At 35.1% G+C, this 60,948-nt stretch overlaps 4 protein-coding genes and 1 long non-coding RNA gene across 7 annotated transcripts; 4 read left to right on the plus strand and 1 right to left on the minus strand.

Moving 5' to 3' along the window:
- The first annotated feature begins 1,496 nt into the window (after positions 1–1,496).
- On the plus strand, positions 1,497–6,255 carry LOC135150171 (uncharacterized). Its single transcript, XR_010288466.1, has 3 exons — positions 1,497–1,873; positions 4,839–5,000; positions 5,672–6,255. It is a non-coding gene; the product is annotated as an uncharacterized LOC135150171 (long non-coding RNA).
- A 6,311-nt stretch (positions 6,256–12,566) lies between these two features.
- Positions 12,567–21,482, plus strand: LOC135150628 (putative F-box protein At4g22170). Of its 2 annotated transcripts, none has more exons than XM_064087283.1 (4): positions 12,567–12,786; positions 13,057–13,229; positions 15,225–18,570; positions 19,914–21,482. In XM_064087283.1, exons 3-4 carry the CDS (start codon positions 18,458–18,460, stop codon positions 20,851–20,853), a joined length of 1,053 nt encoding a protein of 350 aa, XP_063943353.1. In that variant the 5' UTR covers positions 12,567–12,786; positions 13,057–13,229; positions 15,225–18,457; the 3' UTR covers positions 20,854–21,482. The 2 variants fall into 2 exon arrangements, with proteins under 2 accessions (XP_063943353.1, XP_063943354.1); XM_064087284.1 differs by lacking the exon at positions 12,567–12,786 and adding an exon at positions 12,815–12,962.
- Positions 21,483–22,785: 1,303 nt separating this feature from the next.
- LOC135150172 (uncharacterized) lies at positions 22,786–26,858 on the minus strand. 2 transcript variants are annotated; one of them, XM_064086313.1, is made up of 10 exons: positions 26,752–26,858; positions 26,628–26,677; positions 26,465–26,546; positions 25,306–25,453; positions 24,671–24,962; positions 24,329–24,561; positions 24,039–24,242; positions 23,842–23,927; positions 23,555–23,671; positions 22,786–23,478 (listed from the first exon to the last, which is right to left on the minus strand). In XM_064086313.1, coding segments are annotated over exons 4-9 (852 nt in total). In that variant the 5' UTR covers positions 25,342–25,453; positions 26,465–26,546; positions 26,628–26,677; positions 26,752–26,858; the 3' UTR covers positions 22,786–23,478; positions 23,555–23,670. The 2 variants fall into 2 exon arrangements, with proteins under 2 accessions (XP_063942383.1, XP_063942384.1); XM_064086314.1 differs by lacking the exon at positions 25,306–25,453.
- A 19,345-nt stretch (positions 26,859–46,203) lies between these two features.
- On the plus strand, positions 46,204–46,980 carry LOC135150522 (glutathione S-transferase T3-like). The gene is made up of 2 exons (XM_064086863.1): positions 46,204–46,498; positions 46,541–46,980. Exons 1-2 carry the CDS (start codon positions 46,204–46,206, stop codon positions 46,978–46,980), a joined length of 735 nt encoding a protein of 244 aa, XP_063942933.1.
- An 82-nt stretch (positions 46,981–47,062) lies between these two features.
- On the plus strand, positions 47,063–50,920 carry LOC108207465 (uncharacterized). The gene is made up of 3 exons (XM_017377909.1): positions 47,063–47,673; positions 48,479–48,640; positions 50,038–50,920. The coding sequence occupies exons 1-3, from the start codon at positions 47,063–47,065 to the stop codon at positions 50,918–50,920; spliced, it is 1,656 nt and encodes a 551-aa protein (XP_017233398.1).
- Positions 50,921–60,948: the final 10,028 nt, after the last annotated feature.

Here is a 60,948-nt window from a genome sequence, read left to right on the forward strand (position 1 = left end):
GTAGTAGTAAATGTCTGAAAGAAGCACAAGGAAAACCAAGATATTTCCAGTCTGACCATTAATATTCTGTGCTTATTAGGAAGAACAAGAGCTTGAAAGAATCAGCCCATTTTTTCAACGAAGGCAGAATGGAAGTGGTTGAAAGGCCTTCCTTGGGTGGAATGGAAAAGGCATTTTGCAATAATGTTCTGAGGCGGATTGTTGATATTTTTGCAGGGCGGTTGAGAATTGACTATTTCAGGTAACTATGTTCTGAATTTGCTCTATGTAAATATTATAAAATTTGTCTTGAAGTTTTGGAGTTCCTGGTTTGGAGCATCAAATCCTTACATAGTAAAAATCAAAAGTGTGGCTAAATTTCAAGTCCCAAGAAGTGCATGTATACAGCCAATTAAAGATTAAGCACCCCTTGGAAGGGGGGAGAATAAAGTCTTGGCTAAATCTCAAGTGAATAAAGTTAACTGGTTGTGCTAACATAGATGGAGTTATTGCTATAATTTAGCATCAAAAAGTGATTTTTTGTGCTAAAATAGCACCATGTCTCCAATGGTATTCAATCATGAAGATCCCATAAAAAACCTTCGAGACAAATCAACTCAGAAGTTCTATAGCTCACACTTATATACTCAGCTTCTGCACTACTTTTAGATCCTTTGTTTGCTTCTTAATTTTCTCAGAGATTAAGGAAGAACCCTGGAAAATAGCATACCCAGACAAGGATTTTGCAAAAGATGAACAAGTTATTTTAAGACATGAAGAGCGGCGTCATAATATGGCTGAGCTGGTTCTTGGTGAAACTAAGAAAGCTGTTGAACAACATATGAAATATCAAGCCTACTGGAGTTCAAATAGAGCAATTTCCTGATAAATCTTCTATACACTTCTGGGTCAGGCAACTTTGAAACATCCTTTATACTTCCTCCGATCTAACTGAATACCGGCTTCAGTTCCAAGAACCTTATGCTAAGGAAATACTTCAAATCAGCAGAACTTTAATGGTAAATTTTTGACGCAATAAGGATTTGATAGATTATAAACATCTAATATTGATAAATCGGGTCTTGGCAAAAAAAAATATATATTGATAAATCGGGCTCTCAGCCTCAAAAAAATAATAGAATAATATTCTTGAATAATATTCATGATCATTAATTTTAAAAGTGATATATAAAAATCACGGTATTTTGGTATTTTATCTCTAACTCCTCGCTCAATTTTAAGGTAGAAAATGCCTATTTTAAATATGTTGACCCTATTTATCATAATTTTATACAATAATACCTCAAATATCACGGCCACAAAATATGGATCCAAAATTATTTTACAACATTACACGTCTAACACTTATAATTTTTTTTAAACATTACACAATACATAGTTTAACCTTTTTTCACCCCAATCTCGCAAGAAAAACAACTAAAACCCTAAAAAAGCCTTAACATAAATAAATTACATAATACGCTTGGTATTCAGATATTGAAATGCGGCGCCTTTTCCCTACATCCCTACAGAGCCCATTCCATTGTTCAGTATTACCTCTCTTCTTAAGTTTGTTAACACAAGAGACCATTTGTGTGGAATCTTTTAATCAATGGATTGGGATGTTTTAATTTTGATCTTTTAATCTTTTAATTTTGATGAAGGTGTAAGCTGAGGTGTATGATATGATTGCCACAAAACAAGGTTTTAATCAAAGTCTGGTTTGGTGTTTGATAACAGGCTTATGTACGGTGGTTGTATCTTTCGGACCAATCAATGGACGGAATACATTCACTTGTAATATTGGAGAGTTTGGTCTCTAGTAGCAAATGTTATGCAAGGAGGCGATAATCTAGAACAGAGAATGGGGGCATGGTCTAGAAGAAGGAAACAGGTGTGTGCGTTTCTTGTAATTAGTTTATAGTAGTGGTTTTACATGATACTAAATCTGCACAAATCATATTTTGTTGCCATGTTGGGAGTGTTCTTGTGTATTGGTTACTTTCTGGTTTTCAACTTCTTTAATAAAGATAACAAATAGGTCATCAATATAGAAAGACAAGGTTTTAAGGAACAATAATATGAAAATTTTAAACTTTATGTGCAAAATTAAATACAGCATGCTTCGGCCATGGATGGGGACATATTTGCTTCGTACTTGATCACCTAGCGCTAGCAGACCCAATGTTAAACATTTGGGAAGCCCTGCGGCACATTAAGGTGCTTTCAATTTGTAAATGAGACCAGTTCCACACGAATGTTTAAACATAATGAATGTGGCTTTGGAAAGATAAGCTATTGTACTTGGATGATGCGTAGGTTTTATTTAAATCATTCAAGAGAAGGCCCGGGCTTCTTACAAGTTCGCTTTATCAATTCCTTCCTATTTGTCGTGGGATTTGACTAAATTAAACGAACATCTAGTTCTGATTACCAACAAAACAAAAATTAATATCACTCTAGTCAACAAAATCTACAATCCACTAAAGGGAAGATTTACTTGTTGATCAGACAGTACGGGCAAAAAATGAACAAAAACAACGGCAATGGAACACGCGAACTCATCTGAAATTATCCTAGTCCTCGGCAAATCGCCCACCTGTAATGCTCTCAGATGTTCTTAAATAAAAAAGAGACCTGGGTTAACATGGGATAAGATATACGGTGAGGTGGACGGTCAGGATAAGGTGATGGGTTAGTGAGATTTGCACCATATGACGACACATGTTAGTATGGATATACCTCTGCTACGGATCATTTGATGTGGGCCGAATCGAGATCACTACCCTCATGACCTATTACTTGACTAATGGCCGGATAACGCTGAGGGACTAATATATATTTTCAAAAATACTATGATCTATATATTAACTTAATCGCGGATTCACTTTTATATTTATCAAAAGAGTTCATGTATATGAGCAAGTTGTGACAGACACAAAATTGGTAACTTTGCAATTAATATTGTCATTTCCTCGGGGTCATTGGGGTCAAATCTATTCTTTGTCCAATTTTTACAAGATTAATAATGCCTAGATATTATTAGTGTGTAACACCAAATACAACTGTCACTACTTGCTCACATACATGAACTATTCAATTAAAACATAGGTAAATCTGCGATTAAGTTAATATATGGATCATAGTATTTCTGAAAATACATATCAATTCCTCACGGTTATTCGGTCAATGGTCATGTAATAAGCCTTTGGGGTAGTGATCCCGATCTGGCCCACCTCAAATGTTATGTGGTGGGTTAAATTTATAGTAACATGTGTCATCATCTGGTACAATCTCACCAACCCATTACCATATCCTGATCGTCTATCTCATCACATATCAATCCTTTGTCAACCCAGGTCTATTTTTAATTTTAGAAATTTTGAGAGCACTGCTTGTGGGCGATTTGCGACGAACTAGGGTAAATTTCAGGTGAGCTAGCGAGTACCATTGCCGTTTTTGTTCAGTTTTTGCCTGTATTATTTGATCAACAAGTAAATCTTCCCTTTTGAGGATTGTAGATTTTGTTTACTAGAGTGATGTTAATTTTTGTTTTGCTGGACATTACAACTAGATGTTAGCTTAATTTAGTCCAATCCTTCGACTGGTAGGAAGGAATTGATAAAGCAAAACTATAAGAAGCCATGACTTTCTCTTGAATAATTTAATAAAAAAAAATCCGATACTCCAATTTTATTCATGTAATAAGTATATTGATTAAGTTTCTAAACCTGACAGATAGTTGGTAATATTGATTTTCTGATCAGTTTTACTTGATTGTTTCCTTTAATTTACCTTTAAATGTGTTAAAATCTAATACAAATCAATATTATCTTGTTTTTATGATATCTTGACTTGATGAGATCAATTAAGGAAATAGCAGTGTATGATCTGACACTTGTAAATATTAAGGCAATCATTGTATGGTTCTCACATATTTACTGAATGTTCTGGAAGAACGTAATTTGGTGCAGGAACAAATTAGTGTGACATGCTGTGTAGGATTAAAATAAATTTATGTAACTCCTCTTCTTCTTCTCTGTGTCTTCCTCTGTTACTTTGCGGGTATGTAAACCCGAATTTACTTGATGGTAGTGTGAAATAGAACATAATCCTTAATACACGAGTTGTGCTTTACATTTCATTGTATCGCTTGTTTACTAAGAATTATAATGTCTGTGAATGCAGTTGTTTTTATGAATGAAACATGCCAAGCTTTCGAGTATGCAATTTAAATAATTATTTTGGGCTTACTAATAGCTGCCCAAGTCAAGCTAATGTTCTTCCAATTAGCATAACCGATTATATGCTTCGTGACCAGTTATATATTAAAGAAGTCTGTTAGTCCAAAGACTTCACAGTGTTGATTGTTGCTTTAGTTATATTAGTCACTGTGATACTCTGTAGACAGTAACAAACATAACACTTGAGGAACTAGACAGCATTTGGAGCATGTCCACCTTTTTGTTGTGAATATATATATATATATATATATATATATATATATATATATATATATATAGCAATCCGAAAGAGGTCTAAGTACTTTGAAGTACCACTTTTTCGACATTTTGGATTTCTGTGACCCTTCAATCAGAATTATTGGATATTGTAAAATTTATGTTTATGATGGTAATGAAAAAGAAAATAAAAACTGAAATAATTTGGTTTCATGCTGTCAAAAGATGTGGACAGTAAAATCTTTTCTGTGGATATCCCTTTTTTCTTTTTGTACATGTCCATGTAAGTTGAATTCCTTCTACAAACTTGTAAAGAGTACTAGTAAATGTCTGAAAGAAGCACAAGGAAAACCAAGATATTTCCAGTCTGACCATTAATATGTATTCTGTGGTTATTAGGAAGAACAAGAGCTTGAGAGAATCAGCCCGTTTTTTGAACGAAGGCAGAATGGAAGTGGTTGAATGGCCTTCCTTGGGTGGAATGGAAAAGGCATTTGGTAATAATGTTCTGAGGCGGATTGTTGATTTTTTTGCGGGGCAGTTGATAATTGACTATTCCGGGTAACTATGTTGTGAATTTGGTCTATGTAAATATTATAAATTTTGTCTTGAAGTTTTGGAGTTCCTGGTTTGGGGCATCAAATCCTTACGTAGTAAAAATCAAAAGTGTGGCAATAAAATCCTTACGTAGTAAAAAGTCTCAAGTCCCAAGAAGTGCATGTATACAGCAAATTAAAGAATAAGCACCGCTTGGAACGGAGAAGAATTAAGTCCCGGCTAAATCTCAAGTGAATAAAGTCAATTGGTTGTGCTAAAATAGATGGAGTTATTGCAATAATTTCCAAATACATCCCACTTTTGAATATAAATATGACTAACTTTCAAAGACCCTGAACTTTCAAGTAATAATTTATACATTTTTTAATCATTTTATACTTTAGCAATTAGAGCTTCAGTGAATTAGCTACCAGTAAGCTTTATTATCTTCTTATGTCTAGCTGCAGAACTTTTTACTATACTGGCAAAAGGAACAATCCTACTCTAGTTTCTCCTCTGTGTTAAATCAAGTTCTTTTAAATCTTGCAAAGGATGAATCTGTCCTTAAGAAACATCTGTAAAAGTATTGCATTCCGTTTTCAGCAAACTACTTGTCTTTCTAGATAAAATTCATTTGAATGGGCATGCTCAATCTAGCTTTGTAGTGAGTTCTTTGTTTCTCTATTTGTTAACAGGAATGCTCCACGAACAGTAAAACAAGGAAGAAAATGGAAAAGGACTTGCAGGAGATCGGGTGACACAGTTTGGGGAGCATGGGGCATTCTTCCTACTGAACTTCTGGTGTCAATTTTGGTTAAGTTAAGTATTGTGGACTACCTGTCATTTAGCCGTGTTTGTAAATCTTGGAGGTCTGCATCTATTGCTTTCCGCAAATACTGTATGGAGCGCCAGAAACCCCTAGTTGTTGTTCGTCCAAAGCGTTCGAAAAAGTCTTGTGTATTGTACAATATGTTCGATATGAAACGTTACAAAACAATGCTGCCAGATTTGCCTTGCAAGAAATTATTGGGTTTGTCATGTGGGTACCTGATTACAACCGATGGAAACTTAGGCTTTTGGCTCGTAAATATAATGACAAACATGAGCTGCGTTTTCCCGTCCTTCCTGGACATATGGGTGGCATAAACTGCTTTGAATTTTCTGCTCTCCTATTTCGGGCCACTCGGTTTTCAGAAACTTTCATGATTGTTCTCTCTCTGACAGAAAATTATATATTATTGTCCAAAAGTGGTGGCAGCAGTTGGCAGAGATATGTCCAGGAAACAGTCATGTATAGCTTATTGTCTGATTCCACCAACTTCAGATACATATCAGGTGAAACCTGGAAAGGGATGCTGATTTTGGAGAGCTTTGGAACAGAACCTGCCTTCGGATTAAATTCTCCAAAACGTAAATCTGAAGTCAAAACAAAGATTTTGCCATCAAAAATCTTCACATCTGCAATCCTGGCTTCTGTGTCGGATAAAGCATATCTCTGCCAACTGTGACCAAGAGGATACAATTCCCCTTTTTCTGAACCCACCCTTGCGGGCAAATTTGAATCAGTGAACGGTTCACTAATTCCCAATTTGGATCACTAGATCACTACTGGAGGAGAATTTGGGATCACTGCTGGAGGAGAATCAGTGATCTAGTGATCCAAATTGCGAATTAGTGAACCGTTCACTGATTCAAATTTGCCCGCAAGGGTGGGTTCAGAAAGAGGGGAATTGTATCCTCTTGGTCATAGTTGGCAGAGATATGCTTTATCCGACACAGAAGCCAGGATTGCAGATGTGAAGATTTTTGATGGAAAAATCTTTGTTTTGACTTCAGATTTACGTTTTGGAGAATTTAATCCGAAAGCAGGTTCTGTTCCAAAGCTCTCCAAAATCAGCATCCCTTTCCAGGTTTCACCTGATATGTATCTGAAGTTGGTGGCATCAGATAATAAGCTATACATGACTGTATTCAATTGTTGGCCTTATCCTGCATTGGACCGACATCTGTCATTATTCGAAATTGACCATGAGACAATGGATAGAGCAAAACAGATTCATGACTTGGGTGCAAAATCATTATTTTTTAGTTGGTTCAGTTCTGCTGTCGTCGATACAACTGGTTGGGGAGCAGGTAACTGTGTCTGTGTTCTTCACTTAGGAGTTTTCAACACATGTTCTTTCTTTAACCTGAATGGAAATCAGCTAGGAACAACTCCGGTTGTTTGGGATGGTCATTCGTCACCTTGTTTTTGGTATTTTCCTAGTGAAATTTGGTCCATCAGTTGTGTCAGTGATGAGTTTGGCGCATGATCACTTATAAATCTCATATCAGTTTTTCTCATTAAGTCTGTAGCGTTTATCTTCATCTTACATTATGGAACTTTGTACTAGTTCCATTATGAAAACTTTAATACATTGATGCTGTGATGTTTGCCTAAGAGGCACCAGAACTCAAATGTCATTTTCTGCATTTCTTATTGGCACCATGTTTGTTCGTGTATGAGACATTCTTAAGAGAAAAATTCCCAATTTGAAGCTGCAGTTTCTGCAGTTTAATATAGTTATATATTTTTGTTGAGCAAAGTTTATTTTATAGATGATTACTTTGTTTCCGAATTATTGTAGTGACAAATAGATAAGTTAATAAAATACATGGAGAGCAACTGAGCACCGAGACGGAGAATAATATCGTCTTTTACAGACTCATTATTGTGACGTTAAAATATAATTTATAATAATATATATTTATATTAAAAAATTTATATCTTATAAATATAAAAAATGATCCAAACACATAAATTAAAAGTTAAATTCAATTTATAACTTTTTACTTATAATCAATAAAAACGTCTTTTACAGCCTCATTATTCACATACTTTTATCATCACTTCCACACTTCTGCAGTTTACACAATCCTGCAAGATGATCTGAATTCTGAATACATGCAAGTCCAACCACCATTTATTTTTTGCTGATATTTCTTCTACTTTTTTCTCTTTCTCTGCAATCTTATTTTAAATGGGCATGGAGCATTGCTTCTCCACTACTATAACCAAATGTAAAGTTACAGCTTGGTTATTCCCTTAAAGATTGCTTCCATCTTGTGCTCTGTTTTCTGATTCAATTTACAAAGATCACATTCATGACTCAGTAGCAGCCAAACTAGCAAATCTTTTGAGTCATCTTGAGCAAGTTCTGAGAAATTCTGTCTGGAAGAAGTCCTATTTGTTTTTTCCTGCCGAGTTGAACTCATGGCAGAAGTTTGCGGTTAAATTAAATTGCGTCCTGTTTTAGGAGAGGAGAAATCCCATCACTTAGCACTTTTAGTGCATTAGTGTGATTCAAGTTTGTTAGAGAGAGAATGAACTGAATGAATCTGTTAAAATTGACTTGTTGCTCCATGAGCTGTATTTACAAGTATGTAGCTGACACTAACAGAATATTCATATACTAACTATGTAGCTGGAAGCTTCTAGAACATTTATTTACAATACATGTACATAGATCAATACCCCCTTCAAGCTAGGCATCAAAGAGGATCAAATTGAAAACCAAGCTTGATACTAAGAAACTTGTGATGAGCAGCATCCAATGGCTTTGTCAGTATATCAGCTAGCTCAATGAAAGTACTCATATGTGAAATTCGAATGAACTCAGAATCAACATACCCTCGAATAAAATGACAGCAAATCTTCAAATGTTTAGTTCTTTCTTGGAAGATTTGCTTCTTTGCAATGTGGTGAGCTGAAGTGTTGTCACAATAAAGATCAATTGGCAAAGGAATTTGATCATGAAGATCCCTTAAGAAACCTTCAAGATATATCAACTCAGAAGTTGTATAGCTCATATTTATATACTCAGCTTCTGCACTACTTTTAGATTCTTTTTTTGCTTCTTAATTTTCCAAGAGAGTAAGGAGGAACCCTGGAAAATAGCATACCCAGACAAGGATTTTGCAGAACATGAACAAGTTCCCTAGTTTGCATCTGAATGTGCAGTTAATTGCAGAGGATTATTAGCTTTGTAAAACAGACCAACATTCAATGAAATTTTCAAGTTATTTTAAGACATGAAGAGCGGCATCATAATGTGGCTGAGCTGGTTCTTAGTGAAACTAAGAAAGCTGTTGAACAACATATGAAATATCAAGCCTACTGGAGTTCAAATAGAGCAATTTCCTGATAAATCTACCATACACTTCTGGGTCAGGCAACTTTAAAACATCCTTTGTACTTAGATGCAAGCCTTTTAATAATGGAAAAGCAGCAGCCAAGTGAGTATTAGCTGATAAATTCAATATATACTTCCTCTGATCTAACTGAATTCCGGCTTCAGTTCCAAGAATCTCAATGCTAAGGAAATACTTCAAATCATCCCGACTTTTAGTGGTAATTTTTTGATGCAATAAGGATTTGATAGATTACTTAGTTAGTCTCAAGTACGAGAAAGCTAAATATATCACATTTTAATTTTTTTTTACTTGAAAAATTTTCAAGTAGATGGACCACTATGATACCCATTCTTAAAATGGGTATTCCTATATATTCATTCTCAAAATGGGTGTCACATATAAATTAATTTTAAAACGATCAATACACATTCTCAGAATAGGTCACAGTAATATACTCACTCTTTGGATAATAATCTTTCTAAAATTTAATTTTTCATTATTCAAAATATTTTAGGGAAAATCAATTTAAAAGTCTCTGAGCTATTGGTGTTTTATTGTCTGGTTCCCTGAAATAAAGATTCCAATATTCGGGTCCCTTACGTTTTTAGTTTTCCTGTTTGAGTCCTTCCATTAACTGAACTTCTGACGGACGTTAGAATCTCGATGACGTGGCAGAATTGTTAACATGTGTATATAAATTTTATTTTAAAGGTCCTGAACTATTAATAATTTTCTTATTTGAGTCTTTTCATTGATTTAAAATTTATTATGTAAACATTAAATCGGCTTAGAATGTATTCAATCTTTGATACAACTTTAGTTTTTTAATTTGTAATTATTTTAGGCGTCTAATAGATAATAATAAACATTAATATAACAAAGTAAAATAAACATTAAATATATTTATTAATATAGCACAATAAATATATTAGTGTTTCCTTATATTTGAAGTAAAAAATTACCAAGTCATCGAGATTCTAACTTCAGTTAACCGAAGGACTCAAATAATAAAATTGAAAACGTAAGTGACCCGGATATTGGAATTTTTATTTCAGGTATCTAGACAATAAAACACCAATAATTTAGGGACCTTTAAATTAATTTTCTCAATATTTTATCATCTATACTATATTATAAAAAGCCAACATGGGTATAATTTGTAGTCGTACAAAATTTTGGTACGGTAGTCTCCTCTCCTCTAAAACTAAAAGTCTACAACATGTGGATATCTATTAAACAGTTTCATATACTCAAAACACTCCTTATGTATATTAATATCTTTTTTAATATAATTTATAATTAGTTGAAAAAAGGTGAAACTACTATTAATAACATGTATTAATGTTAAAAAATACTTATAGATAAATGTATAACTAATAATAAATATATAATTTTGAATATCTTTTGTCTAAAATACGTACATATAAATAAGGGCTTTTTTTATTCATAACCACGTTTTCAATCTTATTTCCAAAAATACTACCTTATCCAATCTTATTTTCAAAAATACTACCTTCTCTAAAATATTTTCAAAAATACTATGGTTGCATATGCAACTATATATGCAACTACAAATCCTGATTTCAAGTTTCAGATTTCAAATGTCATTTTCGACCTCATCGTTGGATTCGATATATATATATATATATATATATATATATATATATATATATATATATATATATATATATATATATATATATATATATATATCGATCCCAAATATGAGGTCGAAAATGACATTTGAAAACTGGAACTTGAAATCAGGAATTCAGTTGCATATATGGTTGCATATGAGGTTGTATTCAGTTGATTCTATTGTAATCTAATGGCCCCGCAGGGGCACCCACATATCAGTTGCAACTTACAGTTTTCCGTTGCATATGAGGTTGCATATGAGGTTGCATGCAACCTCATATGCAACCTCATATGCAACTAAATGCAACTGAAAGCTGTAAGTTGCAACTGATGTGTTGGTGCCCCTGGCGGGGCCATTAGAGTGCAATAGAATCAACTGAATGCAACCTCATATGCAACTAAATGCAACCTCATATGCAACTAAATGCAACTGAAAACTGTAAGTTGCAACTGATGTGTTGGTGCCCCTGGCGGGGCCATTAGAGTGCAATAGAATCAACTGAATGCAACCTCATATGCAACTGAATTCCTGATTTCAAGTTCCAGTTTTCAAATGTCATTTTCGACCTCATATTTGGACTCGATATATATATATATATATATATATATATATATATATATATATATATATATATATATATATATATATATATATATATATATATATATATATATATATATATCGAGTCCAAATATGAGGTCGAAAATGACATTTGAAATCTGCAACTTGAAATCAGGATTTGTAGTTGCATATATGGTTGCATATGCAACCACCGTATTTTTGGAAAATATTTTCAAAAAGGTAGTATTTTTGAAAATATTTTAGAGATTTGAAAATAAGATTGGATAAGGTAGTATTTTTGAAAATAAGATTGAAAAAACAATATACAAGATAATTCCCCTATAAATAATTGGAGACGCTATTTTTTAATTATAACGTATTCTACTCGAAATTTAACTCTAACGTGTTCTATTTCATTACAAACACGAACCATTACGTAACATATGAAGATATATAAAATATGAAAATTTTAATTTAAAATTAATTGAATAATAAACTGTCACATATTAATATCAGAAAAATATTTACAGATAGATAATAAATTGTGAAAGCTAAATTTCCGTTAGAAGATATAATCAGTTGGTTAATATAATTTAATCAAAATTCAATTCATTAATACTAAAATACTAACAATATGATGTTAAGATTTATATTATAATTAATAAATTGCAAATTATATACCCGCCCGTGCTTTGCACGGGTTAAACGCTAGTATATATAACCACACAACCACCCACACATATATATTACCGTTTATTAAACACACAACACCACCATCTATATTATCAATTATCCCTAAAAGAAAAATATAAACATCAAATATTTATAAATTGGTCACTCATTCTCAAAAAGATAATAGAACAAGATTCTTGATCATTAATTTTAAAAATAATATATAAAAATCACGGTATTTTGATTTGGTATTTTTTTTTCTTTAGCCCCTCGCTTAGTACTTTTAAGGTAGAAAATGACTACTTTACAATGTGTTGATCCTCTTTATCATAAATTCAAATAATAATATTTCAAATATTATGTCCATAAAATATGGATCTAAATATCATTTTATAAATTATTTTTTAAACATGACGCACTTTTTCTTAGTCCAAGCTCACAAGAAAAACACCTAAAACCCTAAAAAAAAAAACCAATTAACGTGTAGTCGTTTAAAGCACAAATAGATCATTATGTATTATGTGTCTTAGCTTGGTATTCAGATATTGGGGATATTTTAACAATTTATGATATGCGGCTCTTCTCTCCTACTTTTAAGCATCGGCAACCAGGCTGCATCCCTACAGAGCCCCTTCCCTTTGTTCAGTATTACTCTCTTCTTAACTTTGTTAACACAAGAGACCTTTGTATGGAATCTTTTAATCAATGGATTGGGATGTTTTTGCGCTGCAAATTTCAGATGGTTAAAGGGCTTGTGTTTTTGGTGTAAACCCATCAATCTTTCATGTTTCTGCTCATCATTTTTAGTCAAGTTTATTATTTATATACTTTGTGTGTGTGTTTTATTTACAATAATATCTTATCTAATTGGAACTTACAAATATTGCAGACAAATTTAATATCTTGCACCCAAATTTCCTGAGAATCTAATTTTGATGAAGGTGTATGATATGATATGATATGATATGATATTGTATGATATGATTTCCACAAAAAAAGGTTTTAATCGAGGTCTGGTTTGGTTTTTGATAACAGGCTTATGTACGGTGGTTGTTCATGGTAAATCATTCAGTCGTATTTTTCGGACCAATCAATGGACGGAATACATTCACTTGTAATATTCGAGAGTTTGGTCTCTAGTAGCAAATGTTATGCAAGGAGGCGATAATCTAGAACAGAGAATGGGGGCATGGTCTAGAAGGAAACAGGTGTGAGCATTTCTTTTGTAATTAGGTTATAGTAGTGGTTTTATTTGTTAAATCCAGTGTGCTGTTTCACGATACTCATATTTTGTTGCCATGTTGGGAGTTTTCTTGTGTATTGGTTACTTTCTGGTGTTCAAACTTCTTTGATAAAGATAACAAATAGGTCATCAATACGGAAGATCAATATAGAAAAGACAAGGTCTTATGGAACAATAATGCGAAAATTTAAAACTTTGGGTGCAAAATTAAAAACAGCATGCTTTGGCCATGGATGGGTACATATTTGCTTTGGACCATCAGTATTGATCACCTAGCGCTAGCAGACCCAATGTTGAACATTTGGCCAGCCCTGCGGCACATTAAGGTGCTTTCAACTTGTAAATGAGACTGGTTCCACAGGAATGTTTAAACATAATGAATGTGGCTTTGGAAAGATAAGCTATTGTACTTGGATGATGCTTAAGTGCTATTTAAATCATTCAAGAGAAGACCCAGACTTTTTACAAATTCGCTTTATCAATTCCTTCCTGTTTGTCCTCGGATTTGACTAAATTAAACTAACATCTTCTTGTGATTATCGGCAAAACAAAAATTAATATCACTCTAGTAAACAAATTTACAATCCTCTAAAGGGAAGATATACTTGTTGATCAGATAGTATGGGCAAAAAATGAACGGAAACGGCAATGGAACTCACCAACTCACTTAAAATTACCCTAGTTCGCAGCAAATCGCCCTCAATTAGTACTCTCAAAATTTCTTTAAAAAAAAAGAGACCTGGGCTGACATAGGATAAGATATACGGTGAGGTGGACGGTCAGGAAAAGGTGATGGGTTTGTGATATTGCACCATATGATGACACATGTTAGTATAGACGTACCCCAGTAATACCACACTATGGATCTTTTGAGGTGGGTAGGATCGAGATCACTATCCCAAGGCCTATTATACGGTGAGGTGGACGGTCAGGATAAGGTGATGGGTTTGTGATATTGCACCATATGATGACACATGTTAGTATAGACGTACCCCAGTAATAACCCACTATGGATCTTTTGAGGTGGGTAGGATCGAGATCACTATCCCAAGGCCTATTACTTGACAAATGACCGGATAACGCTGATGGACTAATATATATTTTTAAAAACACCTGTAAATTTGTGAGCAATCTGTAAATTTGTAAATTTGTGACCTATAACCCACTATGTATGTGAGCAATCTGTAAATTTGTGATTAAGTTAATATATGGATCATAGTATTTTTGGAAAAAATATTAGTCCATCACCGTTGTCCGGTCATTGGTCATGTAATTAAGCCTTGGGGGTAGTGATCTCTTCCGGACCAACTCAATTGATCTGTACTGGGGTATATTTATACTAACATGTGTCGCCATATAGTTCAATCTCACCAACCCATCATCATATCCTGACCGTCCATCTCTCCATATATCAATCCTATGTCAACCCTGGTCTCTTTTTTATTTAAGAAATTTTGAGAGCACTACCGAAGGGCGGTTTGCGGCGGACTAGGCTTTTTTCATGTGAGGTTCCATATCCGTTTCTGATCAGTTTTTGTCCGTACTATTTGATCAACAAGTAAATCTTCCCTTTAGAGGATTGTAAATTGTGTTTACTAAAGTGATGTTAATTTTTGTTTTGCGGGACATCACAACTAGATTTTAGCTTAATTTTGTCTAATCCCAGGACCCGTTGGAAGCAATTGATAAAGCGAAACTGTAGAATCCTGGGCCTTCTCTTGAACGATTTAATAAATAATAATCCAATACTTCAATTTTATTTATGTAATGTAATAAGTATATTGATTAAGTTTCTAAACCTGCCAGATAGTGTGGTAATGTTAATTTTCTGATCAGTTTTACTTGATTGTTTCCTTAAATTTACTGTTAAAATCTAATTTAGATGGTATAAGCTGAGGTGTATGATATGATTGCCACAAAAAAGGTTTTGATCAAGGTCTGGTTTGGTGTTTGATAACAGGCTTGTGTACCATGGTGGTTCATGGTAAATGATTCAGTTGTATCTTTCAGACCAATCAATGGACGGAATACATTCACTTGTAATATTCGAGAGTTTGGTCTCCAGTAGCAAATGTTATGCAAGGAGGCGATAATCTTGAATAGAGAATGGGGGCATGGTCTAGAAGGAAACAGGTGTGAGCGTTTCATGTAATTAGTTTATTGTAGTGGTTTTATTTGTTACATCCAGTGTGCTGTTTCATGATGCTATCTACACAAATCAAATTTTTTGTCATGTTGGGAGTGTTCTTGTGTAATGGTTAATTTCTGGTTTTCAACTAATATGATAAAGATAACAAATAGGTCATCAATACGCGCGGAAGATCAATTTAGAAAGACAAGTTTTTAAGGAACAATAATGCGAAAATATAAGACTTTGGGAGCAAACTTAAATACAGCATGGATGGAAGTATTTGCTTTGTACCATGCAGTAGTTTTGATCACATAGCGCTAGCAGACCCAATGTTGAACATTTGGCGATCCCTGCGGCACATTGAGGCACTTTCAATATGTAAATGTTACTGGTTCTAAACGAAGGTTCAAACATAATGAATGTGGCTTTGGAAAGATAAGCAGGCATAGGTGCTATGTAAATCATTTAAGAGAAAGCCCAGACTTCTTATAATTTCGCTTTATCATTTCCTTCCTACTGGTCCTGGGATTAGACTAAATTACGCTAAATCTAGTTGTGATTTCCAGCAAAACAAAAATTAATATAACTCTAGTAAACAAAATCTACAATCCTATTAAGGGAAGATTTGCCTGTCGATTAGATAGTACGGGCAAAAAATTAACAGAAATGACAATGGAACTCGCCAACTCACCTGAAATTACCCTAGTCCGAGGCAAATCGCCCTTCTGTAGTGCTCACAAAATTTTTAAAATAAAAAAGAGAATTGGGTTGACATTGGAAAAGATATATGCTGAGGTGGACAGTCCCGATAAGGTAATGGGTTGGTGAGATTTGCACCATATGACGACACATGTTAGTATAGATGTACCCCCGCTACAGATCATTTGAGGTGGGTCGGATCGAGATCACTACCCTCATGGCCTATTACTTGAGTAATTATCGGATAACGCTGAGGGACTAATATATTTTGAAAAATACTATGATCCATTTATTAACTTAATCGCAGATTCACTTTTATATTTATCGAAAGAGTTCATGTATATGAGCAAGTTGTGACAGCCACAAAATTGGTAACTTTGCAATTTGATATTGTCATTTCCATGGGGTATTTGGGGTCAAATCTAATAATTCTTTGCCCATTTTTTATAAGATTAATAATGCCTAGATATAATTAGTGTGGAACACCAAATACAAATGTCACTACTTTCTCACATACATGAACTATTCAATTAAAATATAAGTAAATCCATGATTAAGTTCTTATATGGATCATAGTATTTCTGAAAATACATATCAGTTCCTCATTATCCGGTCATTGGTCATGTAATAAGCCTTTGGGTGATCTCGATCCGGCCCACCTCAAATGATCAGTGGTGGGGTAAATTTATACCAACATGTGTTGTCATATGGTACAACTCACCAACCCATTATCATATCCTGACCATCCATCTCATCACATATTAATCCTATGTGGTCTATTTTTAATTTAAGAAATTTTGAGGGCACTCCTTGACGGCGATTTGCAGCGAACTAGGGTAAATGTCAGGTGAGTTGGCGAGTACCATTTCCGTTTTTGTTCAGTTTTTGCCCGTATAATTTGATCAACAAGTAAATCTTTCCTTTAGAGGATTGTAGATTTTGTTTACTAGAGTGATGTTAATTTTTGTTTTGCTAGACATCACAACTAGATGTTAGCTTAATTTAGTCCAATCCTTGGACCTGTAGAAAGGAATTGATAAAGCAAAACTGTGAGATGCCTTGGCTTTCTCTTGAATAATTTAATAAATAAAAATCCAATGCTCCAATTTTATTCATGTAATAAGTATATTGATTAAGTTTCTAAAACTGCCAGATAGTGTGATAATATTAATTTTCCAGATAAGTTTTACTTGATTGTTTCCTTTAATTTACCGTTAAATGTGTTAAAATCTAATACATGTCAATATTATCTTGTTTTTATGATATCTTGACTTGATGAGATCAATTAAGGAAATAGCGGTGTATGATCTGACACTTGTAAATATTAAGGCAATCATTATATGGTTCTCACATATTTACTGAATGTTTTGGAAGAACGTAATTTAGTGCAGGAACAAATTAGTGTGACATGCTGTGTAGGATTAAAATAAATTTGCTTAACTCCTCTTCTTCTTCTCTGTGTCTTCCTCTGTTACTTTGCGGGTACATGTAAACCTGAATTTACTTGATGGTAGTGTGAAATAGAACATAATCCTTAATACACTAGTTGTGCTTCACATTTCATTGTATCGCTTGTCTACTAAGAATTACAATGTCTGTGAATGCAATTGTTTTTATGAATGAAACATGCCAAGCTTTCGAGTATGCAATTTAAATAATTATTTTGGGCTTACTAATAGCTGCCCAAGTCAAGCTAATGTTCTTCCAACTAGCATAACCGATAATATGCTTCGTGACCTGTTATTTATAAAAGAAGTCCGTTTGTCCAAAGACTTCACAGTGTTGATTGTTGCTTTAGTTATATTAGTCACTGTGATACTCTGTAGACAGTAAGAAACATAACACCTGAGGAACCAGACAGCATTTGGAGAACCCCATATCTATGTGAGATATTAGAACTAATCTAAGCCATTAGATCAATCTAATCTAATGGCCCCCTAGATTTTGGTAGGTAACGTAACTTAGACATTCTGATGTGTCTATTAAAGCAACCTGAAAGAGGTCTAAGTACTTTGAAGTACCACTTTTTTGACATTTTGGATTTTTGTGTGACCCTTTAATCAGAATTATTGGATGTCGTATGCTTAGAATTTTGGATGCTAATGAAAAAGAAAATGAAGACTGAAAAGAAATGGTATTATACTGTCAAACGATGTGGATAGTAAAAATCTTTTCTGTGGATATCCCTTTTTTTTTGTACTTGTCCATTTAAGTTGAAGTACTTCTACAAACTTGTAAGAGTAGTAGTAAATATCTGAAAGAAGCACAAGGAAAGATATTTCCAGTCTGACTATTATGTATCTGTGGTTATTAGGAAGGACAAGAGCTTGAGAGAATCAGCCCATTTTTCCAACGAAGGTGGAATGGAAGTGGTTGAAAAGCCTGCCTTGGGTGGAATGGAAAAGGCATTTTGTAATAATGTTCTTAGGCGGATTGTTGATTTCTTTGCGGGGCGGTTGATAATTGACTATTTCTGGTAACCATGTTCTGAATTTGCTCTATATAAATATTATAAATTGTGTCTCGAAGTTTTGGAGTTCCTGGTTTGGGGCAACTAATGCTGACGTAGTAACAATCAAAAGTGTGGGCAACTGAACCTAATTTAATTAATATTAAGGCCACAAATTCCAAGAAGTGCATGTATACAGCAATTCAAAGCATAAGGATCCCTTGGAAGGGGGGAGAATAAAGTCTTGGCTAAATTTTAAGTGAATAAGAGCATGTCCAATGGCTGTGCTAAAATAGATGGAGTTATTGCTATAATTTAGCATTAAAAAGTGATTTAGTGCTAAAATAGCACCATGTCTCCAACGGTTGGTTTCAATTCTTGTTTCAAATTTAAACTTCTTTAAATACATCCCACTTTTGAATATAAATATAAGTATCTAACTAACTTTCAAAGACCCCACACTTGCAAGTACTTTTTAATACATTTTTTCATCATTTTATACTTTAGCAATTATAGCTCCCTCTATCTTTTGTTCTAAATAATGAACAAACTATAGCATTGCTCTATTTAGAGCAAGATATAGAACACCATTGATGTAGAGAATTTTAGTTTTTGTTCTATAATATAGAGTTATAGACATAGAACAATATAAAGAACACCATCATTGTCTACTTAAACTTTAATTTAAATGTTCCCTGCTTTCTCTTGAAGTATGCATTACGTATATAGTTGTGCCTTTGTAAACTAGACTGCTATCGTAAAAGTAACATATGCCAGTTGTGCCTTGATTCTAAATTCTCCAAACTGGCCTCCCAGTTCCTTTATCAAGTTCCTGGGAAGTTAAAAAATATGTTTGGTTGTGGTGTAGGTATTTGCAGTGCCGGGGTGTGACATAAGAAAGTTTCTACATTATGTGGAAATTCCAATTTCCTAGGAGAACACTTTCCATATAGCAGTCAACCAAAAAATCTTACAATTTGCTAGGAAGTTTGATTTCCTGGAGATTTACATGTTAACCAAACTACCTCTTATAAATCTAGTTATGGTTCATTAGGATGATTGCATTCTTACTGGGGAATGTTGAAGTTCTCATTTCAGAAAGATGTTGAGTATGCACACCCTTTATCCAGTTCTGAAAAAAAATTTGATTTTAGTGGCCTTAATTAACATAAACTATGCACTGATTTGCATTTTAATATGTAAACCTTCAGTAAATTAGCTTCCAGTAATGTTTATTATCTTCTGTCTAGTTTCTCCTCTATGCATTCTGTTTTCAACAAACTACTGACTCTTTCTAAATAAAATTCATTTGAATGTGCATGCTCAATCTAGCTTTGTGGTGAGTTCTTCGTTTCCCTATTTGTTAACAGGAATGCTCCACGAACAGTAAAACAAGGAAGAGAACGGAAAAGGATTTGCAGGAGATCGGGTGACACAGTTTGGGGAGCATGGAGCATTCTTCCTGTTGAACTTCTGGTTTCAATTTTGGAGAAATTAAGTATTGTGGACTACCTGTCATTTAGGGGTGTTTGTAAATCTTGGAGGTCTGCATCTATTGCTTTCCGCAAATACTTAATGGAGCACCAGCAACCCCTAGTTGTTGTTCGGCCAAAGTATTCGAAAAAGTCTTGTGTATTGTACAATATGTTCGATATGAAAAGTTACAAAACAATGCTGCCAGATTTGCCTTGCAAGAAATTATTGGGTTTGTCATGTGGGTACCTGATTACAATTGACAGAAACCTACGCTTTTGGCTCGTAAATTTAATGACAAAACATGAGCTGCGTTTTCCCTTCCTTCCTGGTATGGGTGACCGAAATTGGTTTGAATTTTCTGCTCGCCTCTTTCGGTCCACTCGGCTTTCAGAAACTTTCATGGTTCTTTTCTCTCGGACAAAAAATTATATTTGGTTATCCAAAAGTGGGGGCAGCAGTTGGCAGAGATATGCTTTATTCGACACAAAAGCCAGTACTGCAGATGTGAAGATTTTTTATGGCAAAATCTTTGTTTTGACATCAGATTTACGTTTGGGAGAATTTAATCCGAAGGCAGGTTCTGGTCCGAAGTTCTCCAAAATCAGAATCCCTTTCCAGGTTTCATCTAATATGCATTTGAAGTTGGTAGCGTCAGACAATAAGCTATACATGACTGTATTGAATAGTTATCTCTATCCTGCATTGGACCGTTATCTTTCATTATTCGAAATTGACCATGAGACAATGGATAGAGCAAAACAGATTCATGACTTGGGTGCAAAATCTTTATTTCTTAGTTCGTACAGTTCCGCTGTCGTCAATACAACTGGTTAGGGAGCAGGTAACTGTGTCTGTCTTCTCCACTTTAAAGATTTGAATAAATGTTCTTTATTTAACCTGACTGGAAATCGGCTAGAAACAACTCCTGTTGTTTGGGATGGTCATTTATTGCCATATTTTTGGTATTTTCCTAGTGAAATTTGGTCAATTAGTTGTGTCAGTGATGAGTTTGGCGCATGATCACTTCTAAATCTCATTCAGTTTTTTTAATTAAGTCTGTAGTTTTTCTCTTCATTTTACATTATGGAACTTTGATGTTTGCCTTAGAGGCCCCAGACAGAACTCAAATGTCATTCTCTGTATTTCTTATTGGCACCATGTTTTTTCGTGTATAATACAGATTCATAAGGAAAAATTTCCCAATTTGAAGCTGCAGTTTAATATAGTTATATATTTTTACTGAGCAAACTTTAATTGATAGATGATTACTTTATTTCTGAATTATGGTAGTGACAAATAGATAAGTTAATTTTCAAGAAGGAGCTGCAGTTTCTTCCATCTCTTTCTCCTGCCAGATCTTTGCATGTCCAACTCTTTTTCCAGCCGCTGTGTCATCAAGTGCTGCTTACTTAAACCAACTCCTTAATTTCTGAATGAAGGGCCTTTAAGTCTGTCCTTCCAAACAAACTCCTCTTGTTCAAATGAGTCCTGGCAAAACTATTCTTGTTCAACTTTACAACCATATCCAGAGTTTCCACTGGAGATTGTATCTCTTCATAACTGCATTCTAGATTCATATGTATAGTCTACTGTACAGTCTAATTGATCGATTTTTTTTAATAAGCCAGACAAAAATATATTGGGGTGTTTGGTTGGGCTTAAAAACCCATCTTTCGGACTTATAAGTAAGATGTAACTCATTCGCACAGTTTGTGTAAAAAACTGATCAGTGAACTTCTTACTTATAAGCTAAATTTGAAAAGTTGAAAATTTTAGCTTTTTTTAGTAAATTATTTTTATTTTTAAAAATTGATTTTACAAAGAAATAAAGGATCATTTTAAAAGATAAATTACAATAAATTATTATTATGTTAATATTTTTATCCTTTGTAAATATTAAAATAATGATCCAAACACATAAATTAAAAGTTAATTTTCACTTGTATAGTATGACTTTTTATTTATAATCAAAACGCACATGGTTACGCCAAACGGCCTCAATATTCCCGTACCTTTATGAGATCATCACTTCTGCGGTTTCCACAATCCTGTAAGATGATCTTAATACATTAAGTCCACCCACCATTTATTTTTTTGCAGATGTTTCTTCTACTTTTTTCTCTTTCTCCGCAATAGTCTAAGCTCTGGTTTATCTTCTATTTCTTATTTTAAATGGGAAAGGAGCATTGCTTCTCCACTTCTATAAGATTACATCCATCTTATGCTTTGGTTTCTGATTCAATTTTCAAAGATCACTTTCATGACTCAGTAGCAGCCAAACTCGCAAATCTTTTGAGTCATCATGAGCAAGTTCTGAGAAATTCTCTACTACGCCATAAGTGGGCTATTGCAATGCCCATTTTATGTTACAACAGACCCCAAAAGTGTTACAATATGTCAATTGTAACACAAGGGGGCGTTACAAATGTGAGCATTACAATAGGTGCTCTAATGTAACACAGGTTTCGTCTACTGTAACATAGACAAAAGCATTACATTTTCATCCTATTGCAACACTAAAATGCCCAAATGCAACTGCTAGTCAGTGTTACATTACACTGAATCCAGATGACCCTACTGGTCCCACACGTTGGTCCCACATGCAGGTTGGTCCCACATGCACGTGGGTCCCGGTTGTGGTGTGGGGTCCACATGGTCTACTGCAACACTATGTTTTGACTATTGTAACACTACATTGTTGTAATCAAGAAACACCAGCTTTGATAATGTAACACTATATATAAGCATACATTAATTACACTAGAATAGGCAAATGTAACACTTAATAATATAATTTTTGAAATACATGCTCTGTTTAAACAACAATCCCACAGTAGCACCAAAACAACAAAGTACCAATACATAACAATCTCATCTCTAAACCAAACCAATTCCAGTACATGACAAAAGTACTCCAAAACCAACTACTCCAAATAGTCTCATTTCCTACACCAACTACTCCAAAATACTGCATATCCAAATTACGACATAAGTACTAAATAACAGTTCAAAGTACTGTCTACCAGGGTACAAGAGCATAAAAGTAACTAAGTTTGATAAAGGCAAATCCGATAACATATTTAAGAAGTGCCGCCTTGTGTGCCAGGAGTTTGAGTGGCGGGAGTGATAGGTGTGCCATTCTCGTCTTGATCACTTGAGAAGGTCGCACAAAAGTCTCCAATATCAAATTTCATACTAGGATTTGCCTCTCCTAGTTTTTTTTAGCAACCAAGCCATGTTCTCCTGGACTTTTCTATTTACCTTGGCTACCATTTCATTCTCCAGATTTTGAGTTATCTTTGCAGTCAACTCATCAACATAAGGTTCTGGAATAGCGTGAATTTTTTCCAAGGCAACTGCTGTGCCCTTCCTTCCTACCAACCAATCTGCCCCATGTTTGCCTCCGGGAAGCATCACATCTGCATCATTTCCTTCTTTCAGCATCTCGTCAATGGAATCCTACATGAGAAATTTACATAAATTTGTTAAAGCTACAACAAGCTCAGGTTTATTATTTATGATAAAATATACTTACAATTCTTTTGTTGATTGCTTTCCTATTTGACTTGTACTTGTGCCCCTTTTTGTGCTTACGACTTTTCACATAGATTTTAGCTTGTGAGGGAGAGGCAAGATTGGGGTCTTTACTTTTCTGGCATGTACAGAAAACAATATAACAAATAAAGAACAAGTTATCTAAAATATGAAATAATCAAGACAACAATAAAAATGTGGACAAAGAAAATAATCTAGCAAGATACCTCAATAATTTAGCAACTAAAAGATGACTATCATTTTTCACAATTGAAAAGAAGGTCATACCAGTTCATCTTTAAGTTCAGCAAGAGTTTTACGACCAAGTGTGTGGGGGTCAACATAGGACGTGCTGTATTATCCTCTGCAAGTGACTGTTATAAAAAATATTCTCAACTCAAAATGTCCTTGGGTGTGAAATAAATGAAGAAAAATACTTGCTCAACTTTAATTCTATTTTATATACTCATGTCAATGTGTTTTACCTGAACTCCTTCATCTGCCCAATACTTCAACAATATCTTAAAATCATCCAGTGGAATTTCAGGTGGCCTATTTTCAATCCTTTTTTCGTCAGTGTCATATTTTGTATAATGATCCTTCTTGACACGGGACTTGTGCACTCTCCAAGAAGAATTAAGTGTCTTATTTATCCATTTTTGCCCGTGTTCCGGAATATCATACCTATCCTATATTATGTCAAACATAAAAAGCATTATTTCAACAAACATATATTAATAAGAATCCAATCTCAGGTTTAGGTAATAGAGGTTACCAGAATATATTGCAACATTTTGTTCTTTAATTCTTGCGGAACAAGATGCCAGTTAACATGAGTAAGCGACACATGATCTTTAACTAGTGTCCCCATAAAATTGCTTAGCTCATATCTAATCTTCTTGTCTCCAATTGGTTGACCGCATTTATTGAATGTAACGACTAGCTTTTCGTTACTACTCCTACCATGAACTTTTAACATTTTTGTCCGTCCTCTACGTCTTTTAGGCTCTGGTCACATAAACACATAGAAACGAGATAATAGAAAGTGAGTGTACTATTTACTATATTTTTTGCTAATAGTCCTACAAATACATATTCAGGTTTACATATGTATTACCTTCTTCAACTTCTTCATCATCATGTGCATCTTGTAAATTCGACTCACCAACATCCTCAATCCTAGGATCAACTTCTAGATTTTGCTTCTGACATTCCCGCAGGGCTACATATGCAGCAGCTGAACCACTTTCGACATTACAATGCTGTTTTAACAATTTACTACATGTTGGTTTTATCAGTTTTGGAGCAAATGAATGCTTCACTTTGGTGTTCATAGTAGTGGAAGCATTGGCTCGCGAACGAGTTCGGGGACCAGGCAGTGTTTTCCTTTTCTTGATGGTCTGAATGCTCTGTACATGCAACAAGTAGAATGAAGTAAAAATACTAACTCAAACAAAATATATTTATATATACTAGTTTATATCATATACAACCTATTATGTTAAACTAATAAGACTATAATTAGATTAATATTTGAACTATAATTAAACTAACTATAATTAGAACATATCAGATTAACATTTTAAGCTAAGTTAAATATTTGATAATTAGACTTATTAATTATGTGGATTTTATTCAGATTATAATCAGATTGTAAAATTTGTTGTTCAACTAACATTTTCAAGTAAGAATGAGATGTATACAATTAATGACTATCAGATGAAATGTATGGTTAATTTAGATGTAGTGTACCGTCGATGAATCATCACTTTCGCTCTCACTTTCCATGATATATTCATCAGAAACCTCTTGGCTTTTTTCTTTTCCTTTTCCTTTGTGGACTGCTGGTGGATTCGGATTAGTCCCATAGTTACCCAACCCAAGTTCTTCAAACTTTGCCCTGTTTTCTTGCACACGTTTGATTTTACTTAGCTCATACTCATTCACAGTTATTTACATACCAAATCACGTGTGCACAGTAGTAGCTTGATGAATAACAATTACACATATTAGTTCCTGAGTTTATTAATAATTTTTTAAAATGCCTCTGGTATTCTGCAGGGTCCTATTCGAGTTACTTGTATATTCATCAGACCGAAAGACACACATACACTAGAACAGATTTTAAGTACTACAACTGTTGGTGCTAGTCAAATTATTATTTACTTTTAAATAATAATTATTATTTACTTTTAACCAATAATTATTTTCGTAAGTTACTTATACTAATGTTACAATTATTATATTATTGTTAACTTGTCCACAAAGAATTAAACAAGTGTTAGAAGTATTATATTATATTGTTGTTAACTTGTCCACAAAGAATTAAAGAATCAAAATGTTGATAACTTTATATTATATCACCTTAAGCCACCAACTACAGGTTATGAAGTGTCAAAGGTTTAAGGTTCTCACTAATTAATATCAAGGTTATTTAACTAGACAATTAAAGAAGGTAATTAATCTACTATGTGTTAGGGTACTACTACAACTGCATGGTCACCATAGTCGTACACCGCCCCTCACAATGCACCTTAATCTTTTTCTTATTTCCCTTCACTATTATTCCAATATTGTATATACGGTTGTAATTTCATGTTTGCTGGATTTTCTTTGCTTAAACACACCACTACTAAACACATAACAAATTAAACAATATATACAACACCCAAATATCAAACATACAACAAACACCCTCTCTCTTCATATAAAAATCTCTCCAATCAACTAAGTAGCAAAAACTATACAAACAGCAAAAAAAAAAAATCAAACATACAGATAAACATACAAATATCAACCATGCAGATATCAAATGAAAAGCAGAGAAATATCAAACACATAAATACCAAACAAAAAAACACAAATATCAGACAAAGAACATACAAATATCAAACAAACATCCAATTTTTACCTCAATGCAAGCTTTAAACACCAAATTAGCTTTAATGCAAATCGCTTGAACCCTAATTAGCTATACTATGAAACCCAATCGCCTGAAACAAAAAGATATGGTTTAGAATACACAGAATAGAGTCTCTAAAAGACAAGATGTAACAAGATTAGTGTGTATTTACCTCTTAATCGGAGCAATTGTAAAAGCCCCAATCTATGAAATTGTAATCACCTGCAAAATCAAAAGAAATCCGAAGTTAGCAAGCCCTAATCGGAGAATTTGTATCTATATGTTTATTTAGATACCCGGTCTTCAATCCATCATTCTTCAATTCGGAAGAAAAGACAGAGAAAGTTGAAAGAGTAGCGAGTGTTTAGTCTAAGTCGAGAGATGGTGTTTGGGGGGAAAGTATAGTCTGTGCATTTTCATTTAGGGGGAAAACTACCGCTCAATATTTCACCTCAATAACCGTGCACTGTCTACTCTCTTTTAATTTTATTTTTAATTAATAAAATTATTAATTATTTAATATTTATTAATATTAAAAATGATTTATGTGATACAAATATAATAGTATTCTTTTGTGAATGAATAATAATAAATTCTTAAAAGTTTATAATATTATATATAATATTCTATTATCACGGATAATCCAGAATATATTTTATTTATAAATTTATTATAATATATTAAATTTATTATATTTAAAAATAAGAAAGTAACTAATGTAACACGAGTAATTGGTGTTACATATTGTGCAACACCGTCTGTCCCATGCAACACTAGCTTTACAGCTATTGTAATACTAAATGAGTGGTGTTACAATAAGACATAAATTTCACATCTACCGCAACGAAATGCTTGTAACACTTCTCAGAAACCATTGCACTAGCCCACTTATGGCGTAGTGATCTCTGTAAGAAGTCGCATTTGTTTGTTCCTGCCGTGTTGAACTCATGGTAGAAGTTTGCGATTGATTTAAATTTTTTAGACCTTTACATGTTGAGAGTGCTTGCAGTGTTGTCCTCATTCAGTATTTTGGATCTCTATTTCTCAAATTCGACTCCTGTTTGTATTACGAATACGCCTTTTTCTAGGAATCGTTTTTAAAGGAGTAGCACCATTACGCCTTTGCATGATTTTAGAAAGAAATCATCCCAATATCCTAACACCATAAGGTTGGTCAAAAGTGCTACATGTCTGGAGATATAACATGATATAAGTTGTATCGCTTGTAAAATATGACATAGAGTCTACGTACTTCAATTAAATCACATTTCAACTCTAGAATGCAAGTCGCTGGTATGGTTGTAAACGCTAGATCACACAGTTAGTGATTCTTATTCCGTGTAGATCTGGTACAAAAAATATCTAGGGATTCTAAGGGAAGCAAAAAATGGTGTGAAGTAAACAATAGGTACTAAAAATAGAGCTATATATATGCTAAAAATAGGGATATGGGGTAAACCATATCCCTAGTTCTCCTTAACAACCACAAACCTTAGTTCACAAAATTACTTGGCCTGTATTGCGTAATCACCACTGTGTCGTATACACAGACATTGTAATTGCCTCTGAAGTGTTGATCAGCAAAAAGCTTCATCATCCTCTAGTGCCTAAAAGTTAAATTATTTTTCAATCAACAATGGCTGTTTTGGGAGAAGAAAAATCCAATCACTTAGCACTTTCAACGCATTAAGAGCAAGTCCAACAGCTGCCCTATTTAGTGTCCTAAGTCATAATATTGGGCATTTGATGAAAAAAATTTGATCCAACAATGTCCAAGTGATTCCCTGTATCACTAGGACAACCCATTCAGGCCCTATTTTTGAGGCACTCTCTCTCCTTGCCGTATCCCATATTTTATAATAAATTCTTACCAACACTTTCTTTCTCTCTCTTATTTATATTATGTTTTAATGATGAAAGTGAATTTTTAATAATAAAATATTAAACATATAGTGAAAATAAGACACATTGTTGGAGTTGAAGTTAGTAGAATATATCCTAAACTAGTAGCACATAATTTTTTATATTATATTTAGGGCTCCAACTAGGAAACTGTTGGAGTTGCTCTAAGAGAGCAAAAAATATTAAGAGAAAGCTTATTTGATCTTCATTAGTGTGATTCAAGTTTGTTAGGGAGAGCTGAACGGAGTGAAACTGTTAAAATTGACTTGTTGCTCCATAAGCTGTATTTACAAGTATATATAGCTAACAACACTAATATAAAAAAATTATAAACATCAAATATTGATAAATTGGTCACTCTTTCTCGAAAAGATAATAGAATAATATTCTTGATCATTAATTATAAAAGTGATATAAGAAAATCATGGTATTTTTGTTTTTTTTTCCTCTCTAGCTCATCACTTAGTTTTATTTTGAGGAAGAAAATGACTACTTCCAAAGTGTTGACTCTCCTTGTCATAATTTCAAACAATAATATCTCAAATATGAATTCAAAAAATATCATTTTATAATATTACATTGTCTAATATTTATAAACTTTTTTTAAACATCCAACAATGTAGAATTTAACTTTTTCTTACCCCAACCTCAGAAGAAAAACAACTGAAACCCTAAAAAATAACTTAACATGATGTAACGTGTAGTCGTTTATAGCACAAATCCATATACATCATCGATGTGTCTTAGGATATGCGGCGCCTTTTCTCCTACTTTTAAGCATCGGCAACCTCTCGTCCCTTCCCTTGTTCAGTATAACCTCTCTTCTTAAGATTGGGATGTTTTTGCGCTACAAATTTCAGATGGTTAAAGGGCTTGTGTTTTTGGTATAAACCCATCAATCTTTCATGTTTCTGCTCATCACTTCTAGCTAAGTTTGCTATTTATATATATACATTGTGTTTGTGTTTTATTTACACTTTCATCTCATCTAATTAGAATCGTGTGTGGAATCTAATTTAGATGGTATAAGCTGAGGTGTATGATATGATTGCCACAAAAAGGGTTTTGATCAAGGTCTGGTTTGGTGTTTGATAACAGGCTTCTGTACGGTGGTTGTTCATGGTAAATTATTCAGTCGTATCTTTCGGACCAATCAATGGATGGAATACATTCACTTGTAATATTCGAGAGTTTGGTCTTTAGTAGCAAATGTTATGCAAGGAGGCGATAATTTAGAACAGAGAATGGGGGCATGGTCTAGAAGGAAACAGGTGTGAGCGTTTCTTGTAATTAGTTTATAATAGTGGTTTTATTTGTTAAATCCAGTCTGCTGTTTCACCATACTTATATTTTGTTGCCATGTTGGGAGTGTTCTTGTGTATTGGTTACTTTCTGGTGCTCAAACTTCTTTGATAAAGATAACAAATAGGTCATCAATACGAAGATCAATACAGAAAAGACAAGGTTTTAAGGAACAATAATGTGAAAATTTAAAACTTTGGGTGCAAAATTAAATACAGCATGCTTTGGCCATGAATGGGGACATATTTGCTTTGTACCAACAGTATTGATCACCTAGCGCTGACACACCCAATGTTGAACATTTGGTGAGCGCTGCGGCACATTAAGGTGCTTTCAACTTGTATATGAGACTGGTTCCACACGGATGTTTAAACATAATGAATGTGGCTTTGGAAAGATAAGCTATTGTACTTGGATGATGCTTAAGTGCTATTTAAATTATTCAAGAGAAGACCCAGACTTCTTACGAATTCGTTTTATCAATTCCTTCCTATTTGTCCTGGGATTTGACTAAATTAAACTAACATCTTGTTGTTATTACCGACAAAAAAAAATTAATATCATTCTAGTAAACAAATCTACAATCCTCTAAGGGAAGATTTACTTGTTGATCAGATAGTACGGGCAAAAAATGAACAGAAACAACAATGAAACTCGCCAACTCATTTGAAATTATCCTAGTCTGTGGCAAATCGCCCTCATATAGTACTCTCATAATATCTTAAATAAAAAAGAGACCTGGGTTGACATAGGATGATATACGGTGAGGTGGACGGTCAGGATAAGGTGATGGGTTTGTGATATTTCACCATATGATGACACATGTTAGTATAGACGTACCCCACTATAGATCATTTGAGGTGGTTAAGATCGAGATCACTACCCCGAGGCCTATTACTTGACCAAGATAACGTTGATGGACTAATATATATATTTTCAAAAAAACAATATGATCCATATATTAACTTAATCCCGGATTCACTTTTTTATATTTATCAAATGAGTTCATGTATGTGAGCAATCTGTGAATCTGTGATTAAATTAATATATGGATCATAGTATTTTTGAAAAAAAATATTAGTCCCTCACCGTTGTCCAGTCATTGGTCATGTAATTAAGCCTTGGGGGTAGTGATCTCGATCCGGCCCAACTCAATTGATCTGTACTGGGTACATTTATACTAACATGTGTCGCCATATGATGCAATCTCACCAACCCATCACCACATCCTGACTGTCCATCTCTCCGTATATCTGTCCATCTCTCCGTATATCAATCCTATGTCAACCTAAGTCTCTTTTTTGTTTAAGAAATTTTGAGAGCACTACTGAAGAGCGATTTGCGGCACACTAGGCTTCTTTCAGGTGAGTTGGCGAGTTCCATTGCCGTTTCCGATCAGTTTTTGTCTGTACTATTTGATCAACAAGTAAATCTTCCCTTTAGAGAGTATCGTAGATTTTATTTACAAAGGTGATGTTAATTTTTGTTTTGCGGGACATCACAACAAGATTTTTGCTTAATTTAGTCTAATCCCAGGACCAGTAGGAAGAAATTGATAAAGCGAAACTGTAGAAGCCTGGGCCTTCTCTTGAACGATTTAATAAATAAATCCAATACTTTAATTTTATTCAATGTAATAAGTATATTGATCAAGTTTCTAAACCTGCCAGATAGTGTGGTAATGTTAATTTTCTGATCAGTTTTACTTGATTGTTTCCTTTAATTTACTGTTAAAATCTAATACAATACATATCAATATTATCTTGGTTTTTATGATATCTAGCTTAATATGAAACTAAATCTTGACTTGTTGAGATCAATAAGGAAGTTGTGGTGTATGATCTGAGACTTGTAAATATTAAGGCAATCATAATATGGATTCTCACATATATACTGAATTAACTGGAAGAGCGTAATTTGGTACAAGAACAAATTAGTGTGACATGCTTAAAAATAGAATATGCTGTGGAGGACTAAAATTAATTTGGTCAACTCCTCCTCTTCTTCTCTGTGTCTCCCTCTGTTACATTGCTGGTATGTAAACCCAAATTTATTTGTGTGAAATAGAACATAATCCTTAATACACTAGTTATACTTCACATGTCATTGTATCACTTGTCTATTAAGAATTATAGTGTCTGTGAATGCAGTTGTTTTTACGAATGAAACATGTCAAGCTTTCAAGTATGCAATTTATATAATTATTTTGGGCTTCCTAATAGCTGCCCAAGTCAAGGTAATATTCTTCCAACTAGCATAACCGATTACATGCTTCGTGACCTGTTATTTCGTAAATAAGTCTGTTAGTCCAAAGTCTTCACAGTGTTGATTTAAGTTATATTAGTCACTGCGATACTCTGTACACAGTCACAAACATAACTAGCATTTGGAGCATGTCCACCTTTTGTGGTGAACACACACACACACACACACACACACACACACACACACACACATATATATATATATATATATTTAAAGAAGCTATAAAAACCATTTAAGTTGTATAGCGATTTTGGTAGGTAACATAACTTAGACATTCATCAGTATATACCCTACTTTATTTGTTTATTACAGCAACCTGAAAGAGGTCTAAGTGCTTTGAAGTGCCACTTTTTTGACATTTTGGATTTCTGTGTGACCCTTCAATCGGAGTTATTGGATATCGTATGCTTAAAATTTATGTTTATGATCCTATCGAAAAAGTAAATGAAGACTGAAAATAAACTGGTTTCATGCTATCAAAAGATGTGAACAGTAAAAATCTTTTCTGTGGATATCCCTTTTTTCCTTTTGTACTTGTCCATTTAAGTTGAATTCCTTCTACAAACTTTTAAAGAGTAGTAGTAAATGTCTGAAATAATTAAGCACAAGGAAAACCAAGATATTTCCAGTCTGACCATTATGTATTCTGTGGTTATTAGGAAGAACAAGAGCTTGAGCGAATCAGCCCATTTTTTCAACGAAGGCAGAATGGAAGTGGTTGAAAGGCCTTCCTTGGGTGGAATGGAAAAGGCATTTTGTTATAATGTTCTGAGGCGGATTGTTGATTTTTCGCGGGGCAGTTGATGATAATTGACTATTTCGGGTAACTATGTTCTGAATTTGCTCTATGTAAATATTAGAAATTGTGTCTTGAAGTTTTGGAGTTCCTGGTTTGGTGCATCGAATCCTTACGTAGTAACATATAAAAGTGTGGGACACTAAAGTGTTAGTTAAATCCCAAGTCCCAAGAAGTGCAGGTATACAGCAAATCAAAGCATAAGCACCCCTTGGAAGGGGGGGAGAATAAAGTCTTGGCTAAATCTCAAGTGAATAAGAGCATGTCAATTGGTTGTGCTAAAATAGATGGAGTTATTGCTATAATTTAGCATCAAAAAGTGATTTTTTGTGCTAAAATAGCACCTTGTCTCCAATGGTTGGTTTCAAATCTTGTTTCACATTTAAACAACTTCCAAATACATCCCACATTTAAATATAAATATGCCTAACTTTCAATGACCCCGCAATTTCAAGTACTTTCTTATACATTTTTTCATCATTTTATGCTTTAGCAATTATAGCTCCATCTATCTTTTGTTCTAAATATTGAACAAACTATAGCATTGTTCTATTTTAGAACAAGATATATATAGAACACCATTGGAGGAGGGAATTTTAATTTTTGTTCTAAAATAAAGATATAGAACAAGATGTAGCACACCATTGGACTTGCCCTAAGGAATTCTACTAAAAACATGGTTTATACCTCACTCATTAAAGTTTATTCCTAAAATTTTAGTCTAAATGTTCCCTACTTTCTCTTGAAGTATGCCCTCCTAAACTAGACTCCTATTGTAAAAGTATCATATGTCAGTTCCTTTATCAAGTTCCTGGGAAGTTAACAAATATGTTTGGATTGTGGTGTAGTAAGTTCCTAGGAAGTTCCACTTTCCATATAGCGGTCAACCAAAAAATCTTACAATTTGCTAGGAAGTTTAAATTCCTGGAGATTTACATGTTAACCAAACTACCTCTTATAAATCTAGTTATGGTTTGTTAGGAAGATTACATTCTTACTGGGGAATGTTGAAGTTCTCATTTCGGAAAGATGTCGGGTATGCACTGATTTTCATTTTAATAAAAATGAAAGATGTCGGGTATGCACTGATTTTCATTTTAATATGTGAACCTTCAGTGAATTAGCTTCCAGTAAGCTTTATTATCTTCTAATGTCTAGCTGCAGAACTTTTTACTGTACTGGCAAAAGGAACAATCCCACTCTAGTTTCTCCTCTATGTGTTAAATCAAGTTCTTTTAAATCTTGCGAAGGATGAATCTGTCCTTAAGAAACATCTGTAAAAGTAATGCATTCCGTTTTCAACAAACTACTAAGTCTTTCTAGATAAAATTCATTTGAATGGGCATGCTCAATCAGCTTTGTGGTGAGTTCTTCGCTTCTCTATTTGTTAACAGGAATGCTCCACAAACAGTAAAACAAGGAAGAATGAACTTCTTCCTACTGAACTTCTGGTGTCAATTATGGTAAAATTAAGTGTTGTAGACTACCTGTCATTTAGTGGGTTTGTAAATCTTTGAGGTCTGCATCTATTGATTTCCGCAAATATTGTATGGAGCACCAGCAACCCCTAGTTGTTCGGCCAAAGTATTCAAAAAGGTCTTGTGTATCGTACAATATGTTTTATATGAAAAGTTACAAAACAATGCTACCAGATTTGCCTTGCAAGAAATTATTGGGTTTGTCATGTGGGTACCTGATTACTACCGACAGAAACTTGGGCTTTTGGCTCGTAAATTTAATGACAAAACATGAGCTGCATTTTCCCGTCCTTCCTGGACATATGGGTGGCATAAACTGCTTTGAATTTTCTGCTCTCCTCTTTCGGTCCGCTCGGCTTTCAGAAACTTTCATGGTTCTTTTCTCTCAGACAGAAAATTATATATTGTTGTCCAAAAGTGGCGGCAGCAGTTGGCAGAGATATGTTTTATCCGACACAGAAGACAGGATTGCAGATGTGAAGATTTTTTATGGCAAAATCTTTGTTTTGACTTCAGATATACGTTTTGGAGAATTTAATCCGAAGGCAGGTTCTGTTCCAAAGTTCTCCAAAATCAGCATCCCTTTCCAGGTTTCATCAGATACGTGTTTGAAGTTGGTGGCATCAGACAATAAGCTATATATGACTGTATTGAATTGTTATCCTTATCCTGCATTGGACCGACATCTGTCATTATTCGAAATTGACCATGAGACAATGGATAGAGCAAAACAGATTCATGACTTGGGTGCAAAATCATTATTTTTTAGTTGGTTCAGTTCTGCTATCGTTGATACAACTGGTTGGGGAGCAGGTAACTGTGTGTGTGTTCTTCACTTGGGAGTTTTCAACACATGTTCTTTCTTTAACCTGAATGGAAATCAGCTAGGAACAACTCCGGTTGTTTGGGATGGTCATTCGTCACCTTGTTTTTGGTATTTTCCTAGTGAAATTTGGTCCATCAGTTGTGTCAGTGATGAGTTTGGCGCATGATCACTTCTAAATCTCATATCAGTTTTTCTCATCAAGTCTAGTGTTTATCTTCATCTTACATTATGGAACTTTGTACTAGTTCCATTAAGAAAACTTTAATACATTGATGATGTGATGTTTGCCTAAGAGGCACCAGAACTCAAATGTCATTTTCTGTATTTCTTATTGGCACCATGTTTGTTCGTGTATAAGACAGATTCTTAAGAGAAAAATTCCCAATTTGAAGCTGCAAATAGAAAAATAGAAGAGAAACAAACTCATTATATAAATATCTCTTAAAGATTCACTCATTTTTTGACTGTTGGCAGGTCTCTTTGTATGTGTTGTCCGGAATGAGGAGGACTCCATGATTATTCGTTCAGTAAAAATTTTGGTAGATAGGGATCACATAAAAACTTCTTTCGAGGAATGGGCCAGGCCGGGTCATTCTTTTTTCGACCATCTTGAGCGCTTTGTATGAGTTCAAGCTATACTAAAAGGGTTAAAGAAGGAAGATGCCTACCCAGAAAAGAAAAAAAAGAAGAATTGTTTGATCTGAAAGGAGATCTTCTATAATTTCGCCGACCAATTCGTTAACATACCGCCGAGCCATTTTTTATTAACATAATGACACCGAGCCCTTATTGCAGCCCATGCTCCTAGGTCAGCTGCTTTATTTTTCGTGCCAACGATTAAGAATTGTTTTCCCCTACTTGCTGCATCAAAAACCAAATCACAAGCTTCTGATAAAAAACGAGCGGTTCTAGTAAGATTTATAATATGAATACCTTTACGCTCATTGGTAAAAGAGAGAAAAAGTAAGCGGGGTGCATGATCAGATCGTTGAGAATTAAGTGAGATTTGACTACCTCCGGTTTTTACACTTTACTAAACGAAAGTAACTCTGTGCTCCTGACGGGGGAAATGAAAGCAGAATTCGTTTGGATCCTCTCACATGTTCAATCTTTTTTTAGCGGTTTCCCCAGAGATCTTTATCATTAATGCAACCTTCATTTTGCTCATTCATGGAGTTGTATTTAGTACGTCTAAGAAATATGATTATCCACCGTTAGTCAGTAATGTGGGTTGGCTTGGATTACTTAGTGTTGCGCGCCTAGGATGAAACAAGTCTGCGGTAGTTCAAAACTTACCTTTGTTGATTCTGAACTTCGTTCGTGAAGGAACCGGACTTTTGACGGGCCAGCCCTTTTTTTTGTACCCCCAATACATCTTGCATGCATTTCTTGATTTATTTCATCTATTTCATGACCAGAACATGGGAGGATACACGTTACACCATGATTTTGAATCAGAAGAGAGATTTCAAGAAATGGCAGATTTATTCCTGATAGAGGGTATAGCGCGGAAACTGGAGGTTCTTTTAGAAAAAAAAAGGAGTCCCCTTACCCGTGTACGAGCCCCCTCTAATGGAAAAATAAAATTCAATGAGGATTTAGTTCATCCGACACGTACACGTCATGGGCATCCTGCTTTTGTGTGTTCTATAGATTTGTACGTAACTATTGAAAGTGAGGATATTCTACATAATGCGAATATTCCACCCAAAAGTTTTCTTTTAGTTCAAAATGATCAATATGTAGAATCAGAACAAGTGATTGCTGAGATTCGCGCAGGAACATCCACTTTGAATTTTGAGGTCGGCTACCGTTCGTAGAGGTCAGCGCCGACTGAGCATTCTATCGCAAGAATAGCACTCCATAGGTTAGTCACTGTTGGAAACTGGGGAGTTGGCTGATAAAGATGGACAGTAACGATCGCGTAATATAAATTCTAGCTAGAGGCGGTTAATGAGGAAGGGTTAATGACATCAGAAATTTTGACAGAAGAGAATTGGAAGATGCATTAATAAGTCTCCACAAGGGCGTGCGAATGTGAGCTGCTATACCGAATCCCCCGTCGGCCATCGGTTCCTACCCATAGTTAGCAGGTATCCCCCCCGGTCATACTTTAGTATCACATCGTAGACCCCCACCCCGACTCTATCTTTCTTATCAGTGAACCGGAACATAATTCCACTGGCACCTTTCTCGACCGGCCCGGGTTCGCTTGGACTATGCTATGTATGAATGCACTAATAGCAGACTCTAATCGTATAGTGGCACCACTCCTCAAACGAGGAAGTGAACTGAAAGAGCAATTAGAACTAGTAGAAAGAGCGCCTTGGAGACATGAGAAAGCGCCGGGTAGTCGTAGTCTTTTAGCTTATGGAGTCGTCGGCCTTCCTACACGCACGCGCCCGCAAGAACGCCTCCCTGGTTCGGCCTGTCTTTAATAGAACCGATCTGATTCTCTGAACAATCGGAATTTCGTACTTCTGTCGGATCCTCCCTATCTCCTGATCGAGCTTGTGTAGGTAGATGTTGCCTGGTAGGGCCGATAGTAATACACTGTGTGGGACAGAGTAAGGGCCCTTCTCACCTCCTACGGGTCGTCCGGCGGAAAAGACTTTCTGAATGGGGTAAAAGAACTTGGGATCGGCTGAATGTAGAGCAGTCCGCCCTTACAGCCTTTGTCCGCTGCCCGCCTCACAAAGCGGATCGACGCGTCTGTGAAGATGCGGACTACCTGCACCTGGACAACTGCTAGGACAACACCTCTCCAACAAAGCCCAGCCTACAAGTGGAACAAGAAGAACAGCTTCAAAAAGAAGGAGCAGAAAATGAGGAAGATGAAGAGAATCCAGAGTTCAATGCAGACGACTTGGTGCGCCCCCCCTGTATAGTGACCGGTTCTCTCTTTTTCCCGAATTTCATCAGTTCCAGGCTCAAGTGCCTGTTCATCCATCTTCATTCCAAAGGCGAAGCTCAATAAGACTACTAAGCGAGCAAACCGCCCCCACGGTCACCGGGGAGACTAGAATAGAAGAGTCCGTCGACTCTTTTGAGTTTTTAGATAGTTAGGACTTGATCGAGGGATCAATTGACTCCGGAACATAAAGTAACAAATAAGACCAGAACCCCGTGTGGACTATGAACCAACAAAAAGAAGAATGCCTTTGAGCTCTTGTTCGAGTTCTTCCTTGATGACTGGAAGGGGAGACAGAAGTAGCAAATTCCTCTTCTCCCTAGAGGCTTTCTGGCATTTCCGAAATGGGAAGCTCTCTGATCTTTCCTTCGAGTTTTTATTTTATAGAAAATCGTCTATGAGAAGGACTTAAGGTATTGTACGTCTTGTTCCAAACAAGATCATGGACATTCGTTCAAGTTATAGCTTATCGGTAGGGAAAGCATTTTCTACAATCGGCAACTGTTACGATCAAATACAATCAAACAAGTTGTCAACGACTTCTACATAAGGCGGTAAGATTATATCTTGAGCAGTTACATATCCAGGACCCCTGACACAAATAGACGCGTCGCAAGTTCCGTATAGATTACTTCTCAATACAATTTCTTTCAAATTCATTAAAATGTCATGTACCGATTCTTGAATACCCACCAATAAATCCATGAGAGACTATTTGTAAAATGTTTGTAGGCCGTCTTAAAATCATAGAACAGACGTGATGGGTTATTTCTTGGGTTCGTCCAGTCATTAATAACTTGTGTTCGGAGCTATCTGTTGTCCATCGTTCCGAGCTAAGCAAAGCAGCTAAGTCGTTACCGTACGTGCGACTCTCACCGCATACGGCTCGCACAAAGACTCCTAAATCGATCCCGAGCCTTTTATTTTATTCCACCTCTCCTCTCCAATCCTCGATAAAACTTGCGTTCCCCAGGCGCTAATTAAATGGGGGTCTTTCCTTTTCGCCTATCGTATGTATCGGCTTGGCTTCGACTGTAGTTTAATATAGTTATATATTTTTGTTGAGCAAAGTTTATTTTATAGATGATTACTTTGTTTCTGAATCATTGTAGTGATAAATAGATAAGTTAATAAAATACATGGAGAGCAACTAAGTACCGAGACAGAGAATAAAAACGTCTTTTACCGCCTCATTATTGTGACCACTTTAAAATATAATTTAATAATATATTTTTATATTAAAAAATTTATATCTTATAAATATAAAAAATGATCCAAACACATAAATTAAAAGTTAATTTCAATTTATAAATAACTTTTTACTTATAATCAATAAAAACGTCTTGTACAGCCTCATTATTCGCGTACTTTTATCATATCACTTCCACACTTTTGCACTTTCTACAATCCTACAAGATGATATGAATACATGCAAGTCCAACCACCATTTATTTTTTGCTGATATTTCTTCTACTTTTTTCTCTTTCTCTGCAATCTTCTAAGCTCTAGTTTATCTTGTATATCTTATTTTAAATGAGCATGGAGCATTGCTACTATAACCAAATGTAAAGTTATAGCTTGGTTATTCCCTGTTGTGTTTGGTTGGGGTGAATGAAAATGGAGGGAATGGAATGAAAGTTGAACTATAAAGTAGTTGAATGTTTAATAATTTCATTCCTTCCACCATTCCATTCTTATCATCCTTAACTAGAGCTCAAACCCTCCACTTTGTGAAGGAATGCTCCATTCCTTGTCATACTTATTTTCTACCCAAATCTCATCATACAAAATTTACACTAGCTCATATTTTTTCAAAATCCTCCATCCTTCACTTTATATTTTCTTTTGTTTTCACTCATTCCATTCCATTCACTCCAACCAAACACAATTAAAGATTACTTCCATCTTGTGCTCTGTTTTCTGATTCAATTTACAAAGATCACATTCATGACTCAGTAGCAGCCATACTAACAAATCTTTTGAGTCATCATGAGCAAGTTCTGGGAAATTCTATCTGGGAGAAGTCCTATTTGTTTTTTCCTGCCAAGTTGAAGTTTGCGGTTAAATTAAATTGCGTCCTGTTTTAGGAGGGGAGAAATCCCATCACTTAGCACTTTCAGTGCATTAAGGGAGTGGAAAAATGATAAGACAAAGCTTATTTGATCTCCATTAGTGTGATTCAAGTTTGTTAGAGAGAGAATGAACAGAATGAAACTGTTAAAATTCTGTTAGTGTTGTTAGTATTTACAAGTATATATATACTAACAACACTAACAGAATATTCATATACTAACTATGTAGCTGGAAGCTTCTAGAACATTTATTTACAATACATGTACATAGATCAATACCCCCTTCAAGCTAGGCATCAAAGAGGATCAAATTGAAGACCAAGCTTGATACTAAGAAACTTGTGATGAGCAGCATCCAATGGCTTTGTCAGTATATCAGCTAGCTCAATGGAAGTACTAATATGTGAAATTCGAATGAACTCAGAATCTACATACTCTCGAATAAAATGACAGTCAATCTTCAAATGTTTAGTTCTTTCTTGGAAGATTTGCTTCTTTGCAATGTGGTGAGCTGAAGTGTTATCACAATAAAGATCAATTGGCAAAGGAATTTGATCATAAAGATCCCTTAAAAAACCTTTAAGATAAATCAACTTAGAAGTTGTATAGCTCATACATATATACTCAGCTTCTGTACTATTTTTAGATTCTTTTTTTGCTTCTTAATTTTCCAAGAGATTAAGGAAGAACCCTGGAAAATAGCATACCCAGACAAGGATTTTGCAGAAAATGAACAAGCTCCCTAGTCTGCATCTTAATATGCAGTTAATTGCAGAGGAGTATTAGCTTTGTAAAACAGACCAACATTCAATGAAATTTTCAAGTTATTTTAAGACATGAAGAGCAGCATCATAATGTGGATGAGCTGGTTCTTGGTGAAACTAAGAAAGCTGTTGAACAACATATGAAATATCAAGCCTACTCGAGTTCAAATAGAGCAATTTCCTGATAAATCTAAAATGGAGTTATTTAAGGATATAATTTATTGTATTCTTGATGTTAATTACGAATTCTAATGATTGGAAGTTGTTCGTTGATATGGGAACTTAAACTTTTATATTTGGGTTTAAGAATTTTTCTTAATGAAACCTATAGAGAAATAGAGTTGAAGTTAGTAGCTTGGAAGAGCTTGAACGAGAATGGGTTATTTGTCCCACATAGAAGAGAATAAGGTTGGTTAGTGGCGTTATGTAGGGTCTGTTTAGGAGTGCCGTTAAAAATTGTTGTGCTGTCAAAAAAAGTGCTGGTAAAATAAGTGCTGTTGTAGAAATCAGATAACTGTTTGATAATTTTTTGATATTTACTTATTTTGAGTTATAATATAAAAAAAATGATGATTTTGGTGAGTTTTTATAATGAAATCTGTAACAGCATTCTGCAAAAGCCAAAAAATAGCTTTTTCTAAAAGTATGGAAGGACCTGCTTTTTCAAACAGCAGCTTTTCAGCTAAAAACTTATGTTCGGAAAAGCTGCTTTTAGATTTACCAAATAATTTTTCACATGCTTTTCAGCTGCTCTTTACCCCAAACAGTACCGTAGTATTTCACACAATGGTAGTGTAGAACTAAATAACTACTAAAGTGTGAAATGATGTATGGTGTTGCTATGTGCTTTACGTGCGAAATACTTCAAATCATGCAATAAGGATTTGATAGATTATTTAGTTAGTTTCGAGTACGTGAAAGCATGCAATAAGGATTTGATAGATTATTTAGTTAGTTTCGAGTACGTGAAAGCTAAATATATCACATTTTAACTATTTTTTACAAGAAAATCAATTTTCAAGTAGATGGACCACTATGATAAGGCATTCTCAAAATAGGTATCCCTATATATTCATTCTCAAAATGGGTGTCACATATAAATTAATTTTTAAAAAGACCAATACACATTCTCATGATATGTAACCGCAATACTCGCTCTTTGGATAATAACCTTCTTAAAATTTTATTTTTCATTATTTAAAATTTTTTATCATATACAAAATCACACAACCACCCCACATATATTTATATTACTGTTTATTTAACATGCACACAACACCACCACAAATATTATCAATTATCCCTAAAAAAATTATAAACATCAAATATTTATAAATTGGTCACTCATTCTTAAAAAGATAATAGAACAAGATTCTTGATCATTAATTTTAAAAGTAATAAATAAAAATCACGGTATTTTGGTTTGGTATTTTTTTTTCTTTAGCCCCCCGCTTAGTTTTAACTTTTAAGATGGAAAATGACTACTTACAATGTGTTGACCCTCTTTATCATAATTTTAAATAATAATATTTCAAAGATCAGGGTTAGAAAATATGATTTCAAATATTATTTTCTAAACATGACACACCTTTTCCTACTCCAAGCTCACAAGAAAAACACCTAAAACCCTATAAACAATTAGCAATTAACGTGTAGTCGTTTAAAGCACAAATACATCATCATGTGTCTTGGCTTAATATTCAGATATTGAGGATATTTTAACAATTTATGATATAACGCCTTTTCTCCTACTTTTAAGCATCGGCAACCAGGCTGCATCCCTACAGAGCCCCTTCCCTTGTTCAGTATTACCTCTCTTCTTAAGTTTGCTAACATGAGAGACCATTTGTGTGGAATCTTTAATCAATGGATTGGGATGTTTCTGTGCTGGAAATTTCAGATGGGAAAAGGCGTTATGTTTTTGGTATAAACCCATTCAATCTTTCATGTTTCTGCTCATCATTTTTAGTCAAGTTTGTTATTTATATACGTTACTATGTGTGTGTTTTATTTACACTTCCATCTCATCTAATTGGAATTTACAAATATTGTAGACAAATTTGATGTCTTGCACCCAAATTTCATTGAGAATCTAACTTTGATGAAGGCGACAATCCAGAACAGAGAATGGGGGCATGGTCTAGAAGAAACAGATGTGAGCGTTTCTTGTCATAATTATTAGTTTATAGTAGTGGTTTTATTTGTTAAATCCAGTGTGCTGTTTCACGATACTCATATTTTGTTGCCATGTTGGGAGTGTTCTTGTGTATTGGTTACTTTTTGGTGTTCAAACTTCTTTGATAAAGATAACAAATAGGTCATCAAGACGGCAGATCAATATAGAAAAGACAAGGTTCTAAGGAACAATGATGCGAAAATTTAAAACTTTGGGTGCAAAATTAAATACAGCATGCTTTGGCCATGGATGGGGACATATTTGCTTTGTACCATCAGTATTGATCACCTAGCGCTAGCAGCCCCAATGTTGAACATTTGGCGAGCCCTGCGGGACATTAAGGTGCTTTCAACTTGTAAATGAGACTGGTTCCACACGAATGTTTAAACATAATGAATGTGGCTTTCGAAAGATAAGCTATTGTACTTGGGTGATGCTTAAGTGCTATTTAAATCATTCAAGAGAAGGCCCAGACTTCTTACAAATTCGCTTTATCAAATCGTTCTGGTTTGTCCTGGGATTTGACTAAATTAAACTAACATCTTCTTGTGATTACCAGCAAAATAAAAATTAATATCACTCTAGTAAACAAAATCTACAATCCTCTAAAGAGAAGATTTACTTGTTGATTAGATAGTACGGGCAAAAAATGAAGAGTGGAACTCAACAACTCACCTGAAATTATCCTAGTTCGCGGAAAATCGCCCTCTTATAATGCTCTCAAAATTTCTTAAATACAAAAGAGACCTGGGTTGACATAGGATAAGATATAAGGTGAGGTGGACGGTCATGATAAGGTGATGGGTTTGTGATATTGCATCATATGATGACATATGTTAGTAAGACGTACCCTAGTACATACCCCACTGGATCTTTTGAGGTGGGTAGGATCGAGATCACTATCCCAAGGCCTATTACTTGACTAATGACCGGATAACGCGGATAATGATGATGGACTAATATGTATTTTCAAAAAAACACTATGATCCATATATTAACTTAATCACTCGGATTCACTTTTATATTTATCGAATGAGTTCATGTATGTGGGCAATCTGTGAAATTGTGACTAAGTTAATATTTGGATCATAGTATTTTTGAAAAAAAATATTAGTCCATCACCGTTGTCCGGTCATTGGTCATGTAATTAAGCCTTGGGGGTAGTGATCTAGTCCGGCCCAACTCAATTGATCTGTACTGGGGTATATTTATAATAACATGTGTCGCCGTATAGTGCAATCTCACAAACCCATCACCGCATCCTGACCGTCCATCTCTCCATATATCAATCCTATGTAAACCCAGGTCTCTTTTTTATTTAAGAAATTTTGAGAGCACTACTGAAGGGCGATTTGCGGTGGACTACGCTTCTTTCAGGTGAGTGGGCGAGTTCCATTTCCTTTTCCGATCAGTTTTTGTCTATACTATTTGATCAACAAGTAAATTTTCCCTTTTAGATGATTGTAGATTTTGTTAACTAAAGTGATGTTAATTTTTGTTTTGCGGGACATCACAACTAGATTTTAGCTTAATTTAGTCTAATTCCAGGACCGGTAGGAAGGAGTTGATAAAGCGAAACTGTAGATGCCTAGGCCATCTCTTGAACGATTTAATAAATATAAATCCAATACTTCAATTTTTTTATGTAATGTAATAAGTATATTGATTAAGTTTCTAAACCTGCCAGATAGTGTGGTAATGTTAATTTTCTGATCAGTTTTACTTGATTGTTTCCTTTAATTTACTGTTAAAATCTGATACAGCACATATCAATATTTTTTTGTTTTTATGATATCTAGCTTAATATGAAACTAAATCTTGACTTGATGAGATCAAGTAAGGAAGTAGCGGTGTATGATCATAGACTTGTAAATATCAAGGCAATCATAATATGGATTCTCACATATTTACTGAATGTTCTGGAAGAATGTAATATGGTACAAGAACAAATTAGTGTGACATGCTTATAAATAGAATGTGCTGTGTAGGATTAAAATCAATTTGGTTAACTCCTCTTCTTCTTCTCTGTGTCTCCCTCGGTTACATTGCTGGTATGTAAACCCGAATTTATTTCATAGTAGTGTGAAATAGAACATAATCCTTAATACACTAGTCATACTTCACATGTCATTGTATCGCTTGTCTATTAAGAATTATAATGTCTGTGAATGCAGTTGCTTTTACGAATGAAACATGTCAAGCTTTCAAGTGTGCAATTTAAATAATTATTTGGGCTTACTAATAGCTGCCCAAGTCAAGCTAATATTCTTCCAAGTAGGATAACAGATTATATGCTTCCTGACCTGTTATTTCGTAAAGAAGTCTGTTAGTCTAAAGACTTCACAATGTTGATTTAAGTTATATTAGTCACTGCGATACTCTGTAGACAGTCACAAACATAACCAGCATTTGGAGCATGTCCACCTTTTTATTGTGAATATATATATTATATATATATATATTTAAAGAAGCTATAAAAAACCATTTAGTTGTAAAGCGATTTTGGTAGGTAACATAACTTAGACATTCATCAGTATATGCCCTACTTAATTTGTTTACTATACAAACCTGAAAGAGGTCTAAGAGCAACTCCAACGCAAGCCCGAGTGCTGCGTTGGAGAGCGTGCGGCGGATCCGTTTCATTTTTACAGCGCTGGAGGAAATTGTATAAGTTGGTCAAGCCCGAGTAGTTGGGCTGGCCAAGTCTCTGCTTTTTTTACTTTTATGTTCCCCACTCAATTGCTTTAGTAATATAAAACTCACCTGATTGCCATTTCTTTCTAAAGTGCACTTCACTTTTATGGTGCATGAAATGAAATGAAAAAGGCTGCAGCCTGTTCTGAACAAAATAATGTTACTGAATATTAACGTTTAGATAGCCGTTGCAATATTTAAAATTTTAACGTTCCAAAATTTTACACTATAAATAGCTTGTAAATTTATAAAATTCAAATTCACATTCACTTCTTTCTTCTCTTCAAATAAGCTTATATTTTTCACTATCAAAAATGAACCCAAACAATTATTCTCCTTCAAACTCACAAAATTCAAACCCCAAAATTCTCAATTTCCGAATACTCAATATCCATATTCATTCCCAAATCCTTATTTTCCGTACAACCAAAATCCAAGTATCGATAATTCTCAATTTTCAAGTCCACAAAATCCAAATTTTAATTCTCAATTTCCATTTCCAAATCCGTATTTTCCGTATCCTCCTAATTCTCAATTTCCTTTTGTTCAAAATTTTCAAAATATGCATCCACAAACCGGAGTTCAACAAAATCCTATTAGCAATGAAAATTCTCCACACTCACAAGCTTCTGCTTTCGATGCTACTAACACTATCGATCTTAATGATGATGTTATCGAAGTTGAAAATATGCGAGATTCTATAACTCAGTGGAAATGGAGTGAAGATAAACTTCTAATTAGCGCATGGTTGAATGTATCTACTGATCCTATAATCGGTGCAGATCAAAAAGGTGAAGCATTTTGGGATCGAATTCGTCAGTATTGTGAAGAAAGTAATCCCGGGCTTATCAAAAGAGGTGCTATTGCTATTAAAAAAAGATGGCAATGAATAAATGAAGGAGCTCAAAAATATGGATCTTGCTATGAACAAGCCGAGCGAAGGGTGGGAAGTGGTTCGAACTTGGACAACATAATCGAACCAGCTCATGATCTCCACAAAGCTAAATACAAAAAGAAGTCAAATTTTGAATTACATTGGAACGAGCTTCGGAGACAACCTAAGTGGAGAGCTCCAACTCCAAGTGGTGGAAGTGGAAAACGAACTAAATTGAGTGATTCTGGAGCTTATTCAACATCGGGAAATGATGAGACCAATGAAAATATCGTGGAATCTCCTGTTCGTCCTAAAGGTACAAAAGCAGCTAAGAAAGGAAAAGGAAAGGCAAAAACAAGAAAAGATATGCAAGATGAATATGAAGAGTTGAAGGCCGATAATATTAGGAAATTAAATCTAATAGACAAATTTAATCATGTCCGACAAAAGGATATTGATATTTGAGAGTGAGTACTTGCGAAAGCCAAATTTAAATGATGTACAACGTCTACTAAAAATTGGTGAAGATCGCGGATTTCCTGGTATGATGGGCAGTATTGATTGCATGCACTGGCAGTGGAAAAATTGTCCTAAAGCATGGAAAGGGATGTTCATGAGTGGTCATAAAGGAGTTCCGACAATTTTGCTTGAAGCAGTTGCCTCATCGGACCTATGGATATGGCATGCATTTTTTGGAGTTGCTGGTTCTAACAATGATATAAATGTGTTAGATCGGTCACCAATATTCGATGAAGTGCTAGAAGGTCGTGCTCCTGAAGTGAACTACAATGTTAACGGCAACGACTATAATATGGGATATTATTTAACAGATGGAATATATCCTGAATGTGCAACCTTCGTCAAAACAATTCCACGTCCCCAAGGCGATAAGAGGAGATTATTCTCTAAATATCAAGAAGGTCAGCGAAAAGATGTGGAACGAGCATTTGGTGTGTTACAGTCACGGTTTGCAATTATACGTGGTCCAGCCCGATTTTGGGACAAGAAAGATCTCGCCAAAATAATGAGAGCTTGTATCATATTGCATAATATGATTGTCGAGGACGAGCGGGATACATATGCTACTCCATTCGGTTCGTTACCAACTTATGATGATGCAACAAATGGTTTATCCCAACCAAATCTAGAGGAAGAGCCGTTTGCCCCTTATGAAAGATATATCCAAAATAATGTTCGAATTCGGGACAGACAGAAACATCGACAACTCCAAGTTTATTTGATTGAGCATATCTCGCAATTTCATAATAACCGTTAATTTATTTCTTATGTAATGTTTTTAATTTTATGTGTTTTCTAATTCTTGTAATGCGTGATTTTTATTCTTGTAATGTGTGTCTTTATTATCTAAATTTTGTTTTTCTTATTTTTAAAATAATTATTTATCATTTTAGTCAAATTATTATGATAAAGAAAAATAATTGGATCATTAATAGTTATTTAAAATGATGTAAAACTAGATAAAAAAAATAAATAGGTGGGGCCTATTGAAAAACGGAGCTGGGCTTTTGCGTTGGAGTAAATGAGACAACTCTCCTATAGAATCTGATTGTACTTATGTGGCATACAAATGGGTCCCAAAAGAGTTGGACTTGGGCTCTTGCACTGAAGTTGCTCTAAGTACTATGAAGTACCATTTTTTTGACATTTTTGATTTTTGTGTGATCCTTCAATCAGAATTATTGGATATCGTATGCTTAAAATTTATGTTTATGATGCTAATGAAAAAGAAAATGAAGACTGGATAAAAAACTGGTTTCATGCTGTCAAAAGATGTGGACAGTAAAATCTTTACTTTGGATATCCCTTTTTTCTTTTTTTTACATGTCCATTTTAGTTGAATTCCTTCTACAAACTTGTAAAGAGTACTAGTAAATGTCTGAAAGAAGCACAAGGAAAACCAAGATATTTCCAGTCTGACCATTATGTATTCTGTAATTATTAGGAAGAACAAGAGCTTGAGAGAATCGGCCCATTTTTTCAACGAAGGCAGAATGGAAGGGGTTGAATGGCCTTCCTTGGCTGGAATGGAAAAGGCATTTTGTAATAATGTTCTGAGGCGGATTGTTGATTTTTTTGCGGGGCGGTTGATGATTGACTATTCCGGGTAACTATGTTTTGAATTGCTCTATGTAAATATTATAAATTTTTTCTTGAAGTTTTGGAGTTCCTGGTTTGGGGCATCAAATCCTTACGTAGTAAAATCAAAAGTGTGGCTAAATCTCAAGTCCCAAGAAGTGCATGTATACAGCAAATTAAAGAATAAGCACCCCTTGGAAGGGAGGAGAATTAAGTCCTGGCTATATCTCTAGTGAATAAAGTCAATTGGTTCTGCTAAAATAGATGGAGTTATTGCAATAATTTCCAGATACATCCCACTTTTGAATATAAATATGACTAACCTTCAAAGACCCTGCACTTTCAAGTAATTTTTCATACATTTTTTAATCATTTTATACTTTCAAGTAACTATGTTCTGAATTTGCTGTATTTAAATATTAAAAATTGTGTCTTGAAGTTTTGGAGTTCCTGGTATGGGGCATCTAATCCTTACATAGTAACATACTCCCTCCGTCCCAAAAAGATTGAGCTGGTTTGACTTTCACTGAGATTAAGAAAAAGGTAATAAAAAAGAGTAAATTTAGTTGAAAAGTGAGTAAAGTGGTGAGCCTGTCAAAATTTAATAATAGATTTGAGATAGTGGAGGAAGGTATATATTGCGTGTAATAGTGTTTATTTAATAAAAGTAGAGTAAAAGTAGGGTGTGATATAAGCAAGTTTTTAAATTATGCATGTGGGGAATTCCAATTTCCTAGGAAGTTCCAGACTTCCAGTTTCCATATAGCGGTCAACCAAATAATCTTTCAATTTGCTAGAAAGTTTAAATTCCTGGAGATTTACATGTTAACCAAACTACCTCTTCTAAATCTAGTTATGGTTCATTAGGAAGATTACATTCTTACTAGGGAACGTTGAAGTTCTCATTTCGGAAAGATGTCGAGTATGCACACTCTTAATCCAGTTCTGATTAAAAAATTTAGATTTTAGTGGCCTTAACATAAACTATGCACTGATTTGCATTTTAATATATGAACCGTCAGTGAATTAGCTTCCAGTAAGCTTTATTATCTTCTAATGTCTAGCTGCAGAACTTTTTACTGTACTGGCAAAAGGAACAATCCTACTCTAGTTTCTCCTCTATGTGTTAAATCAAGTTCTTTTAAATCTTGCACAGGATGAATCTGTCTTTAAGAAACATCTGTAAAAATAATGCATTCCGTTCTCAACAAACTACTAAATCTTTCTAGATAAAATTCATTTGAATGGGCATGCTCAATCTAGCTTTGTGGTGAGTTCTTCGTTTCTCTATTTGTTAGCAGGAATGCTCCGCGAACAGTAAAACAAGGAAGAAAACGGAAAAGGACTTGCAGGAGATCGGGTGACTCAGTTTGGGGAGCTTGGGGAATTCTTCCTACTGAACTTCTGGTGTCAATTTTGGTTCAGGAATGAAGATGGAGCTATAGTGACTGATCAGGAGGGAATGAGTAGCATTGTCGAGAATTATTTTGTGAACTTATTCGGTAATGAGGATACTGAGCGTGAACTGCCAGTCGAAGGCGGCGTGAATGTGATTTCTGAAGCCCAGAACAACAAATTGACAGAAGATTTCAGCTATGAAGAATTCACAGCTGCGATAAAGCAAATGCATCCGGATAAGAGCTCTGGTCCAGACGGATTAAATCCAGCTCTTTTCCAGCATTTCTGGAAGCTCCTAAGGAGGGAAGTTTATGAGAGTTGCAAGTATTGGATGAGGGATATGGCATTTCCCCAAGGGCTAAATGACACAAACATTGTTCTGATCCCTAAGAAAGAAAACGCAGATACTATGAAGGACCTTCGCCCTATTGCTTTATACAATGTCATGTACAAGATTATTGCTAAAGTTTTGGCCAATAGAATCCGAAGCATACTTCCGGACATTATTTCAGAAAATCAGTCAGCCTTTGTTCCTGGACGAAGCATCACGGATAATGTTCTAGTGGCGTTTGAGGTAGTACACCATATGAGAAGACTGCGGAAGGGTAGAACGGGTGAAGTGGCACTGAAACTTGATGTTAGCAAAGCATATGATCGCGTTGACTGGAATTTTCTTAAAGGAAGGATGGAGCAGATGGGTTTTGATCAAAAGTGGATAGATTGGATCATGTTATGTGTAACAACAGTTAGCTATTCTTTTTGTTTTAATGGAGCTCAGGTAGGGCTTGTAATTCCGAAGAGAGGCCTGCATCAAGGCGACCCTCTTTCACCGTACCTTTTCTTGTTTTGTGTTGAGGGGTTATCTCGTTTGATTAGTACAGCTGCAGAGAATGGTACAATTCATGGGTGAAGATAGCAGAGGGAGCTCCGGAGGTCACACACCTTTTATTCGCAGACGATAGCTTTCTTCCCTTTAAAGCCGCAGTGGAGGAAGGCAAGTCAAGTTCGGTCGATTCTTCAAAAGTATGAATTCTACTCTGGCCAGTCCATAAATCTTCAAAAATCTGGTATCTTGTTCAGCTCAAATGTTGGTGCGGAGTTGCAAATGGATATTAAAAATCTGCTAGGAGTGCACAAAGACATAAGCGGGGATCGGTATCTGGGGTTACCCTCCCTCATTGGCAGATAAAAAAATCCTGTTTTAATTTTCTTAAGGATAGAATGTGGAAACGAATTCAAGGTTGGAGTGAGAAGTGTCTATCTCTAGGAGGGAAAGTAGTTCTGTTGAGGAATGTTGCTCAAACCATTCCATCCTATGCTATGTCATGCTTCTTGTTTCCGAGAACGCTGAGTCAAGATTTGGAGAAAATGATGAATAGTTTCTGGTGGGTGCGAGTGGTAACAATAAGAAAGATATTAAATGGCTCTCTTGGGAAAATATGAGTATGGGAAAGAATGAGGGTGGTCTGGGTTATAGCGACCTGTATGGTTTCAATATTGCTCTGCTAGCAAAACATTGCTGGACTTTTCTTAATAAACCACATACGTACTCTCATAGCTCGAGTCTACAAGGCGAGGTATTTTCCCAATAATTCTTTTTTCGAAGCAACTTGAGGAGGAGGTGCAAGTTATATATGGTCAGGGCTGTGGCAAGCCAAAGAGGCGGTGTGGATGGGGTACAGATGGATTGTGGGTGACGGGAGGAAAATAAGAATTTTTGAGGATGCATGGCTTAGAGATAAGAAGGATTTTAGAGTGGAAACTCTAAATTGTGGCAGTATTGCAGGTGGAAAAGTGTGCGATTTATACATTCCTGGTGAACGTAGGTGGGATATTCAACGGGTGTCTAACTTATTCTTGAGTTGTGATGCTAAGGCAATCTTAGCAACACCCATTCCCAATAATCAGGTCTGTGATCGTGTTACATGGACGCCTGCAGTCGACGGGAAGTACAGTGTAAGATCAGGTTACAAGTTCTGGCGGCATTTGCATTTTAGTACATGTCTTCGAGTTCCTCAGTCGAAAGGTTGGAAACATTTATGGCAGCTGAAGGTCCCTCAAAAAGTTAAGATTTTTCTGTGACGGCTATGTAGGAAACAATTCCTGTTCGTTAGCGGTTAAGAAGTAAAGGAGTCCAAATTCCGATTACTTGCCCAATGTGCAACAAAGACGTGGAGCATCTCTTGCATGTGTTTATGGATTGTGAGTTTGCAAATGAGTGTTGGAGACTTATGGGAGCTGAATTTGATTTCTGGACAGTGGAGTCAGCACCAGAATGGGTTCTTGGTAGACTAGAATCAGAGACGTCTGAAGTTCAGATTTAATTAGCTAAGGTGCTATGGGGTATTTGGAACGCCAGAAATTTCAAAGTCTGGGAACACAAAGTGGTAACACCTAGTATTGCAATGCAATGGAGTGATAGTCAGATTTCGCAATGGCAAGAAGTGAGGAAGAAACAAATGAGACACGGACCTAATGAACCTCAGCAACATCAACCAGTTGGGAGTAGGTGGGTTGCTCCTGCAGTAAACAGAGTCAAAGTAAATAATGATGCTTCTGTTGTTTCTGGAGCTCATTCCTTCTCCTTAGGTCTGATCATTCGGGATCATCAAGGTGAGTTTATTCAGGCGAAGAATCTTCGTTATCCAGGGGAGATCACTGTGTTTGAAGCTGAAGTAAGGGGCATTCTCGAAGCTGTGATATGGCTTGAGGACTTGCAGCTCTCAGGTGTTGATATAGAGACGGATTCGCTGCTTGCTGTAAAAGCTCTGAAGATGGGGACTGAGTATAACTTGGAAGTTGGAGATGTGCTTGCTCAGTGTCGTTCTATTCTAGACGCTAGACCTGATTTTGCTATCTACTTTGTTAAACGGCAGGCCAACATGGCAGCCCATTTGCTAGCTAGGGCGCCATGTATGGTGAATTGCTTCAATGTTTTTATGTCTCCTCCAGATTTCTTGTTGGAGACTTTGATGTTTGATCTGGTTTTGAGCTAATAAAAGTCAGTTTGCTTTCAAAAAAAATAACTTTTATACCCTGTAAATATAAAAAAATGATCCAAACACATAATTAAAAGTTAATTTTCATTTATAAATAACTTTTTTCGTATAATCAATAAACACGTCTTTTACGGTCTCACTATTCCCATATTACGCAACTCTGCAGTTTCCACAATCTTAAAAGATGATCTGAATACATGCGAGTCCACCCACCATTTATATTTTACAAATATTTCTTCTACTTTTTTCTCTTTCTCTGCAATCTTCTAAGCTCTTGTTTATCTTGTATATCTTGTTTTAAGTGGGCAAGGAGCATTGCTTGTCCACTTCTATAACCAAATGTAAATTTACAGCTTCTAAGAATCATCCCGATATCCCAACACCATAGAGGTTGGTCGCGAGTGCTACATGTCTGGAGAAATAACAGAAAATAATTTGTATAGCTAGTAATATATGACATAGAATCTAAGTACTTCAACCAAATCTCATTTCCAATCTAGAATGCAAGTCGCTGGTATGGTTGTAAATGCTAGATCACACAGTTGGTGATTCTTATTCCGCGTAGATCTGGTATAAGAAAAAAATCTATGGATTCCAAGGGAAGCAAAAAATGGTGTGAAGTAAACAATAGATGCTAAAAATAGAGCTGTGTAGTGAGATGTATGATCACAAGCAACACATTACCTGGACAAAATGCATGTAAGCCATATCCCTAGTTCTCCATAACAACCGCAAATCCCTTACATTCTCATCGTTCAGACGAGTTCAAAAAATTACTTGGCCTGCAGTATTCCATAATCACCACTATGTGGTATACAAATTCATCATTTCAACAACAGTAAATTTAATAAAATACATAGAGAGCAACTAAGCACCGAGATAGAGAAATTGCCTCTCAAGAGTTGATCAGCAAAAAGCTTCATCATCCTCTAGTGCCTAAAAGTTGTACTTATTTTTCAATCAACAATTGCGTACTGTTTTGGGAGAGGAGAGAAATCCCATCACTTAGCACTTTCAGCGCATTAAGGGAGCGGAAAGATGATAAAATAAAGCTTCCTTGATCTCCATTAGTGTGATTCAGGTTTGTTTGGTTGTTCAAGTTCTTGGCTTCTGCCAGGAAGTTCATGTGTACGCCAAAGCCAAAATATCATTTTATAAACTTTTTTTCTACAAAAATATTATTTTGAAATAGTTGATCAAAAATAGATATTCTCAAAATATATATCACATATCACATATAAATTAAATTTTTAGTTTTTGAAAAGACTGATTCGCATTTTTAAAATGAGTAACCGAAATATTCATTCTCTAAATAAGTTTCTTAAAATTTTATTTTTTTATTATAAAAAATATCTTATCATATAACATCAGATAATGGCCCAAACATATATAACACCGTTTCAACACACAACACCATCACCTACATTACCAATTATCTTTTAAAAAAAATTATAGATATCAGATAAGATAAATCGGTCACTCATTCTCAAAATGATAATAAAATAATATTTTTAATCATTAGTTTTAAAAATGATATGTAAAAAATATGATATATTTGTATTTTTCTCGATAGTTCCTATTTTGATACGCATTCTTAAAATGAGTATCGCTTATAAATTAATTTTTTAATTTTTAAAAAGATTGATTCGCATTCTCAGAATTAGTAACCGCGATACTCATTCTTAAAATAATAACCTTTTTCAATTTTATTTTTTATTATAAAAACTATTTTATCATATACAACGCCGCACAATTACCCACAATCCCACACATATATACCATCGTTTATTCAAAACACAAAAAATTATAAATATCAGATATTAATAAATTGGTTGATCATTCTCAAAAAAAAATAGAATAATTTTGTTGATCATTAATTCAAAAAATGATATATAAAAATATGATAATTATTTTTGTGTTTTTTCCTCTGGTTACTCGCTTAGTTTTAACTTTTAAGGTTGAAAATGACACTACTTTTAAGCAGAGGCAACAGGCTGCATCCGTACAGAGCCCCTTCCCTTGTTCAGTATTACCTCTCTTCTTAAATTTGTTAACATGAGAGACCATTTGTGTGGAATCTTTAATCAATGGATTGGGTTGTTTTTGTGCTGGAAATTTCAGATGGGAAAAGGGCGTTTTTGGTATAAACCCATTCAATCTTTTATGTTTCCTGCTCATCTTTTTAGTCAAGTTTGTTATTCATATACATTGTCTCTGGAATCTAATTTAGATGGTATAAGCTGAGGTGTATGATATGATTGCCAAAAAAGGGTTTGATCAAAGTCTGGTTTGGTGTTTGATAACAGGCTTATGTACCGTGGTTGTTCAGGGTAAATTATTGGGTTGTATCTTCCAGACCAATCAATGGACGGAATACATTCACTTGTAAAGTGGCAAGCAAATGTTATGCAAGGAGGCGATAATCTTGAACGGAGAATGGGGCATGGTCTAGAAGGAAACAGGTGTGAGCGTTTCATGTAATTAGTTTATTGTTGTGGTTTTATTTGTTACATCCAGTGTGCTGTTTCACGGTACGTACTAAATGTACACAAATCATTTTTTTTTTTTGTCATTTTGGGAGTGTTCTAGTGTAATGGTTAATTTCTGGTGTTCAACTAATTTGATAAAGATAACAAATAGGTCATCAATACGGAAGATCAATATGGAAAGACAAGTTTTCAAGGAACAATGATGCGAAAATCTAAGACTTTGGGAGCAAACTTAAATACAGCATGGATGGAAGTATTTGCTTTGTACCATGCAGTAGTTTTGATCACATAGTGCTAGCAGACCCAATGTTGAACATTTGGCGATCCCTGCGGCACATTGAGGCACTTTCAATTTGTAAATGTTACCGGTTCTAAATGAATTTTTGAACATAATGAATGTGGCTTTGGAAAGATAAGCATTCTTGGGTGCTATTTAATTCATTCAAGAGAAAGCCCAGACTTCTTATAATTTCACTTTATCATTTCCTCCCTACTGGTACAGGGATTAGACTAAATCACTCTACATCTAGTTGTGATTTCCAACAAAACAAAAAATAATATAACTCTAGTAAACAAAATCTACAATCCTCGAAAGGGAAGATTTACTTGTTGATCCAATAGTACGGGCAAACAAATGAACAGAAATGACAATGAAACTCACCAACTCACCTGAAATTACCCTACTCTGTGGCAAATATCGCCCTTTTGTAGTGCTCGCAAAATTTTTTAAAATAAAAAAGAGACTTGAGTTGACATAGGATAAGATATATGCTGATGTGGACAGTCGGATAAGATGATGGGTTGGTGAGATTTGCACCATATGACGACACATGTTAGTATAGATGTACTCCTGCTACGGATCATTGGAGGTGGGCCGGATCGTGATCACTACCCTCATGGCCTATTACTTGACTAATGACCGTTGATCGGATAACGGTGACTACGGATCATTGGAGGTGGGCCAAATCGTGATCACTACCCTCATGGCCTATTACTTGACTAAAGACCGTTGACCGGATAACGGTGAGGGACTAATATATATCTTCAAAAATACTATGATCCATATATTATTTTATTCGCGGATTCACTTTTATATTTATCGAAAGAGTTCATGTATATGAGCAAGTTGTGACAGACACAAAATTGGTAACTCTGCAATTTAATATTGTCGTTTCCACGGGGTCATTGGGGTCGAATCTAATAATTCTTTGTCCATCTTTTACAAGACTAATGATGCCTGGATATTATAGTTAGTGTGTCACACTAAATCCAACTGTCACTACTTGCTCGCATACATGAACTATTCAATTAAAATATAAGTAAATCCGCGATTAAGTTAATATATGAATCATAATAATTCCGAAAATACATATCAGTTCCTCACGGTTATCCGGTCATTGGTCATGTAATAAGCCTTGGGGTAGTGATCTCAATCCGGCCCACCTCAAATGATCAGTGGTGGGTTACATTTATACTAACACGTGTCGTCATATGGTACAACCTCACCAACCCATTACCATATCCAGACCGTCCATCTCATCACATATCAATCCTATGTCAACCCAGGTCCATTTTTAATTTAAGAAATTTTGAGAGCACTGCTTGAGGGTGATTTGCGGCGAACTAGGGTAAATTTCCGGTGAGTTGGCGAGTACCATTGCCGTTTCTGTTTAATTTTTCCCCGTACTATTTGATCATCGAGTAAATCTTCTCTTTAGAGGATTGTAGATTTGTTTTACTAAAGTGATGATAATTTTTGTTTTGTTGGACATCACAACTAGATGTTAGCTTAATTTAGTCCAATCCTTCGACCGGTAGGAAGGAATTGATAAAGCAAAACTGTAAGAAGACTTGGCCTTCTCTTGAATGATTTAATAAATAAAAATCCAATACTTCAATTTTATTCATGTAATAAGTATTTTGATTAAGTTTCTAACCTGCCAGATAGTGTGGTATATTAATTTTCTGATCGGTTTTACTTGATTGTTTACTTTAATTTACCATTAAATGTGATAAAATCTAATACATATCAATATTATCTTGTTTTTATGATATCTTGACTTGATGAGATCAATTAAGGAAAGAGCGGTGTATGATATGACACTTGTAAAAATTAAGGCAATCATTATATGGTTCTCACATATTTACTGAATGTTCTGAAAGAACGTAATTTGGTACAGGAACAAATTAGCGTGACTTGCTGTGTAGGATAATAATGAGCATGTTCCGAGTCATCATGAGCATGTTCCGAGAAATTCTCCCTGAAAGAAGTCCTATTTGTTTGTTCCTGCCGAGTTAAACTCATGGCAGAAGTTTGCGGTTAAATTAAATTTTTTCAGACCTTAACATTTTGGGAGTGCTTGCAGTGTTGTCCTCATTCAATATTTTGGATCTCTGCTTCTCAAATTTGCCCGCTGTTTGTATTATGATTACGCATTTTTCTAGGAATCGCTTCTAAGGGAGTAGCACCATTACGCCTTTCCATAATTTTGAAAAAGAAAACATCCCAATATCCTAACACCATAGGAGTTGGCCGCGAGTGCTACATGTCTTGAGAAATAACAGAAAATAAGTTGTATCGCTTGTAAAATATGACATAGTCTAATTAGTACTTCAACCAAATCTCACTTCAACTCTAGAATGCAAGTCTCTGGTATGGTTTAAAACGCTAGATCACAACTGGTGATTCTTATTCTGCATAGATCTAGGTCCAATAAAAATCTAGGGATTCTAAGGGAAGCAAAAAATGGTGTGAAGTAAACAATAGATGCAAAAAATAGAGCTATATAGATGCTAACAATAGGGATATGGTGTAAGCCATATCCCTAGTTCTCCTTTAACAACAACAAATTCCTAGTTCATAAAATTACTTAGCCTGTATCACGTAATCTCCAATATGTCGTATACAAATTCATCATTTCAACAACCATAAATTAAAGGGGGGTTTTCATATATACCCAAATCTAAAAGAATTTTCGCAAATATACTGTCATTTTTTTAAACAAATTGCAAAAATACTATCCTTAAAAAAAATTGCAAAAATACGGTGGTTGCATCTGCAACCATATCTGCAACTGTTACCAACCTTATATGCAACCACAAATGCAACTTTAAAAAAATCTTTTGAAAATTATATTTAATTGCATAATAAATTGCAAGTGGTTGCAAATGGCAAAAATGAATACCCCTGTGGGGCCAGTCTAATGTCACAAAAGTAACCATGAAATCATCTAAAAGCAACCAATTAAAAGTAGGTACAAAGAGTTGCCACATACACATAACATAACCTTCAATGCGTTATCTTTTCAATATCCATCCCCCAATCCCCATCTCCCTCCTAACTACATCGCTCCAACTTGACATCTCCGTCTCAACCCATTCGACTATCACCATAAAGAACACGACATACACACACATCTTCAACGTCCTCTGTTTGTAAACCTCGGCCACCTCCGTTGTCCAACACAACTGATGTAATATCATCCGATTGTGTTCTTGAAACTATGAACACTATTTGCATCGCGATCGAGAGAATTGGTGGCATTATGGCGATGAGAAAGAAAGTGCGAGGAGAGAGGTTAGAGAGGGTAGTGAGACGAGAGTGAGAGAGTGAGAGACGAGGGAGAGATTTGCACATGAAAAGATGAAAATGGTGGAATCTGTAAACAAACTCCGTACTTGTACAAATGTTTTAACTAAAGTTATAAAGAAATCGTATTTCTGCACAATTTGAGGCATGTGGTAGTTTTGCAATAAAGATGGTAAGAAGGGCAATTTTAGCCAAATGCCCTAAATTTAATAAAATACATGGAGAGCAACTAAGCACCGAGACAAAGAAATTGCCTCTCAAGTGTTGATCAGCAAAAAGCTTCATCATCCTTAGAGCATCTCCAAGGGTAATAACAAAAACTGTTAGCTAAAATATAATAAAATAATGATTATGTAAATTTTTACCTAAGGGCACTACGCCATAAGTGCTCATATGCAACGCGTATTCCTAGTGTTGCATGGAAAGTATTGCAATAGACCCTTGGTTTTCTATCTTCTGCAACAGAACTCAAACGGCGTTGCATTATAGGAGTTGGTAGTGTTGCATTATAGCAGTAGACATTGCTAGACCAATTTTTGCTGACGTGGCAGTGGGTCCCACGTGCTGACGTGGCAGTGGGGCCCACTGCTGGACCCATTTTTTGCTGACGTGGCAGTGGGTCCCACGTGCTGACGTGGCAGTGGGCCCACTGCTGGACCCACTTTGGTGACGTGGCAGTGGGTCCCACGTGCTGACGTGGCCGTGGTCCCCGCTGCTGGACCCACTTTGGTGACGTGGCAGTGGGTCCCACGTGCTGACGTGGCAGTTGTCCCCGCTGCTGGACCCACTTTGGTGACGTGGCAGTGGGTCCCACGTGCTGACGTGGCAGTGGTCCCCACTGCTGGACCCACTTTGGTGACGTGGCAGTGGGTCCCACGTGCTGACGTGGCCGTGGGCCCCACTGCTGGACCCAGTTTGGTGACGTGGCAGTGGGTCCCACGTGCTGACGTGGCAGTGGGCCCCTGTTCTGGACCCATTCATGTGACGTGGCAGTGGGCCCTAGAGGCTGACGTGGCAGTGGGGCCCACCTCCGGACCCATTTTGTTGACATGGCAGTGGGTCCAGACCCATTTTGATATAAAAATCTCTGAAAATTTTTGAAGGCCAAGGGAATTGAACCCCTGACCTCTCATGTATCAAAACAAGTCACACACCACTCCACCAACCTTTCATTTATGTTGTGTGTTGCATAACTAAAATATAATAGCTATATGTGGTCAAAGTGGGTAGTCCAATTAACCGACGTTGTCCCGAACACGAATTCTATTTTTTTTAAATTTGTTTTCGACGATCCAACCGTACGGATGTTAATATCTATCAAATTTAATAATATGAAATTTTTTTCAAAAATTTTCATATTTAGAAGGTGTGAGTTTATAATAGTAAAAGCGGTCCAAGAAGGTAGTCCAATTAACTAGTGTTGTCTCGAAAGTGAATTCTTTTCTTTTTAAATTCATTTTCGACGATCCAACCGTACGGATTTTAATATCTATCAAATTTAGCAATAAGAAATTTTTTTTAAAAATTTCCATATTTAGAAGGTGTGAGTTTATAATAGTCAAAGCGGTCCAAGAAGGTAGTCAATTAAGCAATGTTGTCCCGAATACAAATTCTATTTTTTTAAAATTCAATCTTGACGATCCAACCGTACGGATGTTAATATCTATCAAATTTAGCAATAAGAAATTTCTTTCAAAAATTTCCATATCTAGAAGGTGTGAGTTTATAATAGTCAAAGCGGTCCAAGAAGGTAGTCAATTAAGCAGTGTTGTCCCGAATACAAATTCTATTTTTTTTTAAAATTCAATCTTGACGATCCAACCGTACGGATGTTAATATCTATCAAATTTAGCAATAAGAA

The sequence above is a fragment of the Daucus carota genome, chromosome 2 (genome assembly GCF_001625215.2).
Source record: "Daucus carota subsp. sativus chromosome 2, DH1 v3.0, whole genome shotgun sequence".
Lineage (NCBI taxonomy): Eukaryota > Viridiplantae > Streptophyta > Magnoliopsida > Apiales > Apiaceae > Daucus > Daucus carota.

Bases quoted from the DNA above. Each gene is read 5' to 3' on its own strand.
- LOC135150628 (XM_064087283.1), top strand. From the start codon at position 18,458: ATGGAAGTGGTTGAAAAGCCTGCCTTGGGTGGAATGGAAAAGGCATTT. The intron at 18,571-19,913 runs GTAACCATGTTC...ATTTGTTAACAG, and splicing joins TTGATAATTGACTATTTCTG to GAATGCTCCACGAACAGTAA.
- LOC135150172 (XM_064086313.1), bottom strand. From the start codon at position 25,341: ATGGAAAGTGAGAGCGAAAGTGATGATTCATCGACG. The intron at 24,963-25,305 runs GTACACTACATC...TTGCATGTACAG, and splicing joins AAAGTGATGATTCATCGACG to AGCATTCAGACCATCAAGAA. The intron at 23,928-24,038 runs GTAAAACACATT...TTTTTATAACAG, and splicing joins GGGCAGATGAAGGAGTTCAG to TCACTTGCAGAGGATAATAC.
- LOC135150522 (XM_064086863.1), top strand. From the start codon at position 46,204: ATGCATCCACAAACCGGAGTTCAACAAAATCCTATTAGCAATGAAAAT. The intron at 46,499-46,540 runs GTGCTATTGCTA...GAATAAATGAAG, and splicing joins TCCCGGGCTTATCAAAAGAG to GAGCTCAAAAATATGGATCT.
- LOC108207465 (XM_017377909.1), top strand. From the start codon at position 47,063: ATGGGCAGTATTGATTGCATGCACTGGCAGTGGAAAAATTGTCCTAAA. The intron at 47,674-48,478 runs GTTTGCCCCTTA...TGTAATTATTAG, and splicing joins CCAAATCTAGAGGAAGAGCC to GAAGAACAAGAGCTTGAGAG. The intron at 48,641-50,037 runs GTAACTATGTTT...ATTTTGGTTCAG, and splicing joins TTGATGATTGACTATTCCGG to GAATGAAGATGGAGCTATAG.